At 38.0% G+C, this 72,089-nt stretch overlaps 2 long non-coding RNA genes across 2 annotated transcripts in view; both read left to right on the forward strand.

The window, feature by feature from the left end:
* Positions 1-5,421: 5,421 nt before the first annotated feature.
* On the forward strand, positions 5,422-41,557 carry LOC117678810 (uncharacterized). Its single transcript, XR_009620399.2, has 3 exons — positions 5,422-5,558; positions 26,201-26,445; positions 41,478-41,557. It is a non-coding gene; the product is annotated as an uncharacterized LOC117678810 (long non-coding RNA).
* Positions 41,558-71,742: 30,185 nt separating this feature from the next.
* LOC117678811 (uncharacterized) overlaps positions 71,743-72,089 on the forward strand; it is a 3,376-nt gene continuing 3,029 nt past the window's right edge. The window contains exon 1 of the long non-coding RNA XR_004595133.2: positions 71,743-71,767. This is a non-coding gene — a long non-coding RNA (uncharacterized LOC117678811). The remainder of the gene's footprint in view (positions 71,768-72,089) is intronic.

A 72,089-nucleotide genomic window follows, 5' to 3' on the forward strand; every position in this document is an offset into this window, starting at 1 on the left:
GTACATGGTTTTTAAAAATTCCCTTCTCACCCTTATGGGTGTTCTGTGTCAATCCTAGGTCCTCTGCCAAACTCCTGGGTGTTTGACACTTTTGTGCAGTATTTTAGCTGTTGCTAGCATTGCACTCTTCTAAACAGAAAGTTTTGCTGTTCCTGGAATCTGTTGGAGCCATTCTCTCATGTTAGGAATCTCAGCCTGAGTGTTCCTATCACCACTAGGACCACTTTGGCCTTGATTTTATTTCTCCTTGTTTCTCCTTCAGGCCTTGCTACTTCTCCAAAATTGAACATATTCTACCCAACTCCTAGCAACTCTGAGCAGCTTACAAATGATTTAAAAGATAAAAGAGACAATAAAACAAATATCACTCACCCTGCATACACATAAAAAAAACAAACCCAAACCATAGTAGAAATGGCAAAATAACAAATGGGGTGGAAACAAAAGAAAAAAAACAAATTACGAGCTAATTACAAGGGTTAAGTAATCCTTACTAAAGGTCTGTGGGTGTGGGTGTGAGAGAGAGAGACAGAGAGACAGAGACAGAGAGAGACACACACACACACACACACAGAGAGAGAGAGAGAGAGAGAGAGACAGAGAGAGAGAGACAGAGACAGAGACAGAGACAGACATACACACACACACACACACACAGACAGACAGAGAGAGAGACAGAGACAGAGAGACAGAGACAGATGGACAGAGAGACAGAGACAGAGATGTATAAACACACATATACAGCTATCCATATTTGCTTGGGTTGGAAAGTCCAACCCTATCAAACATTTCTTTATTCAACCAAGTTCAACATCTTTCAAAACCATGTAAACATTTTTAGGAATATAATACTTTTTTACATGATAGGATCAAAGGTAAGCATCCAATTATTAATTCTTGAAAAAATATTAGAAGTTTCGATTAAATTACCTCTTTGAATTTTTTTTGGAAGTGTACACAAATCTTTGTTAAGAAAAACCTAAGTCTAAAAAATAAGTTTCTCAAATGCTAGGAGCAAGGTATTAATTAAGGTATTTTTAATTTGCAATTTGAATATCCTCTTGCTAAAGATAGGCCCTACCAAGCTCAATCCAACTTACTTTTTAGTAGGCCTATTTGGTTAATATTCAGGCTCAAATGCTCTTGCTGTGTGTTTTATTTTTACTAACCCAAGTTCCAAAAGCATTTACTTTTTATGTTTCTACTTTTATTTTAATCCATAGGGGATTTCTCAAGAACAGTAATATAATAAAGGCCTAAACTTTTATAAAAGTTCCCTCCCCATTTAAACGTCTTAAAGAAGCTTTTTAAAATGTAGTTTGGAGAATAAGACTGATTATTATGTTTTTTTCTCTACTTGCCCTGTCATCTTTAAAGTAGTTTCATAGAATCAAGCAAATCCAAAAGGCTTAAAAGCAAAACTGAAGCAAAAGTACACAAATGCCAATCTAAATGTATTGTGCTGCTTGTCAATTTCATAATAAATGTCATTCGGGGCTCAAGAAGATCAATACCTGTCAACTTAGATTTGTAGGCAGAATGAATAACTGGGTTGGCTGAAAAGAGCAACCTACAGAAACTTGATTCCTACAGAATCACATGGGTTGATTCAGATATGCCATTTCTTCCTCACAATCTATTGAAGCCAGATCTATTTAAAGTTGAGCTAAGGTAGTCTGACAGAAAAAGTTTTGGAACAAAATTTCATATATAACAATTCTTTACACATGAAAATAAAATGTTCCCTCAGCTATTTTATGGAGTATCTCTTTAGCAATTTGCCTCAACCTTGTGCCTTCTATAAGACCTGGGTCCACAATTTCCCAAGTTCCTAATCTGCATGGCCATGCAGTATCTGAAAATTGTGAATGGCCATATCTAAAATACCATATCTGTTGGAATCCAGGTTGAAGACGATTGCTCAATGAGTGGGTCTCTAAATTATACCATATTGTGAAGGGAGAAATGGATAAGGCTTGTCTAAAACATTCTAATGGCGAAGTTCTCACAAATTGAAATTAACCTAGCATATCCCTCACACCTACCCTTATGTAGATAATCCATAGTTCAGTATGTCATTCAAACCAGTTGTGGGTTTCAAATTTTTTTTACTACCGGTTCTGTGGGTGTGGCTTGGTGGGCATGGCATGGCTTGATGGGCATGGCTTGGTGGGCGTGGCAGGGGAAGGATACTGTAAAATCTCCATTCCCACCCCACTCTATGGGAAGGTACTGCAAAATCTCCATTCCCTCCCCAATCCAGGGGAAAGTTACTGCAACATGTACATCTCCACCCCAGGCCATCCCAACGATGCCCTTGAAGTGATGTCCTGGTGCCTGGAGGCCGGGTGGATCTGGATGGGGAATAACAGGCTTCGACTCAACCCTTCCAAGACCGAGTGGCTGTGGCTTCCGGCGTCCCGATATAGCCAGCTGGTGCCAACGCTGGCTATTGGGGGCGAATCATTGGCCCCCAAGGGCTCGCAACTTGGGCGTCCTCCTGGATACACGGCTATCTTTGGAAGAGCATATGACGGCCGTGGCCAGGGGGGCTTTTCATCAGGTCTGCCTGATTCACCAGTTGCGGCCCTTTCTGGATCGGGACTCCTTACACACAGTCACTCAGGCGCTCGTCATTTCCCGCCTGGACTACTGCAACATTCTCTACATGGGGCTCCCCTTGAGGAGCACCTGGAGGCTCCAACTGGTGCAGAATGCGACCACGTGGGAGATTATGGGAGCAAGAGGGTGCTCCCATGTGATGCCTCTCCTGCGCGAGCTGCATTGGCTTCCAGTTGTCTTCCGGGTGCGCTTCAAGGTGTTGGTCACCATCTTTAAAGTGCTCCATGGCATCAGACCTGGGTATTTGCGAGACTGTCTTCTGCCGCCGATAGCCTCCCACCGACCAGTACGCTCCCACAGAAAGGGACTCCTCAGGGTGTCGTCAGCCAGGCAATGTTGGCAGGGTTTTAATTGGATTGTTTTAAATTGTGGGCCAAAGCTGTATAATTCTTTTAATTGATTTTAAATTTTGTATTGGTATGTTTTTTATCCTTGGCTGTGCACCGCCCTGAGTCCAATAGGAGAAGGGCGGTATATAAATTGAATAAATAAATAAATAATAAAAAAAAATCCCCATTTCCTCCCGATCAGCTAGGACTTGGGAGGCAGAGAATAGATGGGGGCAGGGCCAGTCAGAATTTTTACTACTGGTTCTCCGAACTACTCAAAATTTCCGCTATCGGTTCTCCAGAACTGGTCAGAACCTGCTGAAACCCACATCTGATTCAAGCCCATGAATTAAATCAATTAAGTAACCATGGATGAGCATGTTCTATTAACAGACAATGTGTTTGAAACAGAAATAATATTCAAGCTAGTTTTCATGAAAATCAACCCATTATGTTGGATAAGTGTTAATCAAAAAAAAAAATGGGTAGGCATTTCAGGCATTCAACATTTTCTATAATAAGTGGCAGCTTTTAACAATTTTGGCTGATCCCCAAAGAGTAAGAAGAATCAGATTTGGTTGACATCTGGATGTGAGAGAAATCAGGAAATGTCATGGCTGTGAATTAGACTAGGCAATCAAAAAATTAAACTTCTTCCTTATTTTGGGGTGGGGGAGGGTGTGCCTTCAAGCCAGTGTTGACTCCTGGCCACTGCCTGGACAAGTCCCTTTAGTTTTCTTGGCAAGGTTTTGGATGTAATTTGTCATTGCTTTGTTCCAAGAGTGAGAGAAAGTGATGGGCCCAAGGTCACCTTGCTAGTTTTGTGCATGGACCATTTCTGGCAAGATTTCAGAAGTGCTTTACTATTGGCTTCTTCCTAGGGTTGTGGGTGAACGAGTGGCCCAAGATCACTCAGTTGCTTTGTGTTCAAGGTAGGACTAGAAATCACGGTCCCCCAATTTCTAGTTTGGCACCTTAACCACTAAAGCAAACTGGCTTTCTTCCTTATTATTAAGAAAACTATATGATTGTTTTCATGCAGTCACTAAGAATTATCTTAAAATAGGAGTCTTTAGTTTTTTTAAAAATTCTGCTGCTTGATCTTTCAGAGGCTTTCAATCAGATTACTGCTCTACAATATTTATGAGAAATAATATAAGATGAAGATTGGAGGCTTTGGAGGTGCACTAAGCATCTTCTATAGTATAATTTCATGAACTACTGATTGCTGAGCTCTTTTGTTATTCCTTTCATATTTGGTCTTGATTCCAAGCTTCACTGTATTTTACCATTCTATTTTTTTAAATGTATTTCATACTGTTAAAGAAATGTTGTAAAGCACTTGTGATTAATAACTGGAAAACAACATAGAAATTAATAACAGTGGCAATAATATTTAAAATAGTTTAGTTGAAAGTTTCTAATCCAATAAACAACATGTGAAGAAAATAAGGAAAGGAAAAATAAAGTTTTAAAACAGTTTGAAAAGAGACCAATTGTACTATGTATAATATTCTGGGGGAAAAATCAAGAGCCAGGACTATAAGTCACCGAGGCTGAAATGTATATCAGTAGAATGTCAAGAGAAAATGACTGAAAACATATCAGAGCCAGGAGATATTTCTAGGCACAACACGAATTTCTCTATGCTCCTTCCAGTTAGTGGGTATAGTAGAGAAAAAAATCTAGTGGGAAATTTACATAAGAACTCAGTCCCAGGTCAAAGTACTTCTGGACCTATTATCACATATTGTTATCTATGTTTGAGAACAAATAGATTTATGTCTAATCCAGCTGCCAACTATTTGGAAAAAAAAAAAATTTTTTCTATGAAAAACCATAAAGCTTGTTGGTTATCCAATTCCCCATTTCTTGGCTTCCACCATTTTAGGAAATATTTCAAGAAGAAAATAGTTTTGACAATTTTGTGCCTCTCTTTCACCTCCCTGCTTCTGTACTCCTCTTTCTGTCCCTTCCATCAGACATGTGTGTATCGCATGAAATAAGGGTGTGGATGGAACTCCCAAGTGATTTATTTTATACTCCCCTTTTGTGTGGAATAGGTGGAGGAAATTCAGCAACTTTGAATAAGACAATGATTGAATATTATTCTTTCCTCTTGCTCAGTGCTTAGAGGTCAATAGAATACCATTGTCTTCAACTCGTTTCTGAGGAATTTAGGAATAAAACAAAAGTGGTATGCAAGACAGTTACAATATGAAGGATTTTTTTTTTTTTGGTGTGTGTGTATTGTGAAGCTGTCTCTTGCAATTCAGTAGTTCACCAAATGATGTAACAGTATGTAGTCCTGAGATACGTACGATGAAAGACTATTCAGTTGTGACTGAAAACTTATTTGTAGTTAGAATCCTCAGCAATAGTCTCCTGGATTGACTCTTATTCAGTTGTGGGTTGCTACTGGTTCACACTGGATTGGGCACACTGGTAGTGGCAGCGGCAGGAGGCTCCACCCACCTGCCCGGAAGCTTCTTCACATATGCAGAAATGCTGTGCACGCACGAGCGCGCATGCACGAGTGAACCGGTAGCGACGGGATTTGGAACCTGCCCCTTCTCTTATTGCAAGCAAAATGCACACAGAATGCAGGTTAGCTGCTTAATTTTTTCTTAATTTTGTTAAGAGGAATTAAAAAGAAATTAAGAGGAAAAATGAAGCCAATTACTGTTTGTTGGTGTAACAATACAGACTATGACAAGACTTCTGTGTCTTCCATAAGTAGAATGCCAAAACAATCTCATCTTCCTACCTTATTTTTATTCACTGTCCCTTCATTCCATCCAATTTCTCCAGACCTAACCATATAGCTGTCAGATTTAAACAAATAACCAAACACTATTCCCCACAGTTGGGCTAGTAGTAGGATTTCATGTCATCTTAAGAGGAATGCATTTATTATTGCAAGTGGACTTTAATCCATGAATGCTTATGTAATAAATGTATTAGCTTTTATGATTCCATAAAACTAATCATTCTATTTTCTTTAAAAGGCTAACATGACTCTTTGGAAAGTGTTAGTCATGTCATTAAAGAAACAAACATTTTGATGGATAGCTAGCAAATATCTGTTCTGATTAAACTTTTTCATGGCTTATGTGGTAACATGAGATTGGCACAGTATTTAAACATGATTGCTCTTGTCTTATATTTGCTTGTCTGGACTGGCATGTTTTAAATGCTGTTGTCTTACATTTAATATAGAGAGGTGCTTCTGAGTTTTCAATATTTCTGCATAACTGTGCCTTAAAGCACAATCACTTTTCTAAGTTCTAAAACTAGACAAAGAGAAGCCAATTAAATAAGTGAGTCAAAAACACATTTCTTCATTGATTTATTGAGGAAATGATCCAATGCTATATATTTTGTGTGGAAAAGTAGGTGAGCCTTTCCTTTCAGTAACTGGTTGGGCAGCAATAACCGCAACTAAACATTTTCAATAACTGTTGATCAGTCCTGCGCATCAGCCTGGAGGAATTTTATCTCATTCCTCCTTACAGAACAGCTTCTACTCAGGGATGTTGGTGGGCTTTCTCATATGTACTGCTCACTTCATGTCCTCCCACAATATTTCTAAAGGACTTGGCCATTCTAAACTTTCTTCTGCTTTAATCATTCTTTGGTTTTACAACTTGTGGGTTCTTGTCTTGTTGTGTGATCCACTTTTGCTTGGCCTTCAGTTCATGGACAGATACCTTGACATTTTCCTATAGAATTTCCTATTACAATTCAGAATTCATAGTTCCTTCAAGGATAGCAGACCACCTATGTCCAGAGGTCCAGATCAGAATATCACCACCACTGTGTTTCACAGATGAGATAGGGTTCTTATGCTGAAAGCAATCTTTGCCTTTTGCCAAGAATATCCCTTTTCACAGAAGCCAAAAAGTTAGTTGACCATTTGTGAGTAGGGTAATGTTGGTACTGAATGGCATCAATTTGTACACAATCTGTCTAACATCTGGAGCCTAAATAATTTGAAATAGTTTTGTAACCTTGTCCAGCATGGTGAGCATCAGAAACTGTTTTTGGGAGATCCTCAGAAATCTCCCTTGTTCAAACCATAACACAATTCCACAACACTTGTAGAACAGACTTTGATAGCAGATAGCCAGAATTCTTATTTCTTTAGATAAATCAGGACCTCCCAGACTCTCACCTGAGTGCCATCCCATTGATAGAAATGCCTGACTCTAATTTCCTTTCAAATAAAGTGATAAAGGTTCACATACATTTGCCACACACAAATATGTAGCTTTGTATCATTTCCTTCAATAAATCAATGAGTAATTATAATATTTTTGGCTGATTTATTTAGCCAAGTTCTCTTTATCTAGTTTTAGGGCTTGTATGGAGAACAGATCATGTTTTATGACATATTTATGCAGAAATATTGTAAATTTAAAACAATTACATCACTAAAAGAAAAGTCATGTTTTCCCCCAACTCTTTTCAGGCTTGTGAGTTTAAAAAATGTTCCAGAATCTCTGTTTAGAAGGAAAAGTGATAGACAACTTGAAATGATGATCAGAAGCAAAGTGTTTATTATAAGCAAAAGTGCAAAATTAATATTTGCAGCATGGGTTTTGCAAACATTGGACAGGTTAATGTGACTGAATAATATTTATAAAAATGATGAATAAATAAACCAATAATGAAATGTATCACAAAACAAAAATTTCTTAATACTGCATAAGTAACCAGTCTTAGCCTTATTTAATATCTAGGTAGGTTTGTATATATCAAAATGCAGCAATTGTGTTTTTACCTTCAAGTAAGGCACGGTGGCAAAAATGCATTCCATGGGACAAAGTACAGTCTGTATTCCATCTAATTTATTTTAAGCAAACTCTGAACTCAGTTTCATTTAGCAGTATAGAATCCATTTTGTAATGATAATTCAGTGCAGAATTCACCTGTCCTTCAAATTCTGGTTAAATTGTCTCACAGGATTCTTTCTATGGTAAGCATCAGAAAAAGTTTCCATTACAATTTGAACATTAATCATAATAGCACTATTGGGAATGAAAATTAAAGGAAAAATTCTGGGTAAATCACAATATTGCTTTCCAGATAGTCTGTACAAGAGTTGTCTAAGTTTATAAATGACAAGCATTTTATGGAAGATTTAAGTTTCTTTGCGAAGAAGCTAGAGAGTGATTCTTATTTAAACAAGAATCCTTAGGATTGTGAGTATAGGATGTCTGACTTGGGAGTCCTTTTGTTTTGAAATAATGAAAATTACTTCTTAAAATTCTCTTCCTTTCATGCCCCCCATTTGCCTATTGCCTAAGAATAATATAAACAAAAATATGTCCTTTTTACTAAAAAAGCTTTTCGTCAAATAAATGGAAAACCAAGAAGGTTGCATTATTCTACAAGAAAGCACACAACCTTTAAATCAGAGGTCTAGTTGTAACTTGTGTTTGGTAATTTATTTTTATGCAAACTATCCTATTAGTATAATTCCTGGCTCAAATTAATGGGAATTTTCAAGATGGGAGGTTAATGTTTTATCCAACAAGTACATTCTTTGGGTCTTTTTTTGCTACACAAAAATGTATAAAATATCATTTTCTTCACATGGAGTTTTTTCTTTTGAAATAATCTGGACTTCTTTGTTTCAGGTCGGCATGTTTTTAGATATCTTTTTAATTTTATGGATATAGGTCTCTGTTACCCAATCTTGCTCACATTCAACACACTGTGCATTATTTCATCTTTTTCTGCCAATCCATGTAAAATAAAAATTGATAAAGCTCTGATCATATTTCCATATTTTACTTGTACTTGAGTTTAGTGATTCAAAGCTTATTCCATAAGCCCCAGCAATGGAATTTCTTCCACTTTTTGTGCTTTCATTTTATTTGGTACTGTTTTCATTCATACCAGAGACTCTAGAAAGAGTACAGAGAAGAACAACAAAGATGATTAGGGACTGGAGGCTAAAACATGAGGAATGATGGAAGGGACTGAGCATGTCTAGTCTAACAAAGAGAAGGACTGGGGTGACATTAGAGCAGTGTTCCAATATCTGAGGAGCTGTCACAGAGAAGAGGGGTCAACCCATTATCCAAAGAACATGAGGGGAAAACAAGAAGTAATGGATGGAAGCTTATCAAGGAGAGAACTAACCTAGAACGAAGGGAAATTTCCTATCAGTGAGAACAATTAATCAGTGGATCAGTGCCTCCAGAAGATGTGGATGCTCCATCACTGGACGTTTTTAAGAAGAGCCTGGATAGTCATTTGTCCTGAATGATATAGTGTTCCTGCTTGAGCAGGGGGTTGGACTAGAAGACCTTCAAGGTCCCTTCCAACTCTGATATTCTGAACTGATTTTGTAGCCAATGATCCATTTCTGGGGGGGGGGGAACACATTACACAAGCAACAGATGTGTTGACTTGATTGACACGATATTCTTGTATCTTCACAAAATGCGGGTTTTTGGACTTTCTTGGGAAGACAAGGTCATTTATAATGCAGACTAAAGTTTAATAACTTTGCATCTGAAACTATGGAGGGGGACAGCTTGTTATTGATGGGAAGTTCACCCTCATCTTACCTTTCACTTCCTTTTCCTGGAATTCCACCTTTGAAGGACAAGGCTGTGTTGATAAGATTTTGCTTGAATCACAGTCCCTAAAAAAAACACACTTCTACCTAACCTAATTTTCTACCTGCATTTGGAACCTTTCCATAACCAGCCTGGAATTCTTCATCTGCCCTTCCACCTTTCATAGTTATTTTGCTGGCATTTATTTCACTGAAAATGTCTCTGCTAAAACAAAACAAAATACAGAAGGGAATTTAAACCTGGAGGAGTAATCTCATCTCAATCTACCCCAAATAACATTCCTTAAAGTTAAAGAATGTGCACTGAATTTTTAGTATAATCAGGAGCCCGAAAGAGTGGGAATTACATGTTTTGAACTTTAGAATTTAAGCCTATTTATGCATTATCTCTCACTTGCTATTTTTTAAAAAATAAAAAACTACAACAACTACAACGTTTAATCCTGCCAATTTACCTCTAATTTTGGAACTAGATTAGAAAACAGTCATGAGAAAAGGAGAAAATAAAGAGCCTTAGACCAAGTAAGATTCATTATTTTTCCTTATGCCTTTTAAAAAAGATAAAACCACTTTGATCCCCATTCTGTACCTACAAAATAAATCCCAAGACATTAATCTTTTGCCAGATTTATTGTTAATGACATTTGCCATTAATTTTATTTATTTAGTAGGTGTTATTCTATTTTTTAATGGGTGTTAGCTGATTTAAGATGTATTTCATTGGCTATAAATATGAAATATGCATCCCAAAAATAAATCACAAATTAAAAAAGAAAACCAGAATGCAGCTTATCTGAACTGGCACTAGTTTGGTTTTGGATTTTTTTTAAAAAAAAAATCCACTCTGGGGCCTGGATGACATCCAAAGGCAAGAAATGGGTTGTTCAAATAAATAAATTGAACACAGAAACTCTGTGTGATACATCAGATTAAAAAATACACATTTAAAGGTACTCTTTGTATTGTAGGGTAAATCCCCATGGTGTGCGAAGAAGAAATTTTTTGGGACTATAACATTTTGATAAAGCAATAGTATTTGTAAAGGAAGTTTTAATTGTAATAGTAAAAGGTATAATGCTCTATCTAAATAGACAGCTAATGGATAAATATCACATATTCTCCAGGAAGGACTGACTCTCAGAGGATTTTTGCTGGCAAGAAATGAGGCCTCCAAGATGAAAGATGGGAGACTGGAAGTGGGTCTACAGTTTGATGAAAAAATATTTCTCCATTCCTCTGATGTTTTAAAGGCCCTTCTTTAATCAGAATAGAGCTGGAAGGGACTTTGGAGTTCTTCTAGTCCAACCTGCTGGTCAAGCAGAAGACCCTATACCCGTGATGGTGAACCTATGGCACATGTGCCACAGGTGGCACACATAGCCATATCAGTGGGCACACCAGTTCAGCTCTGGCACGCATGTGTGTGCTGACCACCTGATTTTTGGGCCTTCTGGACCCACCAGAAGTAGGGAAACAGGCTATTTCTTGCCTCCAGAGGGCCTGGGAGGGTGGGGGTGGGGAAGGCCTATTTTTCTTTCTCACCTGGCTCCAGATCCTCTCTATGCATCTGGGAAGGGCGAAAACAGCCTTCTCCATCCCTTCGGAGGCCCTATGGAGGCCTGAAACGGCCCATTTCCCAACTCCTGGTTGGACAGGAAGTGACTTTTTTGCTGTCCCCAGCCTCCAGAGACTCCTAGAGAGACCATCATGTGCCAGGAGCGGGGGGGGAGGAGGGAGATTGCGTGTGCATGAGCAGGGCAGGGCACATAGAATTATGGGTGTGGGCACGCGTGCACGTGACCCCCCCCATCCCCTCTCCTGGCACGTGATGGCAAAAGGTTAGCCATCACTGCCCTATACCATTTCAGATGGGGGGATGTTCAGACTTTTCTTAAAAACCTCCAATGATGAAGCATCTACAACTTTTGAAGGCAAGCTGTTCCACTGGTTAATTGTCCTCATTGTTAGGAGGTTCCTCCTTAATCCCAGGTGCTTCTCTCCTTGATTAGTTTCCATACATTGTTTCTTATCTTGCCTTATGGTTGTTTGGAAAATAAGTTGACCCCCTCCTCTTTGTGGCAGCCCCTCAAATACTGTTATCATTTCACTCCTAGACTTCTTTTTTCTAGACTTTTTTTTTTTAAAAAATTTGATTTATATGCCGCCCTTCTCCGGAGACTCAGGGCGGCTTACAATGTGCTCAGCAATAGCCTTCATCCTTTTGTATATTTATACAAAGTCAGCTTATTGCCCCCACAACTGGGTCCTCACTTGCCACACACTATTCCTGTTCTTTATATGTTTTAATTTCCAGGCCTTTAATCATGTTAGTTGCTCTTCTTTGCACTTTTTTTCCAAAGTCTCAACATTTTTTGGTAATGTGGTGACCAAAACTGGATGCAATATTCCAGGTGTGGTCTTACTAAGGCTTTATAAAGCGGTACTAATATTTTGTGTGATTTTGATTCTATGCCTCTATACAGATTCTATACAACCAAGGATTGGCTACTGCCACACAATGCTGGCTCATATTTAAGTGATCGTCAACTAGGACTCCAAGGTCCCTCTCACAATTACTGTTTTTGAGCCAGGTTTCACCCAATCTGTACTTATACCCTTGGTATTTTCTGCCTAGGTGTAAAACCTTGCTTTTATCCACATTCAATTTCATGTTGTTGGATAGAGCCCATTGTTCAAGTCTGTCAAGATCTTTTTGGACCCTGACTGTGTCCTGTTTTGTTCTGCTGTGGCACACAATCTCTGGTGGTGAGGCAGAGAGAGATTCAGCTGAAGTTGACAATCCTAGGAAGGAAGGCTGAGCATGACAGACTTTTGCCTGTATTTATAATTTATTCTTCCTTTTGAAGTGGAAAGAGCCACCTTCCTTTCAGATAAATGATTAAATTGGATTAATCTCTATTGCTTTTAAAGAGTCATTTCTTCTTTCTTAAAAAACTAAATTTCTATGTGATTTCAAACTCTCATCTTCGGTGAGTTACTCCAGATTTCCATGTACTTAAGGGATTTTGAAATTTTTATTATATTGCAGACTTAGCTAATCCTAGGAAGCTTCCTTTGTCTGAGACTTTTTTCATTGTCCTCGTAGCCAAAATAGAAAGTAACATATGACCTATATTATCTTTTTAACAGTGATAGCAGGTAATGACATCTCACTGAGAAGCCCCCTATGAAGTTTCCAACTATGCATCGGAAGAGTTGATGTATTCTGTTTGAAAATCAAATATGCACATTCCCTTCCTACACTGGATTGACTTTTCAAAGGCCAAAGGCTGCTGATTACTGGGGGTGGGGGGTTGGGGGGTGGGAAATAACAAGTCTTAAAGAATCCACAACAGGTGGCATTACCAACTGTGCAAATTTAACTCCTGGTCAAAATAATCTGATAGCCTACTGTGAAGAATGTAAGAATTTTTGAAAAGTATGCAAGGAGGAAGTGAATAGAGAATGCCTAGTTTTTTGAAAGCATCGTAATTTCATGTTTTGCCTTTTGGAAAATCAATGTAGCATGCCATCCCACTCTTATTTCAACTCTGTGAAAAGATTACAAAGAGTTCAAAGTTAGTCTGGAAGATGTTCTTATGCAAACTAGATTTGATGTAATAAAAAAAACCCAACCAGCTATGTCATTAGACGAGTTGAACATCATATATCTACTTCTGTATAGGAAGGAATGTTTGCTAGTGAAATAAGTGAGTGTTGCTGAATTTCCTATAATTTACAGCAAACTCCAGCCAGCAACACCTCCTTAACTCAGTAGCCAATATACCTTTTATCTTACTATTTCTGCCAAATTAGGACGGCAAATCTGATGACACAGTTGGAATATATACTATGAATCTCCACATATTTTGTTTCAGTTGATGACACTAACTTTTAATATTGTGTGTGAGGGAGCAACTATTCTTATTTTCTATACCAATAATTGATTATATACATATCTATGTCTTCTTTCTTATTGCTTATCTTCAATACAAGCAAAAACCCCACAAACACATTGCAATTTCTTTCTGTAGGAAAAATTTAATTTTACCCCAGTCTGTTGAGTTTGCATTTTTGTGCGTTTTTTTTTTCAAATTCTGCAATATTGATTGGCTGTGTGATGATCATGGCAACTCAGGAGGTTAAGGGAAAGGGGGGTCCACAATGGCTCAAGAGTTTGTGGTTTTCATGACAACCATGACTTTGTCTCAGTTACATCTAGTCCAATATAGAAGGTAGATACACATTTAATCTATTTTTTTTTTCATCTTAGAACAGCAGACAACAACAGGTACAAAAGTATGAAAGAACATTATTGTTAACCATCTTTTCTGATTGTCAGACCTCTTTCTGCCCAGTTCATTGACATCTGCACTGAAGAACTAATCTCAGTCACCACTATAGATGTCTAATGAATATACTACTTTGGGTACTGGTAGGGGTACAAAAGGATTTTTTCCAGAAATGTGTTGGAGAATTCTACCATATTTTATATAAGCAACCAGAATGTGTGGAATCAATTGTGCAACCAAAAATAATATTTTTGCTGGTTAGCAACACTATAAATAATACAAGATTAAGGGCTGGAATCTATCTCTTAATTTCCCACACACTTTATTTCCTTAAAAAGGTCTCATTTGCAAGGAACTTTAAAATGTTTTGGATTTTAAGGTGTTGTTTGTAAACTAGTTTTACCATAATGAAGAAGCCAGAAATGCTATTTTCCCCCCTGTTAAATATCTCTCGTTATTCAACCTCAACCGCTCGCATTTTTGGAACTGAAAAAGCCTCTTTGAAGAGTTTTCTCATTAAACTGTTTTCAAGAATTTGTGTATAAGGTGCAAAACCAGAAAAGTTAAGGATAAAAGGAATGCCAGGCACTCAAATAAGGTACTAGAAGTAAGGTTTTATTTTAAAAAATGTTTTGCTTTTCCATATGAAAAATAAATAAAGAATAGAAACAGGTTTAAAAAAACCAGAAGACCCCTGATAAAACAAAAACAAATTCTATTACATACAATTCAGCCTCATTTTCAAATAAAACATTAACTTGACTACATGAAGTGCTGTTAATTAGTCTTTCCAATCTGTTCTTAAAGAAACAGCTCATAAAGAGAAAATAAAAACCGTATTTATAAACTAAGGTTAGTGGGTTTCAGGAGAAGAATTTTGAAACTTCTCCCTTTTAAATTTATAGGTTCAGTTCTACCTAGCATTGTTAACAGTTTGTTCTCAATTTCAGTCCCTATTTAAACTAAAATATTATCTTTTATTCTAATAAGGCAAGCCAGTAATTTCAGATTAAAAATAAGGAATATCCTTGATGAGTCCTTAACAGTAAGCTAGAAAATAGCTAGAAAAACCCCAATCTTTAGCTAGCTGAAGCTGTAGTTGACCCAGTCAATTCTTGATTTCTTCAGAAAAAGAGATTGTACAAGAACAAAAAGGATATTTTTCCATTTGACATAAATTTACATTACACAGATACAACAACTCATGACTTTCCATTACTTCTTTCAACCCGTTTCTTGATTCCTTTCTAGTGTGCTACTCTTGAAGATGAAATATTTCAGCCTCCCTGTCCTGAAGGGACATTAGTTTTGCACTACTGAATGCTTGAATGCTGAAAACACAACTTGCAAAGATCTGAAGATATTCTCCCTTGGCATATAATCTTTCATTTCTGCCCTTATTCCTTGTCACGTGACCTTATTTTTATTCATCGTAAGCATTGATGCCCCACCTTCAAAACAATTATTACAATAACAAAGAACAACTTTGCTCAGATTAAATACAAACCTCATACAAACACAACCAGAATAAAACAACAATCTGAAAACTTGTCATAGCTAAAACATTTTAGAAGTTTTGGGAAATAAAAATAACTCTGAGTTCCAAGGTTATAAAACTGGGTGTCAAACAAGGAATTAGTAGTGTTTATGTGAGTCTCCACAACCAAAAAGGCCTATTTATCAATTATCATACAGTAAGCCAACATCGAATAGTTGGGGGTTCTTCAGCAAGCAGTAAATAAAAACAAAACCTAGAATCAGTGACAACCAAAAATAATATATAATCTCATGCTATACTGGATTGAAAAAGGCAGATAAAATTGTTTTCAGTCATTGCCTAAAGACTGAACGAGAAACACAATGACGGTATTAAATCTCTTGAGAAAGAAAGTTCCCAGCCTGAAAACCATACTGTCCTTAACTACTGTTAGTTTCTGGATAAACTAACTTGTACTAGCAGTTTTTTAAATGTGGAAGACAGTCTAGTAATTATACAGATATCAAACCATTTAGGGTTTTAATGAACAATCATATTGTAGTAAAAACAAGTCACCTCCAGCAGGGGAATCTACCAAACCCACCCTTAAAACCTTTTAAAAAGCTGAAATTTCACCCCATTCCTTCCATGTTCATGTTACCAGAGGGTCTCCTATGCCTCTCCAGAAGTATGGGAAGCAGTGTTTGGAGGCCACTTCCTAAAATGTGGCCCACCTTAGTTTCAATGGACATACATACATATGTACATACATACATACATACATACATACATACATACATACTGTGTGTGTGTGTGTGTGTGTGTATGTGTTTTTCTTCTAGCCAGGTTTTCCCTACGTAGCCAAGGTTCTTTTGTAGCTCCAGCTCAGTAGAATCACATCTACTCGGTTCTGGGCTTTTTTCCTTTCTAACACCTAGCAAGCTCTAACTGCTAGGTGGGAGACCTAAATAGATCCATTTCTAGCTCGTTAGCTGTCATCAGTAGGCCACACCCATATCCTCCCTGTAAAGGCACAGTATCAATTTTCTTACTTCTTCGTAGGGTTTATGTGTGTTTTTCTTCTAGCCGAAGAAAAACACACATAAACCCTACGAAGAAGTAAGAAAATTGATACTGTGCCTTTACAGGGAGGATATGGGTGTGGCCTACTGATGACAGATAACGAGCTAGAAATGGATCTATTTAGGTCTCCCACCTAGCAGTTAGAGCTTGCTAGGTGTTAGAAAGGAAAAAAGCCCAGAACCGAGTAGATGTGATTCTACTGAGCTGGAGCTACAAAAAAACCTTGGCTACGTAGGGAAAACCTGGCTAGAAGAAAAACACACATAAACCCTACGAAGAAGTAAGAAAATTGATACACACACACACACACACACACACACACACACACACACACACACACAAAGTTTGCCTGCTTTATTCAAAAACTTGCAAAATGAAAACAGTATTTTTCATTGTGCTCTGTCCATCAGATCCTCCCCAGAGAATCAGAGATTCTACTAAATAATAAAGGATAGGCTTGAGGGATCCAGGAAAGAAAGGACGGCAGGGGAAAGGATCATTCTCATTAGATTTAGAGTAGGTAGTTTATTGTAATGGAGCTAATCTACAACTGTAATCTATCTATACCTTTATAAATACTGGGAATTGTAGTCTGAAGATCTCAGGGGTTCCAGGTCAAGGGAAGCTGGGTGAAAGGTTAATATAAATCCGTAAGATTACATTTAGCTTCTATGAGCCACGGTGGCACAGTGGTTAGAGTGCAGTACTACAGGCTACTTCTGCTGATCACCGACTGCCAGCAGTTTGGCAGATTGAATCTCACCAGGCTCAAGGTTGACTCAGCCTTCCATCCTTCCAAGGTGAGTAAAATGAGGACCCAGATTGTTGGGGACAATATGTTGACTCTGTAAACTGCTTGGAGAGGGCTGTAAAGCACTATGAAGCAGTATATAAGTCTAAGTGCTATTGTTATTTAGAGTAGGGTGGGCACATTTCAGGAGGTAGATTCCATAACTCTGTTTCCCATACTTTTGGAGAAATATAGAAGACCCTCTGGTAACATGATAATGGGTGAAATTTCTAGTCTTTTTTAGGGTTTTAAGTGTGGATGTGGTGGAATCGCAAGCTAGATTGGAGGGAGGTATTAAGAGAGGGCTTGCTGAAGTTAGAGTCTTCATACTGCAGAAAGCAGCACAGACCTGACCTCAATCATATTTGAGCTTCCAAGGTTGCTCGCAGACACTTTATTTCATATTTGCCAGGTATCCTGAAAAAAATATCCAAAACATATTATAAAATAACTAGAAAACTGACATGTTGCGAAGCAGATTGCTAACCTGAAGCAGATTGCTAACCTATAGTCACACTTTAGTTCTTAACCTCTAGGCCTCAAATGGATCCCCAAAGTCTGACTGATGTCTGTTGTGCTTTTGCCTTCTGCACTTCTGCTTAGGAAAAGAACCAAGTTAATCAGGGATGGTAATAGGGAACGTTCTGGAAATGGGATTACATGCAGGTAACATTGTGGCAAATTGTGCTTTTTAATTTTATGTCCCTTGTGGCAACCATTTTGTGGATGGACAAGGTCGCTCTCAACGAACATTTTACAAAGAAGACCACAACATAATTTGTTGATTATCATATTTAATTTTTCCTCTCTGCTCTTATTCTATTGTGAATATATTTGCTAGTCCATCGTTCTTTAGAGTCTTAATTGGTGTTGCCACAGGAGAAACATGAATGGTATAAAGTACAATGTATATTAAGGATCAGCAAAGTATAACCTGAAAATTCCAGATCTGAGAACAAATGATTTATGTTTCTTCTCTGTTAGTATTCTTTCTGAGGCCCATTTAACTCCTTTCTTCACTCATCAGTGGAAATCAGGATGTTCATGTGATTACTTTTACATAAACGAGTATCTTATTTGAAGGCTGTCAACATTTGAAAGGTTTGTAGTCCCTATTCAGTTGACAGATAATGAAAATATATGAAGGGAAAACAAAAGCTTTGAAGTTTGCCTATCAACAGTGGGCAGACCTTGGGCTGAGTCCAATAATTCCTTCCACCAATGAACAGTAGATCATAAAACAAATAGTGACTGTCAGAAAGGGAATGTAGTCATGGAACTTTTTTTTTTTTTTACATTCTCACAACAGCTGCATAAGGAAGTAAATGGAAAGACATCACTGGTTAATAAAATTTGCTCTCCCAATAAAGCTACTTTGTGTCCTTAAGTCAACTCTAGAAAATTGGGAAAGCCTTCAATGAAATGAAGCTGCAGGCAGAAGATGGAGAAGGAAAACAACTATTGTGTGAAGCAAAATCCAGAAAGCAAGTTAATTGTTTTTTTTCCATTATGGCAGGACATATTTGTTTCAACTGAATTACATTTAATATACTTTGGAGACATTGTGATATATTCATAGTTTGCGTACAGTTCAGTACAGAAACTATTTGCTGAGGGACAAGGTCTGCAGTCTACCATGTTCTATATTTGTCCAGAGGCAGGATTCCTGCAGTGGTAACCTTGATTTTGGAGTCCCAAAGGTGTTTTTTTCCCTTGAAAACAGTTCACTTCTCATCCAAGAACTGAAGTTTCTTCAGTTCTTCCTAACTATATGTTCGTAATTATAAGCTTTTTGGATAAGGAGTGAAACATTTTCAAGGAACAAATCGAGAAAGTCCAGTTGCCTTTTGAAAAGTATCTTTGGGACAACCATGATCTGGATGATTGAGAATCTCCATAGACCAGTAATGGGTTCCACTTACCTTCGCTACCGGTTTGGAATTGTGAGCGCGCACGCAGAGCTTCTGCACATATGCAGAGCGTCCGTGATGACGTCCGGGCGGGTGGGCAGAGCCTCCCGCCATCGCCACTACCGGTTTTCCCGAACCAGGGCGAACCGGTAGAAGAACCTGATAGTTCTGTTACAATATAGAATAAAATATCAGTGCTAGTAAATATCTTTTTTTTTAAATTGAAAATTAATCATGCACACCATAAACCCAAAATATCAAGCCCAACAACACCGCTCTAATGTAACTTTTGGCTACATGTGGTCTGAATGAATCATTTCTTGTTCTTCCTCAAAGCCTTAGTTTATGGCAGTAAAAGATCATTGTTTTTCCCCATACTCCTTCCCCAAATTTAACATATGTATCAGCCAAGCTAAACAAGTGATTAACTTAAAAGGCATTGGCTGATTCCTCAACTATTATCACTTGTATTCAGCCTCCCCCAAAGCCTATCATTAGGGTTTAGAAAGAGATGATTAAGGGCTATGAGAGGCACAGCTCAGGTTTCATGGAGACTATGGAATTTTAGGAGATATGGCCAGGCAAGTATTGTTGATGAGATCTGTATGTTTTCCTGCCTTTCTTTTCATTCACTCTGCTGAATTATATTTTAAATCAGGGTTCATGGAAGATAATATCACTCTGCAGATAGTGATATTACTGTAAAAAAGAATAACCCAGCAAATAAGTCTTGGCTTTCCTTCTCTGACTGTTCAATCAACACTACCAGACTTGGTTATCTATCCATAGAACAAATACACAAATAGCAAATGTTTACTCCTTGTTAAATACTTCATTGACTGAAATGAGTGCATCCAGCTGTTTTATGACTAAAATTCCAAAGCAGAACATTGCCCAAATGTTATCCATTTTTCTTCTTCTTCTGAGTCTGGGAAGTACAATTTTCAGAATGTGTAATAGATATCCTTGAAAGTCTTCTATTTCATTGGCTTATCAGCTTTGTAATTTCATAGAATGAATTGGTGTAGCTGCAACTTAGTAGGGAGAAATGTCATTATGTTTTTTATTTTGAAAAACCAAAAGTTCCTTGGGAAAACAAGACAAAGATGACACTCCTCATTCCAGCTGATGTGCAATTATATAATCCTCTTTAATCCTCTTTAGACATTCTATACACTGGATTAATGTATAGGATGGCAACCCACCTATCCCTTTGCCATGCCCTTCAAATATGTGTGCCAATCCTTCCTGCCCTCATTCTGGACTTTGCATCATAAGAAGAGGTCTGAAAAGACTTTCCATTTGTGACTAATTCAAAGGTCCTTAATGCTCTCTGAGCTTGGTTGTTTTCTTGAAGACATTTCATTAACCAAACTACAGTAGTCAGGAGTGGAATTTGCTCTCAGTTTATATTTTAATGGCTTGCTCTGTCAGTGTTGGTGGGGATAATCTTAGAGTTTCTTTGTTGGGCTGTTTACTGTTGGATTGTTTGGCAGTTATGTGATTGGAATAACAGAATAACAGAATTGAGAAGGACCTTGGAGGTCTCTAGTCCATCCCCCTGTTCAGGCAGGAAACCCTGTCCTATACCATTTCAGACAAATATTGTTTACTTGATGGTTGGTCTGAAGTTAATCTTGTAATTAATCTGTGCTCATTTGGATACAGATGGCTGGTAGGGAGGTGTTTGGGGTTTTTTGTTCCCTTTTTAGATTGTCTCTTTTGCACAATACATCGATATTTTTTATATCTATGTGTCTATTGATGGCTAATTTGTCATAGTGCCTCCTTTATTGGATGTTCAATTCAGTTGAGTACAATTGTCTTTATAATCAGGAACTCTAGGTCAGGGGTGGGCAACTGTGGCCTTTTTACAACCTGTGGACTTCAACTCCCAGAATTCCTGAGCCAGCTTGACTGTCTCAGGAATTCTGGGAGTTGAAGTCCACAGGTTGTAAAAGGGCCACAGTTGCTCACCCCTGCTCTAGGTCAATAGTTGCTAGGAAGTCCAGTGTGATTGTGGCATATATGCCATATGTTTTGATTTGTGTTTACTCTTACTGTTGCAGTTAGGCACAGTGAGATGCTATTCTACCTGTAAGGTAAAAGTAGATTCTGTAGTTAATCAACTTCTGCATATTGAGCTGTGTGTGAGAGGAACATCAAGCTATTTCAGCCAAATGTATTTAAGTAGCTGCCCTTGTTTGTGCTTGTATACAAATGTTAATCCCTTTGAAATATGAAGATGAAAAAGACTGCAATAAAGTATCTTTCTGAAAATCAAACTCAGAATCAAAATGGATAAATGCCTCAAATGCAGTGGTGAAATCCAAATTTTTTTACTACCGGTTCTGTGGGCGTGGCTTGGTGGGCGTGGCTTGGTGGGCATGGCAGGGGAAGGAAACTACAAAATCTGCATTCCCACCCCACTCCAGGAGAAGGATATTGCAAAATCTCCATTCTGGGGCCAGCCAGAGGTGGTATTTGCCAGTTCTCCGAACTACTCAAAATTTCTGCTACCGGTTCTCCAGAACCTGTCAGAACCTGCTGGATTTCATCCTGGCTCAAATGTCCTATTTTCTGTATAGTAGTATTCTAGCTGAAGATACCATTTATTTCAGGGTGCTTAAGCTAAAAATGTGGCACCTCGTTTTTCTATATTTCTTAGCCCTGATGACACATTGGAATCATGAATTTAGAATTATAACACAATTCTCCATTTCTAGTGCAGTCATTAGCTATATTCCCAGAGTTTCCCCTGAAGCAGGCCATAGTAAGTTATCTTCTGGTAACAATAAGATATCACACTAAAACTTGGGTGGTAAAATTTGTAACCACCTGCTCAAGTTTTACATACATTTTTTATGCAGCAATTTATCACAAAGTGCAGCTCTTTAACATGGTGTTTTACAAACTTAGAGAAATATGGCCTGTACCTGTCAGGTTTGCTTTTTTAATTTTTTTCCCCTATCTCAGTTTGTAATTTTGTCTTGTCCCAATTTAGAAAATGAACCAAACAAAATACTTACCACACAATTGGATTGGCTAAATTGAGCAGCCACAGCTATTCCCAAAATATCTGCCTGACATACAATAATAAAAATCTACAGGCTCAGAACAATAGCCGCCCTGAGTCTCCGGAGAAAGGCGGCATATAAATTGAACTAATAAATAAATAAGATGACTATCTAGTATTTTAATCTCACGGCGGCCAAACAGATGCCAACGGAGAATCCAGAAGCAGGGCTTGAGTTCATAAACAGCTTCTGCTTTGTGCTTTCCAGCATTGAGCTTCTGTTTATTGGAAGTAATGTCTTGCTTTCATGTTCTACACCTGCCCACCAGTGGTGGGTTTCAAAAATTTTTACTACCGGTTCTGTGGGTGTGGCTTGGTGGCCGTGGCATGGCTTGGTGGGCGTGGCTTGGTGGGTGTGGCAGGGGAAGGTTACTACAAAATCCCCATTTCCTCCCAATCAGCTGGGACTTGGGAGGCAGAGAATAGATGGGGGCGGGGCCAGTCAGAATTTTTACTACCGGTTCTCCGAACTACTCAAAATTTCCACTACTGGTTCTCCAGAACTAGTCAGAACCTGCTGAAACCCACCTCTGCTGCCCACCCAGCAGTTCAAAAGCATGCAATATTGAGAGCAGATAGATGGATACAGGGCCGGATTTAGATGAAAAGAGGCCCTAGGCTATTTCACTTATGAGGCCCTTTCACCTATAGTGAAAGTGTAATTTTAATTTTGCTAACAATTTGAATGTAGGCCCCTCTTGATCTTGAGGCCCTAGGCTGAAGCCTAGTTAGCCTATAGGAAAATCCGGCCCTGGATGGATACCACTTTGGTGGGAAAAACCTAGCTGTGTTTGTGTGTGCAGAGAGCAGAAGGCGGCACTGGACCTGACTGATGTGAGGCAATGCAACAGGAGGCGAGGTGAGACTCACGGAGGAATCCAGAAGGACCAGCAACCCAAGTACCACTAGTCAGCTGGTGTAAGCTAGTTTGCCCCCTATGGTGTACCAAGGATAGGCACACAAGTGCTGAACAGAATGAACTAGCTACTTAGGCTGTCAGGACTGCATTGTATCTAGCATTTGTAAATTTCCCTGATATTGTATGCCATACGCGGAATAAACACATTCATGTTCTACAAATAGCATTATTATCCATGAAATAACATTATTATCCAATTAGATGAGTGGTCATTAAATGCATCCCATGTTATTCTTTCCACAGTTTATGTATAACACGAAGATGTGCTTTAAAAATTACATTGTCACCAAATAAACTGATGAACAATTCAAGATTATATTATTATGGAAGAAGAGGGGGAAAAAAACCTTCCAATCCTAAACTCTTTCTGCTTAGACTAACTCATAGCCAGTTCCATGGACTTTGATCATATCATTTTTAAGTTGTCTTTTTTTCTACAGAGAAACCTCTTACATTCTGAATATATTGTGTAAAAATTATGTGTCAAACTTACTGTTGGATTTTTCATTCTCTCTTCTTCAGCCTTACCAGGTTGACCAAACAGGAAACACAACCAGATAAAGTAATTTTACTTTGTTAGAAAGCTACGTTGACAGAATCTTGCAAGTCTGACAGTAAAATTCTCCCATAATCTCCAATACAGTCCGAGAGAAACTAGGAAGGGTCCCTTGGGAGTCTTCAGCCCTGCCCACTGTCCTTCTGACTATTGTTTGATCATTCCCTTGGCAGCATCTCTTTGTCCTGTCTTCCATGGTTTTCCCACGTTCCATTATAATCTTACGCTGTCTTTTTTCCATCTTCGTGTATGAATGGCTCTTTCAGTAGGAAAACATAATGCAGAAGAATTCTCTCTAAAGTATTTGGTGTTCTTCTCATACTGTTTCATTGTGCTTTCAAGTTTCTGTTGTGGCTCCTGTACTGCTTAAGCATAGATGCTTGAAAGCTGGCACAGAAATACAATAAAACCTCTTTCTTGCTTTTCTTCTTCTTTTTCGCAAGACATCAGATGTAAGTCAAATTTATGAAAAATTAAATATGGGATGTATTCTGAATTTAGAGACAGTATCTAGGTTTCTAATACTGCTCTTTTATACATACAGAAGGTTTAGAACAGATCAAAATCAGATTTTTTTTTTCATTTTCAAGTCAAAATGGTAGTGCTACCTAATGATGTCAAGAAATTCTTTAGTTTGATAAAGAAATAGACCGTTGTTTAAAGTTAGCCTATTGGAAGCAAGAATTATGTAATTCGTTGTCACTAGCAATGTCATCTTTTCACTGTGACTCAAATGATAATGGTTTTGGAAGAGATGTGATTTGGAAGAGAAACCCACGTTTCTCTTTACTTAGTTGACTGCTAATTGTAGAAAGAAGGAAAATGCAATGAGACATCTTACATTTTTCAGCCTCACTTGCATTTATTTAAAATATTTTTTAATCAGGCTCTTTCACATTAGCTAACATAATATAATACATTGCAGATAAAAAAATTCATAAAGTTACAGTGGCAATTAAAGAATAAAATTGCAGGATTTGAACCAATGTATTTCCATTGTAATTCACTTCACACACTGTCTTCAACTATAATCAGTTAGAGAGTTGCAGAAAGGCCTGTTCCTTAATTTCTATCCTTATCTTAATGAACTAGCAGAAAAATAAATATCCCTTCCCTAAAAACACATGTAGATTTGCTTGTAGGGAGGAGACTCTGGATTTAATAAATTGCTTTTGTAGGCCAAAAACAAAAACAAAACAAAACCCCATTGGAGTTACACAGCTCTGTTTTGAATCAGTTGCAGCTTAGTAAATCAATGAGTCTCTCGTCTCCAAGTAATGTGTGGTTTGAGTAGACTATTAAAACTGCATATGGCAGAGAAAGTACTTGGCTATTATGTGGGCTTTTTCACTGACTAAAGCTTACATTGACTTATAAGGTAACCAAACTTTTCCTAGCAGGCCAAGCTGACTTCTCTCTTTATCTATCAACATAAAAAAATAACATGATCCTGACAAGAATGGGTGATAAATGCTTGGCTGGCAGTTTTAGCATTTGGAGAAAAGGCTCATTACACTGCTCTTTGATAGTTTTACAGCTGTTGCTGGTCTTAATACTTTCCTAAAAAGAAGCTGTATATATCTCAAGTGAATTCCTTGGCAGATTAAAGAACACCGAAAAGAAAGAAAGAAAGGAAAGAAAAGAAAGAAAGAAAGAAATCAGAAGGACAACACACAGTCCAAAATCTTGATTTGTAGGTTCACTCCATTTAATTACTTGTTTTTGGAAACAAATATTCATTCCAAGAAAGTTTGCTACTGCTTTTCTATAACAAATATTCAGAATAATTTGATAGATTGCTGGCTTCTTGGAAGGTTGTATTTATTTCTCTAGAATGTACGAGGTAGCAAGCAATGAAGGTGAGGGTTCCTCCATATTTCTTTTAATATATATTTCAAATAATTTAAAAAACTTTTAACTTTGACAAGCAGGAATTTCTTCCATGGTGCTTGTGAATTAGTTATGTAACATTCAGGAAAGCTCTGGCGAAAGAAAAACTCTGTTTTTCCAAGAGAAAAGAGACACTATTTCTCATACATTTCAAATGTGTATGAAGACAGGGGTGGGGTCTTTATGGTCTTTTAATACAAGTATAGCTACCTTGGGGTCTACTGGCATGGGGCACCAGCCTCCCCTTTGCATTGACTCCTTGTTCTGGGTCTGTTCTGGCTTCACCAAATCACGAAACAGACTCCTTGTCCCGAAAAAACTTTATTTGGCTAATGTGAATTCCTAGCATTTACATCCAGCAATGTCCCGGCAAACAGTCTTTCAAGGGTGAATTTCAACTACAAACCTTATCAGTCCTTGGATATTTGCCAGGTTGATAGCTTCCAGGCACGATGCTGTACAATGAGATACTTGGCAAGGAGTCGCTGTGAGACATAAACTCAGATAAGCAAATCTTCATACTAATAAACTAATAATTGTCTCTTGCAAACACCACTCCCCTTTTGCTCCTATTTATTCCCTATGGGAGGGGCCATTCAGTGTCCCCTTGTGCCTTTACTCCCAAGTCGACCCCTGTTCCTTAATTGTTCCCTTCTCCTGACAGCTCTGAGCACGCGCACATTGGGAACAGGCTCCAGATGTTCTTCTGCCCCACTTATCTCTAACTCCGAAGGCAGCTGATAACTGTTGGATGGCCCTGGCCCCATCTCTGCCTACGACACAGAGAACTCATCAGAGCCTTCCCCAGACTCCAGGACTGGCCCATGTTCCTCCCCAACCTCTTCACTGTCTGAGTCTGCCGCCAGCTCCACTGGCCACTGGTGGGCCACAACAGGGTCTTCAACAAATGTAAGTGGTAGAACTACCATAATCTGGATTGTAGTGGATTAATAGCACAGCAGGAAGGATAGAACAAGCTGCTATTACTGCAGAGATAAGGAATATGATCTTGACAGAGATATGTCAAGATAGGCAAAAAGGACTGAAGCATTTTTCTAAAGTCCAGAACAAGATCGTATGGAAGTGGCTCAAGCAGCTTTACTGAACTATAAGAAGAAGGATGGGGTACAGCATAATCAGATATGCAACATTCTGTTATTATAGCCACTCTCAATAAAAGTATTTTTAGCCTTCTTGTGTAGTTGACTTTGTGGTCTGGTCTACCTAGTTGGGTTGAACTTCCCACACAGTTGTCTGCTGTTGCAGTTAAGTAAGGTGTCATCTCAACAGCAGCAGTATGCACTAGAAATGAAATTCTCAGGGGACCTTGTGGCTTCCCCAGATAATTGCAGCTGGCTATTTTCTTCTTTTTTCTTCCTTTTTCTTCCTTTTTACTTAGGATAGAATGAGGGAAGAGAGAGGGAAGAGAGTTATCTGGGCAGCAAAAATCTAAAAAGAAAACCTATTACAGGTAGTCCTCAAATTTACGACCAAAATAGAGTCCAAAATTTACATTGTTCAGTGAGACATTTGTTAAGTGAGTTTTGCCCCATTTTAGGTCCTTTCTTGCCACAGTTGTTAATGAATCATTGCAGTTGATAAGTTAGTAACCCAGTTTTTAAGTGAATCTGGCTTCTCCATTGTTTTTCCTTGTCAAAAGGTTGCAAAAGGGGATCATATAACCTTGGGACACAGCAACAGTCATAAGTATGAAACAGTTGCCAAGCATCTGAATTTTGATCACATGATTATGGGACTGCTATAAAGGTTGTAAGTGTGAAAAATGGTCATAAGTCATTTTTTTCTGTGCTGTTGTAACTAGATTTTAGTAACATAATGCAAACATTTCTAATTTGGTGGTCATATACATTTTTTTCAGGAATACTAAATTTAAGACATACTATGAGCTCCCGTTACTTGTCCCAGCTTCTGCCAACGTAGCAGTTCAAAAGCACATAAAAAATGCAAGTAAAAAAATAGGGACCACCTTTGGTGGGAAGGTAACAGCTTTCCATGTGCCTTTGGCTTTTAGTCATGCCAGCCACATGACCACGGAGAAATCTTCGGACAGCGCTGGCTCTTCGGCTTTGAAACAGAGATGAGCACCGCCCCCTAGAGTCGGGATGACTAGCACATGTGCGAGGGGAAACTTTACCTTTTATTTAGAGGGGATTGATTGGTTGATTGATTGATTGACTCAATTACTGAGCTACCTCCACCTACCATTTTACTTTCTAAGAATATTTGAAACTGATTCTTTACCTTGTAGCATGCTAGCTTCCCAAATGTTTTTATTTTTATTTATTTTTTTGAAAAAGATGTATTGGACTAAGATCAGGTGGAACAGAAAGCCTGCTAGACAGTGTTCTGTGGAATATTCTATATGTAGATACCCTGAATACGATGCACAGTCCTGTAACTTAGCTGTACTGTGGGTTGACATTTGCATTTCATTATCTGCCCCTTTCAACAGTGATTCCAAAGTCAACTATTCACTAATTTTGTTGTTCTCTTCTGAGCTGATGGTTTTCCAGTTTCAGGGTTCCCAGTCTATATTTTATTTGGACTTAGATTAAATCAAACATGAAAAATTCTAACTGCCTGTGGTTTGAGAAGGGAACCAATATATTTTATGCTTTTTTATTTATTTTGCATTGTATTATGACATGCAATCCTGTTTCTTGGCTTGGATTTAATGATCAACAACATAAAACTCTCTTCTAAAATATATTATTACCTGATGAAATAAAGAGAATCATACACCATAATGTCTTATTATGGGGCTGATTTTATTGGTTGTTGTGAGTTGCTTATGATCAGTGTGAATGATAGGAGACCGACAATGTAAGTTATTTCAATAAACATGTTCATTTGTAGATGTCTTTTTTTCATGAAATATAACATTTTTAATGTAAGCAAAATAAGATTTGACCTAAGAAGTGAATGAATTGCGCATTCCACATTGTCTATTTTTTTCCTTATTTTATTTTTCCCCCCTCTTATTTTGAAGCCCTTCTGCATATCCTGACACACAGGGTGGATCTCAGATTCTAATCAAACATGATATGCAAATACATGCAATCAAGTTATAACTACACTTAAAAGCACATCTTAGGTCAGATGGAAACCAGAGTTGCAAGACAGCTTAAACTTTCTTCATTGGTTGGTTCTTTTCTCCAGATTACTAAATGCCTATGTGGGATTGAAGCAGGGGTGAAATCTAGCAGGTTCTGACAGGTTCTGGAGAACCAGTAGCGGAAATTTTGAGTAATTCGGAGAACTGGCAAATACCACCTCTGGCTAGCCCCAGAATGGGGTGGGAATGGAGATTTTGCAATCTCTTCCCCCAGGAGTGGGGAGGGAATGGGGATTTTGCAGTATCCTTTCCCTGCCACACCCACCAAGCCACGCCCACCAAGTCACGCCCACAGAACCAGTAGTAAAAAAAAGTTGAATTTCACCACTGGATTGAAGCAAAAAAAAAATTGATCAGTGTTTTTTTTTAAATTTGTTGATGGAATCCAATTTCCCAGAACAAAATAGGGCTCTTTCCTATGCATTAAGTTCTCTTTTCTATACTGTCAGCCCTTGAATTAGTGTTTTTAATTTTTCAATTTAATTTAATTTAATTTTTAATTTTCCAAAAATCACAATCACAGCTTTTTATCAGGATCCCATCTGGGTCTGTCACTGGGACCAGAGGTTTAGTCTTCCAGGCTTTTGGACTCATGCTGGAGACCTATCTCAGATAACTTCTCTACCAAAATGTGTCATTCTAGTAGAAAGAGGTTCCCTGAGGAAGGGCTCCAGCACAAGTCCAAAAGCTCAGAAGACTAAACCTCTGGTCCCTGTGACAGACCCAGATGGAATCCTGCAACATTATCTTGGGGCACATATATTTGTGTTTATTCATGGTAGCTTCTTTGTTTATGCTGACATCATGATTATTTTGAAATTCTGAAGCAGAATATTTCTTGCAAAGCTGGGAGGTGCCCATTCAGTACCAGAAACAGGAGTTCAATAATAGGATCGCACTGGAGGATAGATGGAGTTGGGGGAGTCAATCCAATCCAAAGTACTCTGCATATACTGTAATGCATTTATGAGCCCAAACATATGAGTTAGGTTTGAACGGTTCATGCAAAACTTTCTGTGATAAAGACTATCCTTCCCTTTGAGTGATATGCCTGGGGTTATTCTGCAAAAAACAGTAGATGGGATCAGGACTAAAACTAAATTTGATTTAATTGACATTTAATGAAAATTATACTAAATTATTTTTCCTGTCAGTTAAAAAAAAATATTAAGTTAGTAAATACGTTTTGAAATCTTCAGGGGCCATATGCAGGGACCAGGGATTATTTATATCCAAATGGACGTATTAATCTAAAGCAGATGTTGTCAAACTCTAATACCAGGACATCATAACATGATATATGACTTTTCTCAATATGTTATGGATGGTAAAAAAAAATATGTCATTTTCTAAAAGATAAGTAATTTTCATCAACCTTTTTTTTTAAAGTTACTTTTATTAGTAGCAGAAGTCTAAAAATTTTCAGTAAGAGAGTCACTTTTCAGGGTAAGATGAGTGATATATAAATTTAATAAATAGACTTTCCAAAAGCTATAAATACATTATATGCTTTGTTAGAAATCATTAGTCAATGGGGAACTGCCAATCATAGCATTCCTGTGATTATTGGATGGTTTTTGAAATGTTTTTTTGGATGTCTCGCTTCCTGGTTAACCAAGTTTCAAAATTCAGATTATATTTTGCTTTCCATTAAGCCTGTTCCAAAACCACTCGTCCCACTGTGACCATACTCAGCAAAGCAGGCACAGACTTTGAATGACTTTCCTCCTACTTTCTCCACACAAATATGCCATGAACCGCAGTTTGAGAACCAATCTCAAATCCATCAGGAAGATTTGCAAGTTGGAAATGTTTATTTTGTATCTGTATTTATTTTGATTAACCATTTAGGAAAATAACCCCTTTTCATTTGTTCAGGTGAATCATGGAGCATTCAGATTGGATAGAAAATGAAACTCCATGCAGCTTATTCATCTCCACATATTCCACCAAAAAGTTTCAGAAGATGAGAGCTTAACTGAGCTTGTCACCCTAGCTAGACTTCTCTGAGAATCTCTGAAGTAGATCTGAATAATACACAGCAGTGGTTCTCAACCTGGGTCTGTGGAACCCTGGGAGCCTGGGATGTGCTCACAGAAGGTCCGTGAAGTCTTGAAAAAATGACTTTGAAATCCTGAAGCAGAATATTTCTTGCAAAGTTGGGAGGTGCCCATTCAGTATCAGAAACAGGAGTTCAATAATAGTATCCCACTGGAGGATAGATAGAATTGGGGGAGTAAGTCCAATCCAAAGTACCCTGCATATACTGTAATGCATTTATGAGTTCAAATATATGAGTTAGGTTTGAATGGTTCATGCAAAACATTCTGTGCTAAAGACTATCCTTCCTTTTGACTGATATGCCTAGGGTTATTCTACAAAAAACAAACAAACAACCACAGTAGATAGAATAAAATAGCAGAGTTGGAAGGGACCTTGGAGGTCTTCTAGTCCAACCCCCTGCTTAGGTAGGAAACTCTACACCACTTCAGACAAATGGTTATCCAATCTCTTCTTAAAAACTTCCAGTGTTGGAGAATTTACAAGATGGGATCAGGACTAAAACTAAATTTGATTTAATTGACATTTAATGAAAATTATGCTAAATTATTTTATGATTTAAATCTTGAGTTAAGTCTTGGGGGTCTGTGGCCATGGTCCATGGCCACAAAAGGTATTCAAAGGGGCTCCATAGCAAAGAAAAGGTTGAGAACTACTGGTATACTATACTTAGGATTGCACTGCACTGTAAGAGCATTTGCTGATGATGTCCATGCTTGACAAGCCTGTTCATCACTTCTGTTACAGAATTGGCAGGATTTGTATAGTTGAAGATACAATTACAAAAGAACAAGACAAAAAAATCCTTCTCCCTGCTTCTGATTTACAGTTATGTTTTGGTCTGTGGGAGAGAAATATGCAAGGCCTTCAGCTGCATTCCTTTCTTGTACGCAAATACAGGCTTTTGGGGAGAAGGAAATATATAAATGGATAAAATAAAATAAAAAACTTTATAGTTTGTCCAGTTTATAGTTTGTCCAGTATTACTTTTTTGATTTGAGTTTGTGAGACTATCGCTAACAGATAGAAGATTGTACAATGGGTTCTATTATTGTCAATTTCTCTTTCACAGTATTTTGAAACAAAAATTATCAATATTTGAAAAGTAATTTCAGCAGAGAAATGCAACGTAGACCTCTGATTTCAGCACAAATCAGTGTATTGTATTTAATGCTGACCATTAAGGCAAATTACAAAGTGGCTGATAGCTTTCCTTTTCCTAATATCCCATTGTCTTTTGTTCTCGTAAGAGAACTAAACTTACAGCTGGCTTTTGAAATTAAACCAAGGGCTGGATGATGATGCTAAAATGCCAGAACTACAAGTTGTCCATTTCTACAACATCAAGATTTGCTTGCGTAAAAAACTACCCAAAATGTATTTATTTCATATACTTTCCTTTTAATTTGACTGGATGAAGAACATTTTTAAAAAATCAGCATGTACATACAGGGTTATGTACCACCCCAAGTTCAGCAACATTCAGGCCATTTCTTATCTATGAAAAACTTAACAAACAAACAAACAAACAAAAAAAAAAAACACCGAACACCAGACATACATTTTGATCCCTGCATGAGGAGGATGGCAATGTGCCATCAAGTTAATGTTGACTCTTAGCAAACACATTTATAGATTTTCTCCATGATGATCTAAATAGGTCATTGGGTCTTCCAGTGGTGCACCAGTTACCACTGTAACTGAAGTAATCTATCTTGTGGTTGGTCATCCTCTTCTTTTCTTTCCTTCCATCTTTCCCATCAATAGAGCCCTTTCCAGAGAGCTGGGTCCTTCGCATAATGCATATGAAGGTTGATATGAGTGTTAACTATATTAGAGCAGTATTTCAAAGTAACATTTCAACAGTACGTTGAAATGCCTATTAGAAAGGTCGGTAACACCAGTGAAGGAATATTTAAAGAACATAGATGATATGGGAATTCTTCATGTGTAACCAAAGCTAGACAACTTGATACAGAGAAGGATCAGTAGCTCCATCTTAAAAATTATAGTGGCTAGTCTCTTTCTGCCACAACTGCCCTCTTGCGCAACTAACAAGCTGCTCTAATTAGAAGTTTTTCACTAGTCTAATTGCAGGAGGGGGCTTTGAACTGAATGACTACATTTCATCTTTTGGAAGAAAACCTGTTCTGTTATCAGCAAGGAAATAAAGTTTTATTTCTGTTTTACACTGGTGATAGAACACAATCTCTGGTGGCTTGAAAATGAGACAAATTTTTGTGCCTTGGTGGTAGAACAAGCTCATAATAACAGTCAGGATGTCCACTCAGCCAATACCAGAGTAAGGGTGAAATTAAACGTTATGAAAAGAACATTTGTGTTTCTGTAATGTCTTTGGCAAATGAAGTGTGGTGGGTGGCAAATAGGGAAAAGGGTTGTTTGGAAATACCACTTTGGTTGTTGCCAAATAAACTCTGTCCAGATATGCTGAACAAATAGTCCATTTCCAGAAAAGTTCTCCACTTTGTTGTCTTTTCTCTTCTTTTGGTTTTTCAAATTCATATTTTTAAAACCTAAAACCTTTTCAGATTGTTTCATATGATGCATTTTAGTTATTATTCTCTGATTTATAAATTTGTTATAGGGATAGTTGTTAGCTATTATTATAATTTTCATTGTATATTTGCTGTTTATGTATCACATTTATATCCCGTCTTATCTCTGGCAGTTCAAAACAACATCAATCAGGGCAGAGGTGGTATTCAGCAGGTTCTGACCAGTTCTGCAGAACCGGTAGCGGAAATTTTGAGTAGATCAGAGAACTGGTAAATACCACTTCTGACTGGCCCTGCCCCCATCTATTCTCTGCCTCCCGAGTCCCAGCTGATCAGGAGGAAATGGGGATTTTGCAGTAACCTTCCCCTGGAGTGGGGAGGGAATGGAGATTTTACAGTATCCTGCCCCTGCCACCCCCACCGAGCCACCCCCACCGAGCCATGCCATGCCATGCCACGCCCACCAAGCCACGCCCACAGAACCAGTAGCAAACAATTTTGAATCCCACCACTGAATCAGGGGTCTTCCTTCACTTAATCTTCCAAATAACAGCATCCAATGAAGTAAATTAAACTGTAACTAATCTCAGATTTTAATGTAATTTAGATCTTCTCAATGCAATCTTATATACATTAATTCTGTAAAGTTATTTTTTTATCATTATTGTTAATCTCCAAGATAACATTGGTGTTATGTGGTGAATAAATTTGCTGCAATTGAATAAACAAATGAGTAAAAGAAAAGGGGATAATTATAAATAATAAACAAGAAAACATTAATAGGAAATTCCCAGTTCTATTTTTTGCACAAAGTAAAGCATGCATCAAATAAGGGGAAAAAATGGTAAACTGTAATATAAAATTGATCCTGCTGAGACATTTTGGAGAACAGAAAAGAAGGATTAATGGGGAAGCAAGAATGCTGAATACTTCATCAATTTATGCCTTCAAAATATTTTAAGTTATTATATTGATTATAATATTATTTTTTCCTGAGAAAATCAAAACTAGTGCTAAGTGCTTTGCATTATTTATTGCTATGAATTATTTTCTATCAGTTTGGACAGAATTTTATATGACTGAAATTTTTCTGGGTTTGAAAAGTCCTAAAACATCCTGCATGTCTTGATTTATGATATGGACTTGTGCGAATTTGCCATGTTTCATTGTACAAGAGTCTCTTCATTGGTCTACAGCTTCTCTGGTTTTCCAGTTTTCCATTAAATCCCTCAGCAATCGCATGATGTGTCATCTCCAAATAAAATAAATTCCGAACAGTGAAATAAATTTGAAGGAAAGGCTTAATTATACCGAGAATAGTAGAAAAGTATTTTGAAAAGTAGTAGGAAAAGAGAAATTCAATACATCATGCTCCATATAATCACTGCATCCAGAATTACATTCGCCCAAAATAGGAAGCAAGAAAACACTCCATCAAATGCAATGATCATAAAAAAGGTGCTAGAATGTGCAGAAATGGACAAATTAATGATGGAATTAAGGGACAGAGAGGAAACAGTGTATTATGAGACGTGGAACAGGTGGTATAATTGGCTGAAAAAGAAGTCTAAAATCAATGTATAGTGAATGAATAGGAAAGATAATAAAACAAAAAAATATATATTTAGAGTGTAGTAGACATGTATTATATATATTATACAAATAAGTAACTATGAAATAAGAATGTATATGTATAAAACAATAGACCTATGGATAAGTTGAAATTAAGAACAAATTCTGATAACGGAAAGCTGTAATAGTGTAATTGTGATTTTTAAAGTTTAAAAATGTTGAATAATATATATATATATATATTATTTGGTGGCGCAGCAGACTAAAGCACCAGCTATCTGCAATTACTGCAAGTTCAATCTCACAGGCTCAAGGTTGACTCAGCCTTCCATCCTTTCGAGGTAAAATGAGGACCCAGTTTGTGGGGGCAATAAACTGACTTAGAACACTGCTTAGGGGGGCAATAAGCTGAAAAGGAACACTGCTTAGGGGGCCCCCGAAAGCCCTACTAAGCAGGTATATACAAAAGTATGAAGGCTGTTGCTTAACGCGTTGTAAGCCTCCCTGAGTCTCCGAAAAAGGGCGGTATATAAATCGAACCAATAAAACTATATATATATTTCAGATTGTTTCATGTGATGCATTTTAGTTATTATTCCCTGATTTATAAATTTGGTATAGTGATAGTTGTTAGCTATTATTATAATTTTGCATATATATATATATATATATATATATACGCAAGTCTTGGTGTATTCGGGTCTTCTCCCGTGTAAGATTGAGAGCACTTTGGTAATGTTTCAGCAGAATCTCATCTGCCATCATCAGGCTTATGCAAGGGGTCTTCTGCAGCAACTGCCATTACTGCCGTAACTGCAGAACTCCCCTTAAATAAGCCTGATGATGGCAGATGAGATTCTGCCGAAACGTTGCCAAAGTGCTCTCAATCTTACATGGGAGAAGACCCGAATACACCAAGATTTGCATACTTGTACCCGTGAAAATCTACGAAAAGATAGATAGATAGATAGATAGATAGATAGATAGATAGATAGATAGATAGATGACAGATAGATAGAAGAAGAAAAGTCTTTAGGAAAAGAAAATGTTTAATTTCAAACTAGAGTTGCACAGCATTATTTTTTTTTAAGTTTGATTTAAATCCTACTTCCTTACTCAGTCAGTAGGCATTGAAAGCAGTTTGAAAGAAATCTATTTTGCTCTAAGTTTTTAAGAAAAAGTCCAAAATTATGCTAAAGAACCACAGTACAGTATTTTCTTCTTATCTTAGGAAGACACATTTACTGAAACAATATCTTCTAATTATACCCAAAAGCAGATTTTATTTGCATATTTTCATTTTTAAAAATAATAGCAATAAATCCAGACTAAAGATTAATGGATTGGGTAATAGAAAAATAAACCAATCACTATGCTTCTTAATGAAGCATATGCAGATCAGTCTCTATGCTTGATGACAAGGCTACATCTGTTTCAACATAATGTACTTCCAAATTTTGTATACGCGCCTTTCATTAACCTAAGCAAACAGAGTGTAAAAAAGTCAGCACACAATCTTTAAAGCAATTTGAGAAGCTATTGTCATAGAATCATAGGGCTGGAAAGGACCTTGGAGGTCTTCTAGTCTAACCCCCTACCCAAGGCAGGAGGTCTTATTGCATGACTGTCCAATCTTTTCTTGAACATCTTTGTCTTATATCTTATTATTATTCATATTTCTATGCCACCCACTCTCTGAGGACTCTGGGCGGCTTACACCAAAGGCAGTATACTAAATAGCATATTGCCCCCAACAATTTGGGTCCTCATTTTACCCACCTCGGAAGGATGGAAGCTGAGTCAACCTTGAGCCAGTGATATTTGATCCGCTGATCTGCTGAACTAGCAGTCAGCTGAAGTAGCTGCAGTACTGCACCCTAACCACTGCACCACCTCGGCTCTAAATATCTTATAAATAGAATCTTTGATGAAGTGGATTTTCTTTTTTATTACTATATTGAGTAACATAATTTCATTGGAAGACTTCAGAATGAAAATTGAAGCAACTCAGAAACAGATTTGTTTCAGCTCAGTGGTTCCAGTATCTTCTGCCTACCAAAACTACATATGTAGAATAATCATGGATTCCTCTTTCCTAGGCACAAATCCTATGTGCTAGATTCAAAATCTCAGATATTTTCAGAAAGTCTTGTCCAGCACAAAGCAAAAGATTTCCTCTCTATTTACCTATCTACTGAGCCACAGTGGCACAGTGGTTAAAGTGCAGTACTGTAGGCTACTTTTGCTGACTGCTGGCTGCCTGCAGTTTGGCAGTTCAAATCTCACAGCTCAAGGTTGACTCAGTCTTCCATCCTTCCGAGGTGGGTAAAATGAGGACCCAAATTATTGGGGGCAATATGCTGACTCTGTAAACTGTTTAGAGATGGCTGTAAAGCACTGTGAAGTGGTATGTAAGTAAGTGCTATTGCTACTCACAACTTTACCCAAGCTAACTATAGTATATGCTTTGCTTTAAGGACAGTGAAGAGATAGATGATGATGGGAAAAAACCACTTCTGTGAACTTTTTCTTTAGTTGTGATTGATGCAAAGAATGCAATTTTCACCCAAGGACTTATAGGTCTTCTTTAAAATATCAAAAGGTTTTAGGAATGAAATATTAGTGCCAAATATATATCAGACTTATCTTTTGTAACATAATTTTGTGTTAGTTAGTTTCCAAATGACCTTAATTTCTGTCTTTAAAAGAACTCCCTGAATTTTATTAAAAAAAGATACTCAATTTTCTGTGCATAAGAATTTTTTTTGGCATCACAGCTACATTTGTTATTTCCACGATCCACAACTGAACATTATAGAACATAGTTTGACAAATTGTGATATTTATGAGTATGTAATTACTGTATTTTTCGGAGTATAAGATGCACCTTTTTACCCCCCAAAAGAGGGTGAAAATCGTCTTATAGTCCAAATGTAACCCCTCCCAGCCTCTTAAATGGAAGTTTCAGAGACTGAAAAAGCCTCTGAAACCTCAATTTGAGAGTCTGGAAAAAAGCCTCTGAAACCTCTGTTTGAGAGGCTGGAAAAAAAGCCCCAGAAACCTCCATTTGAGAGGCTGAAAAAAAGCCTCTGAAATGGAGGTTTGAGAGGCTGAGAAAAAACCTCAGTTTGAGAGGCTGAGAAAAAAGCTCTGAAATGGAGATCTGAGAGGCTGAAAAAAAAGCAAGGCGCAGAGCTCACAACCAATGAACCTGTTGCTAAAGTTCACCTCTGAGAACAGCTGATTGGGGGATATTCTGGGAGGCCAATACATCTCCAATCAGCTTTTTTCTTATTTTCTTCCACAAAGTTGCATCTTATACTCCGGTGCATCTTATAGTCCAAAAAATATGGTAAATCTTGTCTTTTACCTGTTTCAGAATGGTATATCCACCTGAATCCTGAGGATCACTTATTTCCATCTCTAAATTCAGCTCTCATTCAATTGCTTTTAATTCACTTCATTCAGTTTCATTCAATTTATGGTTGCTTCCAGATAACTGCTATATACTGGCTCAGTTCTATAGATTTATGGAAAGGAAAGATGGGGGCCTTTTACATATTGCACAAATATGCATGACAATCTTTTTTCTGTCTTCTCTCTATGATAGTCTCTTAATTTCACCCCATCTTGTGAGTTATGAGATAACTGTATGTTGTCCTTAGCTGTATTGGTATTAAGTAGTATTTTACCATTATTCTAAGACTTTCTGAAAATAGCTTCAAGATGTTAGGCTCTGTCATCCATCACTTTGCAGCAAAGCTGAGTAACTGATGTGATTTTAAAAAGCTACAAGAGATGGACTAGGAACAGGGAATGGAACCAGCAAATTTTGTGCCAGCGTTGTTCTGCCAATTCAAGGATAGGGAAAGACCTAAATATATGAGTTATAATGATATAATAATGCGAATGTGTACCAAAACTCCAAATCAGCAACTTCACATGAGCACTGAATAGATGGAAAAGAATGGAATTTAGAGGGATCCCACAACAAAGTCAAATAGAAATCTTTACTCTCCTCTTTAGGACTCAGCATTAAATTAGTGATCGCTTGATACTTCAAAATGAAGCTCAGCTACTCAGCTAGACATAGAAGACTTATAGATACAGCCTGGTCACATTAGAATGTTCATTGTTAACCAGAATGAAGCTATTGTTGATTTTACCAACTGCCAGTGGAAAATGTTCTGTACTTGGATGGCACAATAAGAAATCAATAAATGACTTTTATAGCCTTTGGATTTGTTATTTTTTTCAGGATGTAATAATTGACACTGTTCCCACCAATCTTTATCAGGTAGTCCTGCATTATTTGTGTTGCCAAATGATCTATCACATTAAACTTGAGGCTCACAATAAGGAAATAGGTGAAGCATTTAATTCCCCTCATGTCAGTGTTTTATCTTTTAATAATCTAATAGCTAGAACATAGTGCTAGGGAATGGCACAGAAAAAGAAGCTGAAATTCAATTGGCTGAGAAATTACCTCAGCAAACTTATTTTCCTTTCCTAGAAATAGTAGATACATCCCTTTGGAATCCAAGATCTGAAAGTCATGTAGGGAGAATGTAATCAAATAATATGTGATTAATTAAGTGATGAAAGAAAAGGAATGTTGTTCCCAGAACTTAATTAAGCACAGCCCAAACTCATTTGACAGGGCAGTGTTCCAGAAAACAAATTTTAGATAATAAAATCCTCTCTTGGATTTAAATAAAACTTTCTGAAAGGCAGAAATAGCTCATGGGCTATTTGAAGTCTATGATAATAACAATAATAACACAGGTATGCCTGTTGCTATTAAAGTGTGTTCTGATGTTATCAAACTTAAAAAATACATCAATATTTAATCAGTTTAATCAATTAATACACTTACTCTTGACTTAATTAATTTATATATTTTGGTATGGTTACTTTGGATCAAAACCCTATTTCTATGGTTTTGTGGAAATGACACTCAAGGCTAGAGAATCTGCTCAAAAGCTAATTCCAAAGCTGTAACAATTCGTTCATGAGAAAATATGTTGAACATATTTGCATAAAGGGAGAGTTCAGATCAAAGAACTTAATCAGCATTTGTCAAATCCAAAGTGTAGAGTAGGGCTCAGGGTTATGGAATGAGAATATATATGTTATATATATCAGGAAACCATCTATGTTTTGTTTTTTGTTTTTTTTGCAGTTCACTAATGTAGGCATTGCTTTGGACTGTGAAGGACATCACAACATCTTGAATGAGCCCTGCATTCTTCCCTAATAACTTTTAGGGTGACCACAGAATAAACCATTCTAAGATTGTTAATTCTTGGTAGAGGAGAGAATGGGGCAAGCATTGAGCTCAGAAGCTAAACAGATCTGAGTTTCTAATATTTGGGTGCAAGATAAGTGGAGAAACTCTGGGCTCTAGCCTACAGTAGGAAATCAATCAATCAATCAATCAAGATGACAATAATAGTAAACCACTTCCATACTGTTGTAAAGCAAACCCTATGGATGTGTTCATGTTATCATCAGAAGCTGAGTTTCACTCAAAGGCAACTTTATTGTTTTAATGTCTTGCAATGTTCATTTTTACTCTTCAGATCATTTAAATACTGAAAGCTTCATTACATCTGCTTTATCATTTGTTCATCTTGGGCAAATAAAAACAAACATTCATGCTCAGCAGGACAGTTAATGGCATCCAAGAAAGTTCAAATGTTGTCTGAGCTTCAGGGGATCAGATATTATACGACATTTGCATTAAAACTATTTCCTAGTGAGACTTTGGCATAATCCTTTCACTCATGCATTTCCCATTAATACAGCAAGACCCAAAGCAGATTTCTCAATGAGACATGACCATTGGCCTGAAATTTTAGAAGCCAGATGCCCCTCTAGGTTTAATTGCTATTTTTCTATCAACTGATTTTTGTAATTGTATGTATTTTGTAATAGCGAATACATTGTTGGAAAGTCTCATAGACTTTTTATTTTTTTTGCAAAATTCATAAATTTTATATGGAACATTTATGCTCAAAATGAGGTATTGCAATCAAATACAAATAAAATTATAATATAAACATTAAAAAAGGGCAGAAACATGTACAAAAGACAGATAAATAATGAACACAAACAAAAACTAAGTTAGCATACTTATAGCAGCCATAACAAGGGAGTTTATGGACAAAAGCCTAAATGAAAAGAATGTCATTACCAGTTAATCAATGGACATTTCTCAATAAATATTTTCCTATTCAGACACGGTAAAGAACCAACATTAATTGTCTATAATATAACTGTATTATATCCATTTCAATAGTGAAATCAATTTTCACACGTCTGATTTAATTCCAATATTCAGTAATAAGGATAAATAAATGTGTTAATAAGTAGAATTGATAGTATACATTGTAAGTATGCATACATTCTCCTATTTATTTATAAATATATTTATAATAATTACAATATAAATATAAAATATTTATAAATATTCTCCTATTTATGGATAATGAAATGAATGAAAATAAATGAATGAATGAAAATAATGAAAATGAAACTCAGATTTCTGTAAAATTAAAATTATATTCTGTCCTATGCAAAAAGGCCAAAATATTGTTAATACTTTATTTTTCTCAATACTTGTCATAAGTAAGGATTCTGCTTTTTTATGACAGAAAACAAGAACAGAAGTAAGAAAAATGTAATTAAAAATCCATTTTCCATTATACAAACTACAAGTATACAAATCTATAATTAAAAGGTAAGTGCTTCATGTTACACTTTTACTACCAAATTGAAGACAGATTATAAAAGAGAAACTTATCATAAATGTTAAGGAACAATAAATGTCATGAAGTGGCTTTACAATGGCAAACATTAAATTTGTTTGCAGGCTTACCTGTAAATCATAGAAATAGAATCATAGGACTGGAAGAGACCTTGGAAGTCTTCTAGTTCAACCCCCAGCTCAAGTAGAAGATCCCATACCATGCTGGACAAACAGGTGTCCAATCTCTTATCATAGAATATCAGAGTTAGAGAAGACCTTGAAGGTCTTCTAGTCCAATCCCCTGCTCAGGCAGGAAACCTTACATCATTTCAAATAGGGGGCTGTCCAGTATCTTCTTAAAAGCCTCCAGTGAATGAGCACCCACAACTTCTGAAAGTAAGCTGTTCCACTGGTTATTTATTCTCACTGTCAGGAAATTTCTTCTTAGTTCTAGGTTGAATCTCTCTTTGATTAATTTCCATCCATTGTTTCTTGTCTTGCCTTTGGGTGTTGGGAAAATAGGTTGACTCCCTCTTCTTTGTGGCAGCCCTTCAAATATTGAAACACTGCTATCATATCCTTTATAGAAATGTTTGACTGTTGTCGTAATCTGGTGGAAACATCTTCATCTCTCAATATCCTATTTACATTACAGCAATGTGGTGTATTGTGTGTGGGGATGCCATTTAAAAAGATTCAGAGACTGCTATTTGAGAGGCAATCACTTCCCTCCCCTCACCTCCAGAAAACAAGTATAGTTAATAGCATCCAAGGCACTCGAATGTCCATGCTGTTCACAACTTGCGTTCTACTTTCCTTCATCTTGATCACTTGGACAGAACAGTTTTTAAGCTTTTGCTAATTTTCTTTCTTTTCAAAGGAGGAGCAGTTAGTTTAACCATCTGAACTTGTTATTGCAAGTAGCAAATGCTCTGTGGCGCTAGATTTTACTTTCAAACTGCAAATGAAATATTGATTCGGAATGTAGAATGCAACCTACAATGAAATGTGTGGTAGAAAACAGATTTTAGGGGCCACCAAAGTAATGCATTTCTAAAGCATTTTAAAAGATGTGTTTTTTCATATCAGATAAATGTAGCATGTGAAGGAGCTGGCTTCAGGCAGCAATTTTTGCTGCAGCAATGCTTTTACAAGCCACTTAAGTGCTGTTAAGTGTATTTCTAATGCTATGATTCATGTATTGTGATACTTCATGGATGATGAAGGAATAACTTTCAAGTTGTCACTATCATTAATGTAAGAAATGGAATTTCTCAATTATGAGAAATGGAATCTCTTAATTATGACTTGGGAACATACAGTACAACTAATGTGATGTTAGATTAAGTGAAGACACTTCTGCAATAATTTTTGAGGATGAACTAAGTGCTCATTTTTTCCCCAAATAAAATATAGCTCTTTGTTGGTGAAAGAGGAGGAATTAATACTAATGGTTTCAAAAATCAACATTCTGTTTTATTCAGTGAGATACAACTTGTATCTCACTCTTGTTCTCATTGTGGTTTCAGAGGAAAAAAAGTCATCCCATTTTTGTAACTTCTGTATTTGTGGATTCATGAATAACATATTCCAGCGGATGTACTGAGAAGTAGAACCACAGTAATTCTGACATCACAAATGGGATTTGGGTGATAACATCTGACTGTTGTTAAAAATAGACACAGAGTTGGCCAATTCCTTCACACTCTTTCCAACTTAAGAGCAGATCTGGCTAAACATTCAGTTCTGCAGTGAACTGAGCTAAAGGTTTATGGGCTGGAAACAAGATAAGGACAATATCATGGAAACATAGAAAAAAGATGCCAAGACAAATTTGTGCTGTGGTTTGATGCAAGGGAAAAAAAGTCTCTCTCCCTCCTTCCCTCCCCCCTTCCCTCCCTCTCTCGCCCCTTTTCCTTTCCCTGTCCCTCTCCCTGTCCCTGTCCCTCTCCCTCCCAATCTCCCTGCCCCTCTCTGTTTCTCTGTCCTCTGCTTTGCTTCCTCATTTTTTTCTGAATCTTAGAGGGTATTCAGAAGTATGGGCAGAAAAAAATTCTTCAGAAAACTCAAGAATGCATCTTGACAGCATCTGTGTACACATCAGCATTTTCTCTGTATGTATATCACACATAGTGCCACCCTCTTCTGCCACCACCACTTCCCCCACCAGCATACTGAGGAAAGGGAGCTAGCTAGCTAGAGCTGTTGAACTTTGGAAACCCCATTGATATTCAGAAGATGATGGCTTTTAATAGGGCTAGACATTTGGAAGGCAGCAGTTGGCTGTTAGGCAGGTGAGTATTGTAGAGATATTGTTGCTTTATTCCGCACTATTTTGTCTCTTTCCATTCAAACTTGGCATCTCTCACTGACTCGTTCTCAAAACAAGAAAATAATGTCTGCAATTCAACTGAAAATATGTTAAACAGCACCAAAGAGAGATTTTTCCCCTCTTCTTTAAATTGGAATTGAAACTATTTCTTGGAATTGGAATTGGAATGGGAGTTAAATAATAAAAATCAGATAATCCTGGGAAAGGAGAAAATGTAAGAAAGAGACTAAGAATCATTCTGTCTTGATTTTGTTTGATATAAAAGGGGCAGAGAGAAAACTCCAGCAAGCTGCAAATGTTTATGTTATTATACCCAACAACAACAAAGTAAGTTCCAAGAGTTCTTGCAATATCTGTTTCCTGAAGCTAGCCAACCTTGAAAGGCTGACAGAATAAATGATCTGGAAAGTAGTCAGATCCATTGCGAAGAGCTGATTATAATGCCTTGTTTTTTTTCCATTCTATGGATCAGAAAGAGGGGAATTTAGAAAGCAAATGTGCTTCCAGTTTTATCTGACGTCAAAGTGAAAATTCATTCTCAAAAGTCCTCTAAAATCAGAGTGGCTAACCTTGGCAAGTTTAAAAGTTGTGGACTTCCAGAATTCTCTAGCCATCATGGTTGGCTGGGGAATTTTGGCAGTGAAACTCCACAGGTCTTAAAGTTTCCAAGGTTGGACACCTCTTTTCTAGAATATGATATTTTAGCCAAGTAATATATCAAATAATACCATGACATGTGTGGTTTATTACAGAATAATTAAACATTAATTATGTGTGTCTAGTATTTAACAAACTTTTCTTCAGCTATAGTATTGGTTTTGGTAGATGTTTTCATGACCTCTAAAATAGGCACCTTGCTGTGATAAATCTAAGAGCAATTTGTTCTGGACAATTATTTTCAGACGCAAAATACAAGCAAAATTGAAAAGTTTACTTGAGGGCAATTAGAAGTGTTTTTGAAAGTATTTATCCATTACTGCTATTTTTAAAACTATTTATAAACCACTTTGTTAGTTAACCAAGGTTCTCAAAATGGCACACAGCTTGTAAAAAGCAGTATGCTTACATTAGAGTAATAATAAAGTCACAAAATTTCAGCCTGTTTCCATTCTGTCATTGAGAATATGTATCTTTTAAAGGTTGTCATACAAACACAAAATTTTGTCGCTTCTGCAGGTCTAGGTAGTGTCAAACAGGCTGAAAGTATTCACTAAATTTAACTATTTTGATAGTGAATACTGTATGTTGTGTTCTGAATATATAACTCAATACAAAGTAGCTTATGTTCTCTTTTAAGAATTGATATGATAATCTGAGTTTTGATTATTTCGGTCTCCAAAAATGGACTTATGTTAATGGCTAATCTGCCATGCAAAAATTTATTTATTTATTTATTTATTTATTTATTTATTTATTTATTTATTTATTTATTTATTTAATCATATTTATGTGCCGCCCTTCTCCCGTAGGACTCGGGGCGGCTCACAGAATAAAAACAACATAACAATAAAAATGCTAAAACAAGCCAATTTAAAATCCCCAGATAATTAAATTTGCTGAAAAAGCCATGTCTTCAGGTCGGCGTGGAAAGTGCGGAGGTTGGGGGCCGTCCGGAGCCAGGTGGGTAACCCATTCCAGAGGGTCGGTGCAGCCATAGAGAATGCCCTCATCCTGGGGACCACCAGCCAACATTGTCTGGCCGACGGCACCCGGAGGAGGGCAGTCCTATGTGAGTGCAGTGGGCGGTAGAAGCCCAGTAGGAGGTGATTCTGCAAGTACCCCAGGCCCATGCCATGAAGGGCTTTATAGGTGAGTACCAGCACCTTGAAGTGGATCCGAAGGACCACCGGCAGCCAGTGTAGGTCACGCAGGAGAAGTGTTACATGGGAGTAATGGGCAGCTCCCATAACAACCCGCACGGCTGCATTCTGGACCAGCTGGAGCCTACGGATGCACCCCAAGGGCAGCCCCATGTAGAGGGCATTGCAGTAATACAACCAAGAAATAATGAGAGCATGAGTGACTGTACGGAGGGCATCCCTGTCTAGGAAAGGGCGTAACTGGTGCACCAGGCGAACCTGTGCAAAAGCCCCCCTTGTCACGGCTGTCAGATGACCCACCAAGGGCAGCCATGAATCAAGGAAGATGCCAAGATTATGAACCCTTTCAGAGGGAGTAAACAACTCCCTCCCCATCAGAAGTGATGGGGATACTAGATCATGAGATGCCGGTATCCACAGCCACTCAGTCTTGGAGCGGTTGAGTCTGAGCCTATTCCTGCCCATCCAGACCTGTACCACCTCCAGGCACTTAGACATCACGGAAAGGGCATCCCTGGGTTGATCCGGGGTGGAGATGTACAGTTGGGTATTATCAGCATACTGATGATACCTCACCCCGAAATTGCGAATAATCTCACCCAGCGGCTTCATGTAGATGTTAAAGAGCAGGGGGGAGAGAACTGACCCCTGAGGCACCCCACAAGTGAGGGGCCTCGGGGAGGATCTCTGACCCCCGGCCCAAACAAACTGTGTAAGGCTCGAGAGGTAGGAGGAGAACCACTGTAAGACAGTGCCCCCCACACCCAACCCCCGGAGCCGTCACAGTAGGATACCATGGTCAACGATATCGAAAGCTGCTGAGAGGTCAAGTAGCACCAGAATGGAGGAATACCCCCCATCCTGGGCCTGCCAGAGATCATTCACCAGGGCGACCAATGCCGTTTCCGTGCTGTGTCCACACCTAAAACCCGATTGGTACAGGTCTAGATAATCCGTTTCCTCCAGGAATTGTGGAAGTTGGTATGCCACCACAGACTCAACAACTTTCACTATAAAGCGAAGGTTGGAGATGGGACGAAAGTTATTCAGGGAGGCTGGATCCAGAGCAGGCTTCTTGAGAAGGGGACGAACCACTGCCTCCTTAAGTATGGCGGGGAAGACCCCATCCCTCAATGAAGCATTGATAATTGCCTGGATCTAGTCTCCAGTCACCTCTCTGGTTGCTGCAACAAGCCAGGAGGGACATGGGTCCAACAAACATGTGGAGGCCCCCAATCTGCCCACAATCCTGTCCACTTCATCTATGGAAATAGGGTCAAAGTCAACCCAGATTTTATCTTCAAGACTTGCTCCCACCTCCTCGTTGGATCCTGCCCAGTCAGAGTCTAATCCCGTCCGGATCTGAGCGACTTTGTCATGCAGAAATTGTGCAAAGTCCTCAGCACTTCCTTGTAAAGGGTCCTTCCTCACTCCCTGATTGAGAAGAGAGCGGGTCACTTGGAACAAGGCCGCTGGATGATTTTCTGCAGACAATGCAATGAGAGCAGCGAAATAGTCACATTTCGCTGCTTCCATTGCCACAAGATAAGACCTAATACGGGTTCTTAACTGTGTTCGATCAGATTCGGAACAGGAAGATCTCCAACAACCCTCTAGGCATCTCTTCCAACTCTTCATCTCCCGCAGCTCCATGGAAAACCATGGAGCTGCCCGGGATCCCCGTTGGAGGAGAGGCCGCAAAGGGGCGATTCGATCCAGCGCCCTGGTGGCAGCCCGTTCCCAGGCGTCCACCAAGGCCTCTGGTGAATCATGGGATAGATCAGTGGGAAATGTCCCAAGCTCCGTCAGGAACCTGTCAGGATCTATCAGGCGCCTGGGGCGGAACTAACAAATCGTTTCTGCCTCCCAGCAGTGGGGCTTGACAGATGGAAACTCTAGCTTAAGGAAGGACTGGTCGGTCCATGACAGGGGCTGAATAGAAAGTTCACCCCTACCCCAAGCATTTATCCACTGTCCAGAGATAAAAATCAGGTCGAGTGTGTGCCTACCGCTGTGAGTTGGGCCCTGTACAACTTGAGTCAGGTCCGTGGCCATCATGGAGGCCATGAACTCCCGAACCAACTCAGATGTTTCAGTGTGCAAATTCCTTGCACACTGAAAGTTGTAGCACAGGTTTTTTTCATAGAAATATAATCCAGATCTTGTCTGAATAATATAGCAGAAAATGTTTGTATCGGAAAGAAAGTTTTCTTGCTGAAAGAGTAATATTTTTTTTCTCTTGTAAGTGTAATTGGTACTGCAGCAGCAAGGATAATATTGTTTGGGCGTATTAGCAGGCTGTCTGAACCACACAGCCTAGAGCAAACATACATTAACTAGCATTCAGAAACAAATCCAACAGACTTTACAAAATTAAAATCAAGTAAGCAACCCTGGCACTTCAGAAAAACCTGAAAATAAAGAATGAGTTGTGACAATGTGACATGCCAGTTCAGGCCCTAAACCCTGCAAGCCAAAAGAAGTGAAGTGGTTTGAATGGTGGAACAGAAATATCAAAGATCAAATCATTATTCAGTTTGCTGAAATGTTGTACTGAAGTGGGGAGAAAAATCACAAAGTAATAGGTGGCCATTAGCTTAACAAGGAACAAAGAAGGAACACTATTATAACATATATATGTTATAATACTATTATAACATATTAGTCCTATCCAAGCACCAGGTATTCAGACATGGTTAAGCACCATCTCAAACATGTTTCTGAGCCTGCTGATTTGTGGATCAAGATCTGAATTATAGAGAAGTGCTTATATTAAATGTGAACATGTATAGAGATTCCCTTTATGTCCAGGCAAATATTGAAGGAGAGGACTTTCCAATACAGTCATTAAAACAAAGCTATCATAGTCTTGTGACCCACGCAGACAAACTTGAATGTAACATCTGAATAAGGCAATTGTTGAAGGATTTTTTTTGAACAATTTATTAAGCAATAGAAGTTGGTCAGTGTGGGAAGAATACAATGGATTCCATTTATTGTGCAATCATTATATCAAATTTCACTCTACTTTGTATTTATATAATAAAAAAACAATATAAGTTATTTACTTATATGATATCTATTGAGAAGCATTTACATACCCATTATGGTCTGTTTGAATTAAACATTTCAAAATTAGCAAAACCTTTTCTTCATGTATAAATCAAGACCCTAGCCAGTTTTTGAGATCAAGCAAGGTCAACTGGTGTTGCTACTTAGTTGGGTATTTATTTTATAGTATAGTATGGTTTTATTTTCCTAACAATTGCTGGCTTAAGTGCAATCATAATAAAGAATATAACATAATTTTGATATAATCTTTTCCTATAGAAACCTCTCATTTATTTTACTACAGCTCCATCAGAGACAGAGTGCAACACATATTTCAGTTTGATATTGGTTGGATGGACAATTAATTGCTTGGCATAGGGAATGTTACATCTTCAAATGGCAAACATTAGTCTGGAAATATAGATGCAAATGTTTTCAGTCAGGATGTGAGAATTCTGAGAAGAATATGGTCTAAACAGAACCATAGTTCTCACTGATACATATTTCCCACTGCGGGTTTCTTTGTATAGCAGGTCTGAGTACTATATCAAGCACAGACCAACAGTTTGGTCAAGATAATAGCAGGGTAAATGAAAAAATGTACTCTTTGTGAGTTATGATGCCAAAAGTGATTCCATTCTCATGCCAACATCAGCCATCATCATTGGCATCCTTCAGTCTCAAGAGACTATGGTATCGTGCTCTGGAAAGAGGTCCTAAAACAGCATCTAGTGTGACTAAAAAGGCCAATTCGAGAGTGGCAATCCCTTCCACACTGAGGGCAGATACATTTTGTCCCCTGCCCAGCCCAGATTTCGCTGATTTCGGGACTGCCTCTTTGCCTCAGCCTGCCGAACAAGTGTCTCTTCAAATTGGAGAAGGCCATGCTGCATCTTTAGCCTCCAAGCTGAATGATTGGAGGTCAAGGTTTCCCAGTTGTTAATGTCCATTCCCAGGGCCTTTAGGTCCCTCTTGCAGATATCCTTATATCTCAGCTGTGGTCTCCCTCTGAGGCACTTTCCCTGCACTAATTCTCCATACAGGAGATCTTTCGGAATCCGACCATCAGCCATTCTCACAACATGCCCCAGCCAGCATAGACATCACTGTTTCAATAGTGTATACATGCTAGAATTTCCAGCATGTTCCAAGACTGCATTATTTGGAACTTTGTCCTGCCAAGTGATGCCAAGAATTTGTCGGAGAAAGCAATCATCAGCCAGCAATCCAAGAAAAAAAGGGCTGTGAGGAGGAAATCCGTAGTCCTATTCAGCAAATAGGAGGGGGGTCCAAATGCAGCATGAGAGATTTACTCAGTACATTTCAAGAGCATTGTTTCCATAAGAACACAAAGTTTATTTACAATTGTTTAAGTCTAATATGATTCCTTGGAAATTATGCCAATATTGATTTAATGGATTCAGGTCAGAAAGTAAAAACACATGCTTTGCTTGCAGAAGGGCTAAATTCTGCTTATGTAATCTCCAATTTAAAGTACTGCTCTAGCAAAGAAGGCCTTGGAAAATATATTCAGGTGCTATTACATGTCTGTACTTAACAAGAAATAGAACTTGGTCAGACGCTGCTTTTCTTTGTGACTCTCTACTGAGATGAAAATAGGAATTTAAAGACGTAGGATAGGAAGGGCGTTGCTTTGACGTTGGAGAAGACTCCAGAGGATACTTTGGATAGACGGGAAGGCAAATTAATGAATCATAGAACAAATCTATCTGAAATGTTCACTCAAGGCATAACTGACTAGGCTCAAATATATTTTGGACACATGTGAAGATGTAGTTCACATAAGAAGTGTGTAATGCCAGGAAAATCTGAAGGAAAGAGAAGAAGATGACAGCCAGTAAGGCAGATAAATTCAATAAAGCAGTAGTGAATTTGCCACTGAGAGATCTAAAAAGCCACAGTAATCATCCTAGAAGTAATCTGTCTATGTGATTGCTAAGAGATGACACTGACTCCATGAACCTTAATGAATCACTGAAGGCAAACATATATTATATATATTTAAAATATATTATCAACCATTCCAGTGGTGAAATTCAATTTTTTTTTACTACCAGTTCTGTGAGCATGGCTTGGTGGGCATGGCAGGGGAAGGATACTGCAAAATCCCCATTCCCTCCCCACTCCTGAGGAAAGAATATTGCAAAATCTCCATTCCCACCCTACTCTGGGGCCAGCCTGACGTGGTATTTGCCAGTTCTCTGAACTACTCAAAATTTCCAGAACCTGTCAGAACCTGCTGAATTTCACCCCTGAACCATTCCCATTCAACACCTTTCTCAAAAGACAATCCAGATATTTTTGGATGGGTATATGATCTTTACACTGCATAAATATATTTCCAGCAGTATGGAGACTTGCTCATGAAAAAGGCCTTCGGTTTTGTTTGCTTTGAGATTCCAAGTACTCATGCTTTGAAATGATAGCGATGGATCTTTAAAAATAAAATAAGATAAAATTGCATGAAATTCATTTTTTCCAATCCTCCTCATGGTTTTAGCTGTTTTACTCTTTGACACTATGACACACTAATAAGAATGGAATCATGTGCTGCATTATTATCCAGATATATATGTTCAGGGTTAATTTAGTTAATTTAAATCAATTTAAATTGCTAAGCAAGACAGTTATTAAATGAGTTTAGCCCCATTTCATGACCTTACTTGCCACAGTTGTTAAATGAGTCGCTGCAGTGATTAAGTTAGCAACATGGTTGTTAAGCCAATCTGGCTTCCCTGTTGAATTTGCTTGTCAGAAAGCTGCAAAATGTGATCACAGGACCCCAAGACACTGCAGCCATCATACATACATGCCAGTTGCCAAGCGTCTGAATTTTTAATCACATGATCATGGAGATACTGCAAATGGTGGTAAGTGTGAAAAATGGTCATAAATCAGTGCCTTCTTTCAGTGCCATTGTAAATTTGAATGGCCACTAAATGAACTGTTGTAAGTTGAGGACTATCTGTAGTAAAATGCTGTTTTATTTTGCCATCCGATACATCATAATTTCATAATTTTGATGAATAAAACCCACTGTTTTATTAAAACCAGACCTGTCAAGCTACAGAAATAACAGTCACTTTCTTTCCACACCCAATATTTGGCTGAACTGAGTGGACTCTTTGTCAGATTGTGTGTTTTCAAAAATATGTAATATCTCTTTCCAACTATCTAGTAAAGACTTTATAGAGCAATAAATTAAAACTCGATATAGAATGAGGTGACTCATTCTATAGAATGCTCTAGAAGGAATACGAAGCGCCTATTTAATGGGTCACTGAAATGGACTGCTCAAGAATCAAATAGGGGAGATTGTGTTCTCAACTTCCAATCATGTGACATCCTAAAACAGGCAGAGCATACTTTTCTTCCATACCCAATTGAATGTATTCTTTACAATAGTATTTCTCAACCTGCTTGTGGCATAGGTCTTCCGGGTGCGATTCAAGGTGTTAGTTATCACCTTTAAAGCGCTCCATGGCTTAGGACCTGGGTACCTACGAGACCGTCTTTTGCCACCAATAGCCTCCCACCGACCAGTTCGTTCTCACAGGGAGGGACTACTCAGGGTACCGTCAGTCAAATTATGTCGACTGGCGACTCCCAGGGGGAGGGCCTTCTCTGTGGGGGCTCCAACCCTTTGGAATGAACTGCCCCCGGAGATACGGAATATCCCTGATCTCCGTGCTTTCCGCCGTGCCCTCAAGACCCTGATGTTCCAACAGGCAGGGCTAAACATACAAACATGCAAATGATTTTTTAAATGTTATCTAATTCTGGGTTTTATTTAATTGACCAAACTAAGTAACAATTTTAATTAGCAATTTTATGATGTTTGTGTGTCTATATTTTTCTTGACTGTACACCGCCTTGAGTCCTAAGGGAGAAAGGCGGTATAGAAATATAATAAATAAATAAATAAATAGGTAAATTTTTTCTGCATCTCAAAGTAAGGAAGGCAGTGTATATATCTGTATTGCATAACAGACTTACCTATGGTTACTTAATTCTGAATTATCAGTTAATTCCCTGAACCATAAACCAAAAGCATAAGATGAGTTCACAGTAAGCTGAAACAAGGTGGTTAGTTTATAAATTATTCTGTAAGTTTGCAGTGTGTCCTATTTTAATGCAGTATACCAGAATGCTGATGTAAGAAACTTTCCTCAGCTAGCTCCCTAAACCAGATATGTTGGAATAGAAGTTTAATCCTCATTAGTAGCATGTTAGCAGAGGAATTATGGGACTAGTACTCCAGGGGCGAAATGCTACCGGTTTTCGGGGTGAAAGGCTGAACCAGTAGCAATGGTGGCAGCTGGTTCAGAGAATCAGTAGCGATGGCAGCATGAGGCTCCGCCCAACCGCCCAGTCGTCGTTACTTCCTGGTTTTAACCAGGAAGTAACCTGTTTTTTACCCTCTGTGCATGCGCAGAAGGATTTGCGCCAGTGGTGAGTTGCCCCTGGTTCGTACTGGTTCTATAGAACTGGTAGTAAAACTGACGGGAGGCTCTGCCCACTGACTCTGACATCATGAAAATGATTCTGAGATGCGCAGAGGCTTCTCCGCTTACATAGAAGAGCGAGAGAGAGAGAGAGAGAGCACGCGCGAGTGCCCGTGCGGCCTCATTGCAAACTGGTAGTAAAGGTAAGTAGAACCCAGCCCTGGTTTGCGCATGCGTAGAGGGTCCATGTGGTTGCGGCACATGCATTTCCGAACCATTGGGGAAGGTAAGTTGATTTCACCCCTGTAGTACTCTACCATCTTTGCGACATATTAATTGGAAATGCTCATGGACATCATTTTGTCAAGAGTGAATGACAATAACTGCTTCTTGTAAGCTCATGTTTGTTTTATCAGTGTTGGCTTCTAGCCACCTTGTTTTCTGTCACCCTGTTTTCAACTGCCTTCAGTTTTTCCAGGGGTCAAGGTCTTCCTTAACAAGTATTTAAGCTTTTTCTTCATTATAGTATTACTTTTAGTGAGAAGCCTGAATTTATTTCATCTGGCTTTTAATGATTTGTCCTTCTGGCTGAAAGTATTACCAAATATCTTCAGAACCAGACGTCAACCAGACTTCAAAGACATATCTATCACCTCTGTCCCCGTCCCCCGTGCCCGCATCATGGTCCACCTCTCATAGCCATATGTTACGCTTGGAAAATCTATGGTCTTGACAGCATATATATTTGTTTCCATTCAATTCTCTGAATTTCAATATTGGTCAAAGACCTGATACATAGATAGATAGATAGATAGATAGATAGATAGATAGATAGATAGATAGATAGATAATAGAGCTGTAGTCTACACAGTCAAAATCCTTTTTGGATCCCCCATGGTTTTTCCATTATCCATCATATGTTATCTCCTTCTGAATTCAGCTTTTACATCTGTCAGTTCTCATTTCTTAGATTGCTGAAGTCTGAATTGCAAAATTTTGAGTATTATAGTTTTACCATGTGAGATAAGTTCATCTGTTTGGTAGCTTGAGCATTCTTTATCACAGCACTTTTTGGGTATCAGACTATAAATGAATTCAATTCAATTCAATTTTCCAGTATGTTTGGCTCTAAGTTAGTGATCAAACATTCATATTAATTGTTAGATTAGAGAATCTGCCTTTCATATATTCAAGTCATCTCATTTTTATATCTTATTTCTCCAGTAGGCCTTCACCTTTTTTATATTATATATCACACCCAAAATTTTTCCTTGCTTTTGGTCTTCTATTTCCCATTTGACATTTTTGTCTTTGTAATATTCATCCAAATATAATTCCTTGTCTTTTCCCGCCTTTTTCTAAAATTCACTATTGGAGGGTTTTGTTTTGTTTTTTTTGTCTCTGGTTTCTCATTTGTGGCAATATAGTGATACAGTATCCCTGGCATATTGATTGTTTATTTATTTATTTAATTTAATTTAATTTATTTTTATTTTATTTTATTTTTCAGACTTATATGCCGCCCTTTCTCCAAAAGGACTCAGGGCGGCTCACAGCAATAAGCAACAACAAGTCCAAATTAAAATTCAAACAATAAAAGAATCTAAAATTCCCATTAAAACCCCTTCAGTCCAGGCCAGCCTGGCGAAAGAACCATGTTTTAAGGTCACGGCGGAAAGAGCGAAGGTCGGGGGCCACCCGGAGCTCCAAGGGAAGCTGATTCCAGAGGGTAGGTGTGCCTAAATAGAAGGCTCGCTCTCTAGGCGAGACATCAGCCGACATTGCTTGGCCAACAGAACCCCAAGTAGGCCCTCTCTGTGTGAGCATACCGGGTGATGGGGAGCTGTTGCTGACTGCAGGTGATCCACCAGATACCTTGGGCCTAAGCCATGTAGGGCTTTATAGGTAATCACCAACACCTTGAATCTCACCCGGAGGGCAACCGGTAGCCAATGCAGGTCACGCAGGAGGGGTGTGACATGGGAGCGTCGGGACACTCCCATCACTACCCACGTGGCCGCATTCTGCACCAGCTGAAGCCTCCGAGTGGTTTTCAAGGGCAGCTCCACGTAGAGATGATATCCTGCCTTATTATTTTTACAAACAGCTCAAGGCATATATACATATATAATATATATAATACCTTCCTCCTCATATTTTCCCCCACAACAACAACCCTGTGAGGTGAGTTGGGCTAACAGAGAGTGACTGGCCCAAGTTCACCCAACTGGTTTTCATGGCCAAGGCTGGACTTTCTACCCCAATACCTTAACCACTAGACCAGTGATGGCTAACCTTTTCCAGGCCGGTTGCCCCTGTGCATGCGCCTCACTCCTGTGCATGCACGTGCCCGCTGCATGCACCCCCTGCATGCACACTCACCCCCTGGCCCCCATGCATGTGCATGCCCCCAGCTTCCCCCCACGCATGCACACACCACCTCCTCACATGCACAGCAGAGACCTGAAGACCAGCTGGCCAGTGGGAGGTGCGCACACATATGTGGCAGAGCTGAGCTGGGGCAACGGCTTGTGTGCCCACAGAGAGGGCCCTGCGTGCTACCTCTGGCATGGGTGCCATAGGTTCACCATCACAGCACTAGACCAAACTGCGTTTCCAATTTGATGCAGATCAATGCAGGTGCCTTTCTATAAAATATAACAACTCCTGAATAGCAGTCATTTCCCAGATCTTCTTTCTCAATACTTTGCTTGTGAAGTTCTCAGGAAGATCTGGCTAACTATTGCCCCAAAGATAATTCTCTGCCTTCTGTTTCAGACTCATATCCCACTGAACACAGGCTTATAAAATACTGTAGCTATGCTGGTAGCATTTTGTTGAAATGTGGTTAAAGACCGTTTATTATCTATCTCTGCTCTGATTGCTAAATAAATCTGCTCTGATAAAGTTAATAGCACCCTAAGATCTATAAATAGTTTTGCCTTTTCTTCTAATTCTATTGCCACGTCATGAAAATCTTCACCTTCTTGATTTTTGCAAGTCAATCTGCGAATAAAGCCAAAGGGCAGAACCAGTCAAAATAGTTGGCAACCTTACAAGTTCATCAGTATTAAAAGTCTTTTCACACATTCCAGCTGGACAAATCTATCTTAGCTGATCAGCCACTCAGTCATGCTTGAAATGGGATACAGAACTGAAACCAAGTTGCCAAACCATTGCAATTGAGCTGCAAACAGATAATTAAGTAACTTTATCCTGGATTCTTGCACTTGAAAGCTTCCCTGTGGCTTATGTAAGGGAATCAAACAAAGCTTCCCTGTGGCTTAACTAAAGAAATGAACAACTGAGCATTTTCCTATTGATAATTTAGAAACACTATTGAACTGCAATTAGCAAATCAGCAAAGATAAATATAAAGTTAGACCATTAATTGAAGCTTGCATGTTTTAATGAAATCAAAGCAGCTGTTTGTAATAAAAAAAATATCCAGTAGGTACACACAGACATTTGAAAAAGCACTTCAATTTGACAAAGCTTTGACTGAAATATTTCTTTGAAAAAAATACTTCATCAAAACAATACTTCCCTTCAGCACAACCACCTTGCTACACTCTGCATGTTAAAATGGAGTTGGTCTTGTGTTACTCATGAGCAAAGGCCCATCTCTATGAAACAAATAGTTAGTTGAATCAAAGTGGCTTACTTTGATTCCCAAGTTGGAGACAAATCAATTAGAAGAAGAGGAAGAAGAGGAGGAGGAAGAAGAAGAGGAGGAGGAGGAGGAGGGGAGGAAGAGGAGGAGGAGGAGGAGAAGGAGGAGGAGGAAGAAGAAGGAGAAGGAGAAGGAGAAGAAGAAGAAGAAGAAGAAGAAGAAGAAGAAGAAGAAGAAGAAGAAGAGGAGGAAGAGGAAGAGGAGGAAGAGGAAGAGGAAGAAGAAGGATTGCAAAAATGATGTAGAATAGAATAGAATTCTTTATTGGCCAAGTGTGATTGGACACACAAGGAATTTGTCTTTGGTGCATATGCTTTCAATGTACATAAAAAGAAAAGATACATTCGTCAAGAATCATAAGGTACAACACTTAATGATAGTCATAGGGTACAAATAAGCAATCAGGAAATTTGATTAACCAAGTTAATTTGATTAACCAAGTCAAGTTGCTTCTTACAATCCAATCTATGCCGTGGTCTGGATTGAGCATTTCATACTAGACCAAAGAAATCCGACTGTTAAAATAGACCAAGCAACATCTGGCTGACCTTTCTGAGTACTAAAGTTCAGCAGGGTCATTTTTGGTTACCACTTAGATGATAGATCCTCAGGGTAAGCCATGACTGAATATAAAACTAGGTAGTTGAAAAACTTCCCAGAAGAAGGCAATAAAAACCACTTCTGTATTTATGCCAAAAAATTTATACTAGTAATTTGGGTATATGGCAGGATACAAATATAGTACCGTAAATCAAAATAAATATAGTCATTAAAATCTGAAGTCAGCTTGACTTTACAGTACTAGGCTAACCTATATTAAGAACAAACAGTTTACTGTAATGCATTGGGTTAGAAACTGGGAATCAGGGAGTTCTAATCTCACATTAGATATAAAGCCAACTGGTGCTCTTGGGCCAGTCATTTATCCCAGCCCTAGGAAAAAGTCAGTGGCAAATCACTTCTGAGATAAGGCAGTCAGCAGAATTCCATGCTGGCTCAAAGTCTCTCTCCCCCAAAACCCTAGTAGATTTAAATATATCCTTCTTTGACTGAAAAGATTTCTCTTCATTTCTGAAGAATGATAATAAATCAGAAATTTGACATAAGTGATACATGAATTCATTTGAACTAAATCTGATTGCAAACTGTGTTGAAGACTTATTCTGAGCTATTCACTTTTCAGTCCTATTGTTAATCATGGAACAAGGACAATGAAAGCTGATGTTTCCATTTAAGAAATATCGCCAACTCCTTGAGTATTTGACACATGAGTACAACACATTTGTTGGTGAAAATAACAGAACTAGCAGTGATGGCAAAATAACTTGTTTAATTAGAGAAAGATAAACATCTACATTTATCAGTGACAAAAGCCGTGTGTGTGTGTGTGTGTGTGTGTGTGTGTGTGTGTGTGTTTATTTCTTTATCAGTGAAATATAAATTTGGTATAAAAATGGTTTGTCAGTCAGTCACCAAAGTATTAACCACGTCTGACCATGCTTAGCAGTGCAGACCAGGTAGACCAGGTAGAGTTGGTGCTACTGTCTCCTGAGATACAATGAATATAAGTCTATGTATATGAATGAATACACATGCATTGCCATAAAAGAAACACTGGTGGACAAGAAAGTTGTCATCTCCCAGGATGTCTGCAGGGATTGTCATAGCACCAGCTTGATTTTTTTGAGCATATCCTGTGCATGTCCTTCCCTACTCCTATATTAGACTAATCATGCAGGAGTATGAGTTAGCCATTTGTACTTTAGACTTATTTTTAGCCAGTGTGTTCAAAGGTTTTTCTGGACAAGAAACTACTTTAACTCTTTTAGTTTTTACAGATATATATTTCTTTAACCTTCCAGAGTCTACAGACACTACTTTATACTTTTAATGTATAAGACTGCTAATTTCTCCTCAGCTTCCCCTTTAAATCTTACTACTAGTTTTATTGAAACAAGCTTCAAGCAAAGGTAGTAATAAAATATGTGATTTATCAGTGTCTGTGTATTTTGTCACAGTGGACAATTTGGCCCATGCAAATTTATTTATTAATACGTTGATATATCAACGTATTGAATTTAAACCAGAGTTGTTCCTACTGGGTATCCTACCTGAAAAAATTAGCAAGGAAAAAGTTTATCTGATAATACAAGTAATAACAGCTGCAAGGATTGTCTATGCACAAAATTGGAAAGCGGAGAAAATACCTTTGGAAGAAGAAGTAATAAAAGAAATCTTAGATTATGCAGAAATGAATAGATTAACTTTGATGATTAAAGATAGAGAAGACTCAGAATATTTTAAAATATGGAATGATTTTTATTATTGGTTGGAGAAGAGATAAATAAATGATTAACTATATAAGTATGTAAAAATATGTGATGAGTTGGATATTATGTTAGTGATGAATTGATATTGTAGACTGGATAAGGATCAAGATAGAAGTAATGACAACTATACAGAAAAAGAAAGAACTTTGGAAGATAACACCGAGATGTCATAGGGAAGAGAAAACTGATGTATTAAATGTTTGTTTGTCTAAAAAATAAAAAACTTTAAAAAATTATTTATTAAACGTTTATGTCAGGTAACTCTGGGCAACTGAAAAATTATTAGCTTGCAAATTTAACCTGATTACTAGAAAATAACCTACATTTTTGTTTGTTTGGCATTTCAATTTCTTCTTGGCTTTTTTCCTACTAAAAACAAACGGACAAACAAATCGAAAAATAGCCCAATCCTGTTTGTTCGGAGAAATCATAGGATTAAATTTTAATGAATATGTATAAAATACCACTGCCCTTTCTCACATGAAAGATAACACTGTTGTGTATGTCAGAGCTCAGAAATAGGTAACACGATGCACATGGGCTGCAACGTGTCCAGAAACATTTCCTTTGGTATCTGCCAAAATCTCTGGGCCATTTTTTCCCCCTCTAAAAGTCTCCCTTTTAATTAAAAAGTACTTAAGTGACAAGTTGGCATACTGCAAATAAGACACCAATTATAGCAGTGCTATAGCATCCTTGATTTACAAGGATGGCAAGGCAAAAATAAAAAATAGGATTTCTTATCCAGTTTGCTGTCTCCTTTAAAAAATAATAAAAATCTTTTTTAAAAAAAATTTAGAAAATATAATTGATAGCAATTAGTAATAAGCTTCTACGTAAATTATATTTCTAGCCTAAGAAAATCCATTTAATTATTCATCACACTGATATCCTGCTGCAACCAAAAGTCTATGGACATGAAAAGAAAAATGTAAACAAGGCTACGATGTGGTCAAGTAAGTGGTCAGGCCTCTCATCTTTCTACCAAACACAGCGTTCATCAAACAAAATGCACAGAGAACAGTGGCAGCTGTACCGTCCTTCTGTGTCCTGCTACATTTTTTATAAGAATGCAAGAATCTGCCTTATAATTTCTTGTTAAAAAAAAAGAATTCAGGCAGTCCTGACTTACTATGTGTAGAGCTGTTGTCAGAACAGTGTGTATGACTCAGTTTCTCTGAATGTAACCAAATTATGGTACGTGGTTTGTAAAAGTATAATTGCATCAATAATCTTGCTGTAAACCATATTATTTTGTTTTATCTGCCATTAATTTGTTGAATTCTGGCCATAAAGTACTATCAGTCCTATTACTGGTAGAGTCAGCTTCCATTGACTCCCTTCATCCAGGAAATGCCACCTTCAGGGCCTCCTCAGTTGCTTTCCTTTTCTATGGAAAAAAAAAGCACTTCCCTGAATAACCAATTGTGCCTTTCTTCTTGTTTTTTAAGAAAACCACCAAAACATGGTTAATTTAGCAGGCCTCGGGGCTTGAAATGCTATGATGCTGTTGCCCTTGACAATAGAATGTTTTTTGGGACAGCAATGGCTGTCCTGTTATTGTTATGGTTGATGCAATATGTTTTGATATTTATTTTGTGCTTTAACTCAATTTCTGTTATGCTGGGATGTACACAGATCAGAATTGTTTGTCATTGAAGTTGTTTATAAGCTCAGTAAGATTTTTTTTAAAGGAGACAGCCTAGTGGGTGGAAAAAGCAGGGGGGAGAGAAAATTGTGAAAAAATGTTTAAAATAGGAGATACTTAGAAGAAAACTTTAATAATTAAAATATAAAATAGTCAAAATTCAAATTTTTACAATTTTCCCACCACTTTGACTTTTATCTGTATACCGATTTTTTTTAAAAAAAAAAACTGAATCTAAAACATATCTAGATCGTATTGCAAAACTAAATTTAGACCATATGGTATCATAGTGGTAGACCACTTTGCTGCTTCCCCATCTCCCATCATTTTAGTGCCGTTGCTAAATGCAGACTTCGAGCCAAATTTTGCAGGCTTGTTTTGTTTAACAATTGTTTAACATTCCACCTGACAAAGAGTTCTTTAAAACTTGCAAACTTGCTCATTACTTTGTTGATATTCTGACTGGTTCCAAAAATGTCATTGCCTAACTGGATTTTGTAAAGTATCTGAATTTCCTCGAGATTAATTCAGGATGCTGGATCATTTCTCAAGAATACGCATCACAGTTTCAAGTGAATGTATGTGAGAACATTGCCTCCAGCAGTTGCTGAGATATCCAGTTAATATTTCTGCTCTGGTGATTAAAATCACAGAGAGGAGATAACTTCGCAGGGAAGAGAGTGGGTACATTAGCTGCTTTATTTGTTTCATTGTGTACAGGTCAGAGGAGCAGGTCTGAAAGATGAGAAGGGAGTTATTCAATCAACAATTCTTCTCAATTTCTTCTGCGAAGCTCAGCTGGTTTAACTGAGAGAAGCTGACCTTTTCTATTTACATTCCATGGATAGTTATAACCCTTGCTAACATCTCTTCTCTAAAGTAGTGGTTGAACAAAGTATTCTGTTACAATCCATTATTGTGAGTACAATCAAGCTGCAAAAGTAGAGGTTTAGCAGACAGCTCTCCCCATTCCCCTCATAAAAATTGTGAGTGTGTCTGTGGTATTACCACATACAGTCTTTGAATTAATTCAGTAGTTATAGGATTCTCCCCAAATAAATGACCATGCAATTCACAAGAATCCTTCATAGAGAGGTGGCCATGTTCAGTACAATAAGTTTCATATAGCAAAAACAAAAAGGCTAGCCTGTTTTGGAGGGGAAATGAAGATCATGGTGACTGATTTGAATGACATTGAAAGGAGGTTGATCAAAATACTATAGTATGATACAGTACAACCAACTGGTAATCCTTCCTTCCTTCCTTCTTTCAATAAAAGATTGGACTGCCATTTGTCAGAAATGGTGTAGAGTCTCCTGCTTGAGTGGGGGGTTGGACTAGATGACCTATAAAGTCCCTTTCAACTCTGTTAATCTGAAACTTTCCTTCCTTCCTTCCTTCCTTCCTTCCTTCCTCCCCCCTTCCCCCCCTCCTTCTCTTTCTTCATTCTCGAAATATGTCCCTTCAGTTAGGGGTTTGTTTTTTCATTTTACATGGATCTCCTATTTTAAACAAATCTTATTTGAGTAGGGCATTTAACCAAATTCAACTTCAGGATGCTGCTGCTGCTGCCACCGATAGATTCTGCTCAAAATATCTGCATCCTGAAAAGAAAATAAATCAAGTATTATTATTTTTTATAATTAGCCTTTAATTACTACAATTCAAAGATAAACTCTGTTTGGTAGCTCTCAAACAGAGTTTGAAAGAAGTGATAGTAAGAAACAAGAATCCAGCAAGGTAGACTTTTTTTTATTATATTCCAGTATTTGAGAGGCTGCCACAAAGAAGAGGTGGGTCAACTTATTTTCCAAAACAGCAGAGGGCAGGACAAGAAACAATGGATGGAAACTAATAAGGGAGAGAAGCAACCTGGAATTAAGGAGAAACTTCCTAACTGTGAGGACAATTAACCAGTGGAACAGCTTGCCTTCAGAGGTTGTGGGTGCTTCATCACTAGAGGTTTTAAGAAGAGACTGGACAGCCACTTGTCTCAAATTGTATAAGGACTCCTGCTTGACCAGGGTGTTGGACTAGAAGACTCCAAGATGCCTTCCAGCTGGATTCTGATTGATTGATTGATTGATTGAACTTACCTTCATTTAATGCTTTCCAGAGCTTTCAAGTTAGGAGAGAATTTCCTCCTAACAACATCCTCCAACAAAATTGTGCGTGTGTTTTGTTTTAGGATGACATAGGGTAAAACTAAATCTAATGTATTGTCTTCATTCCATAATTTGGGCACAGGATGAAATAATGCTAATATAAACTCATAAAAACTAGGAAGAATGGAACACCCTGATAAGACATTAAAACTGTGGAAAGGAGATAAATGAAGTCAGGATGTTGTTAAAGAATCAAATTTCACAACTTGAACGGTGTGAAATGCCATTCTAAATATGCTATTCAGCATACTAAAACTCACATAAAGCACATCATTAAATATTTTCCACTTCTGTAGAATATTCTACTACCCCTCAGTATTAGCTATAAATATAGTCCAGTAGCAATACGTAAGACACACTGAAAAAGTAAACCTATTGCCTATTACATTGATACTTTTCTGCGGTAACTTCCGTAGCTCCGTTATTACAGAGATAAGATTTCTTTTAGTGGATCCTTAAGAATCTTGACCCAAGCTGCGATGATAGATAGACTGAGAAACTTCAGAATCCAAAAGGGCAAAATGGAGGGGTTTTTTCCCATCTCCCTCCCTCCCTTGTTCCATAATTGTGTGCTTAAAATTGTATTGTCTGCTATAGTTCTACAAGCCTCAAGCAGCAACAATGACATCTTTAATAAAACACTAGCCTACAGATTTGCCAAGCTCAGGTTTTATTATTGTCTTTATTGAATTTGAGCTTTAGTAATATCAAATACTGAATCTCAATTTTGAACTTAAAAAGAATACTCCTGCATTATAATCTTGAAAAAAAAAAGTGTGTGTAATGAAACAGGGAAAATGTCAAATACGTTGAAAGAAATAATTTAGACAGATCAAAGAAAGGATTAAAATGGAACGAAGTAGAGATATGTAGTTCCATGCTATTTTTTTAAAAAAAATCTTGAGAAACTGAAATCAACAACACTGCATCTTTTACTGATGGGCAATGGGAAGGTTTGGATTACCCCAACTCTACCCATTAAATGATCATTGAAATCTTGACTTTCTGCCCAAGATGTAGGATAGACTGGTATTGTGTCATTTAGAGTTTGCCTAGATTATAGTATATTATTCCCCTTGTCATGTTCAGTTCTATGCCATTATATTTCTGTTCCTGTTTTCAAGGTATTTTACTGGCTTTAATTATATGCGACCCGAAGTCCCTAAAATAAATAAATAGAAGTAAACTTATACATGCGGTACTTAATGAACTTTAATTCTATACAATAAACTTTTGGTAGAGATAAAAGAGTGCTTATATCATCAATTTTTAAAATGATTCTTTGAGATAGTCACTGACTGATTGATTTTTATGGTTGATTAAAGATACGAACATGACTTACTTAAAGCCACCTTGATCCATCTGGTTACATAAATTGTGTTTTAATTGCATTAAGATGTTGTGTTAGCCTTTCTCCAATTAAAAGAAAGTCACTGCAATAGAATTTTTTAAAAGTTACTTTTGTCCTTTCATTAACATTGGGTAAATATCATCATGTTTCATATTGTTGGAGATAAATTTTTAATGCATTCCAGGTCTGTTAAGGAGCCAACTGAACATAGTGCAGATTATCAGCCTCTGGATATTTGTAAAGTGCTACATTAGGAAAAGTCACTCTAATAAAAGGATATGATTTTAGAGACCAGAGACTGCACTTATTTGTTTATTTTTTTTAGTGTGATGAAAATCATTACCTACATTAGAAGGAAACATTATTAATTGCACCAAATTAGCAACTCAAGTGTTAATGTAAATTAAATTTAAGATACCAAAAGTACTTTATTGCTAGTCAGGATTGCCATACCCAAATAACCAAGGGAGGTTTTTTTTTTTTTTAAATCAGTTTTTTAAAAACACGATCAGTCAATCAGTTGCAACTTGGATGAACCTTGCAATTACCATTACTGATTTGATACGTTTTTCTCATGTTGGCAAAATCACTAAAGGCTAAAGAGAATTCAGAGTTAGATGAGTAACTTGCATAGGATGAATGCCAATTCAAAAAGAATCCTTTTGTCTGTTTTAAATAATAACTTGAAACGTATTTCAATACTCATGTATTGCGCAATTCATTTGGGAGTTATGAAGTTTGCTGTTGAAAGTGGGATGTTACCACATTGCCGCTCTGTTTAATGTAAAGCTCAAAACAGAAAAGTTTCATTCAGTGAAGAGCAGACATTTGAGTTTTATACAGCCAAATTTTAGATTTGTTTTTTAACTTCTTTCTTGATCTGACATAGAATTAACTGTCACCTTAGCTTTCCATCAGGGATATTTCTGTAGTGAGGTGAAAAGCTTGAAAATGTTTATGTTGGTTAATTAAAAAAATAAAAATAAAGTCTTTTCCTCCATCTCGGATTATCTTAATTTTTCTTTTATTCATTTCATTTTTTCATCTCAGTTCCTGGCCTACTTAGTTGGCACCACCTAGCCGGCCTTGGTTGATCCTGAAAGTTAAACAGCACTGACCCTGCATTGTATTTGGGTAAGGGACTATCTGGGTATGCAGTGGGGTTGTCTGGACGGGAGGGGGGGGTGGAGACAAGAAAGGAAGTGGCAAATCACTTCATTAATGTGGCCAAGAAAATTGCAGGGGCAGAAGGAATCAAACTTAACTTGACTGGCTGTTACTCTTGACTTCATGGATGTTATAATGTGCAAATAGCTCCCTCTGGTGGCACGTACAAGAAAATATCTAATAAAGAGAACTAAAACATTTTTTTTTTCCTTGAGAAAGATTGTATTACAGAAAATAAACCCAACAACAAAATGGAAACACTCTTTCCCTCCATGCCCTTTAAATGTGACCAGGGTCAAACTAGATAAATCTGTTTACCTACAGTAATCCTGCCATACCCAAGTTGGTCCTCCCTGCCTTCAGGTAAGAGGTAAAGGTAAAGGTTTCCTGTCGAGTTGAGTTCGATTCTGCAGGGTGGGAGGTTGCTCATCTCCTTTCTTAGTCAAAGTAGCCAGTATTGTCCAAAGACATCTCTGTGACCAGTATGACTATATGCCAAGGCACACAGAATGCTGTTACCTTCCCACCAAAGTGGTACCTACTAGCTTTTGCGTGCTTTCTAACTGCTAGGTGGGAAGGAGCTGGGGCAAGTGACAGGAGCTCATTCCATTGTTCAGTGCTCAGGTCTTGAACCCAGGCTGTCGGCTTTGCAGCCAACAATCTAAGCATCTTTAAACACTGAGACATTTTGCCCCCAGGTAAAGCTCCCTGAAATCCCATCTGAAGCAAAGATTAGACATTTCCTTGCCAGCTCACAGCACAGCCCAAAGGCAGCCCTTACAAGGGAATTGCACATAAAGAAATGTCAGCTTTCCATCCTCTTCTATCTGAAGACCTCAACATTCCACCTCTCTCATCAAAGGTGTTTCCCAGCTCTGCTGCCCACCTGAAAGGCTCATTTTGCCTAAAAATCAAACTCACCCCAGGTATAGTGTCTGAGTTCCCCAAACCGGCCAGAAAATAGATCCCTAAGATTTACCAACACTCAACCTCTATAAAAATCCAGCAAACTCTGTCATTAAACAAAGCAGTCACTAAGTGGGATATCACATGATTGTGACGGTACTTTCTTTTTTGCCACTTCTTTTGGAATACCTTTTGGAATTAGAAAGAAGGAAATTAATATTTATTGAAGAGAAAGAGATTGCAAGAGAGTAAGTAAGTACACAATGGGGAAAACATATTGAAAGGAATGTACTGGTATATTGTGTGCCTCTCCAATCTCTCTGCTTTATGAGGGGGTAGGAAAGAAACCAAAAGGACCAGACACAGGAAAGATTATCTACAGAGTTCAGCTGGCTTCTTTTGTTTGTTTGTTCCCTCTCCTCAGAAGGTGAAAGAAGAAAAAAGAAAATAAAAATCAAGCGAACTCTGTAGTCAGGCTGTCCTGTACCTGACTTTCACAAAAACAAATAATGTCCAGTTTCCTTTGGAAAAGCACTTTGGTGTCTCATTTGATAGTCAAAGATAAGGCATGATGGTAAGTATAGGAAGAAAAAAAAATACAAATGTGAGACATCAAAGTAAAAGAGCAAGAGGTGGGCCATTTTAAACAATCCAAAATGTCCTTCTAACCAGTTATATTAAATCCAAGGGTGAAGATGAGGGGGATTAGAGTTCATCTATGGAGCTTGCTCTGAGGAGGAATTTGATTGATCACAGAAGAATTTACCCTCTCAAACTTGCAACCACGGTGTAAGTCTCTGGGAAATTTGTAAATTGTAAATTTGCAATGTATCAGAGTTTTGTAACCAGTCTGAACTTTGAAAGGACATTTTGACCTTCCACAAAATTGCACCACAGTTGGAAAGCTTTCTTCATTAAGAAATTTCTTTCTTTCTTCGTTAAAAATTCAATGTTGTAAAAAAATCATATTTATGTTCAGCTTGCACAAATTGGCTGGGAGAAAAAAAAGTAAGTAAGGGAGCAAGCTGTTTCCAAACCCTGATACATATTGTATAAGCCCTGCACCAAGGCAAAATGAAAATTATCAGTCTGAATAACAAGGAGAAAACAGAAAGTGGATGGTGCAAGTTGGCTGTGAAGAGAAAGCCTCTTTCAATAAAAGAAAAGTTTATTGGACATCAGAACCTCACCTTAAAAGAATGCATACCAGTAGATGCACTGTTTAGTGTTACAAACTGCATGTTGCCTGATTTTAATTCCAACCTGTTTAGGCTACCAGACCTGTAGATACAACAGCCTTATGTAATTCCAGGTTCCTTGTTTCCTACCTTTGCACTGACAGTTCTCCCATACAGAATACAGAACAACAGAGTTGGAGGTCTTCTAGTACAACCTCCTGCTCAAACAGGAAGCCTTATACCATTTCAGACAAATGGTTGTTCAATCTCTTCTTGAAAACTTCTAGGGTTGGAGCATTCACAACTTCTGGAGGCAAGTTGTTCCACTGATTAATTGTTCTGTCAGGAAATTGCTCCTTAGTTTTAGATTGCTTTTCTCCTTGATTCGTTTCCACCCATTGCTTCTTGCCCTGCCTTTAGATGCTTTGGAGAATAGGTTGACTTCCTCTTCTATGTGGCAGCCCCTTAGATATTGGAACACTGCTATCATGTCACCCCTAGTCCTTCTTTTCATTAAACTAGACATGCCCAATTCCTGCAACTGTTCTTCATATGTTTCAACCTCCAGTCCTTTAATCATCTTTGTTGCTCTTCTCTGCACTCTTTCTAGAGTCTTCACATCTTTTTTACATTGTGGTGACCTAAATTGGATGCTGTATTCTAAGTGTGGCCTTACCAAGGCATTATAAAGTGGTATTAATACTTCATGTGATCTTGATTCTATCCCTCTCTTTATGCAGTCCAGAACTCTGTTGGCTTTTTTGGCAGCTGCTGTACACTGCTGACTCATATTTAAATGGTTGTCCACTAGGACTCCAAGATCCCTCCCACAATTACAACTATTGAGCAAGGTACCACATATACTGCATTTGGCTTTTATTACCTAAATGTAGAACCTTACTTTTTTCACCATTGAATTTCTTTTTCTTAGATAGGGCCCAATGTTCAAGTCTGTCAAGATCCTTCTATATTTTAAGCTTATCTTCTGCAGTTTTGGCTATTCCTGCCAGCTTGGTATTGTCTACAAATTTGGTGAGTTCCCATCTATCCTGTCATCTAAATGTCAAAGTGTAGTGTAGAATACAGGTAGTCCTTAGCTCAAGACCACAATTTACATTGTGGTTGTTAAGTGAGTTTCACCAAATTTTATTACCTTTTTTGCTAGGGTGGTTAAGTGAATCATACAGTATTTAACTGAACGCAGTTTCTCCCATAGACTTTACTTGTCAGAAGCTGGCTAGCAAGCTCTCAAATTATGGTCACGTAACCTTGGGATGCTGCAGCTGTTGTAAATACAAGCCAGTTACCAGATGCCCAAATTTTGATCATGTGACTATGGGAATACTGCAATTGTCATAAAGTATGAAGATCTGCATTTTTTTTCAATGCAGCTGTAACTTTGAATGATCACTAAATGAATGTGTCATGCTCCCATCGGAGTCTGAATCTGAGACAGAAGATGAACAGCTGAGAGAGAGCAAGGGAGTGGCTCCATTGGCTGTGGAGGAAACTGGGGAAGAGCAAAGTCAGGCTGGGCAGAGCAGGGGAGAGATTGAACAAGGGAGAGAGGGTTAGATGAAGACCAAGGCCCACCCCCTCCTCATCCTAGGGCACGCAGGGAAGAACACAGACGAGAGTAATGTGGGTTGCGTGGCTTATGAGGAAGGAGAGGGCCCCAATTCCCTTCACAAGGCACACCTGGGGATGGAGTTTAAAGGAAAAGCAGTTGGGAGGGGCGTTTGTCAGGAACAAATGCTGAATTAATCTAGTGTTGAGAGTTGTGGCCTGCATTCCTGGCATTCCTCCTGACTGTTTGAATTAGTGCCGTGCTTCTGTGTGCTTATCTTGTCTTGCTGGAATTATTGCCATTATTCTTTGCTTCTGGGACTCATTATCTTGCCCTGCTGAAGTGATTGATTGCAGTCATTCTGCAATCAGACTGGATAGTAGTATCTGGACTGGAGTATCTGCAGCCAGAAGCTGCTGCAGGTTTGTGGAAGAGCTGTCAGGGTTCCAAGGAACACCCCCAACAAACTGACAAGAATTTTTCTCCAGGCCGGAGAGTAAACGGGACATTGGGGGCAAAGTTCGTGCCAATAAAGGGATTCCTACCAGTTCTCTGGTTGTGTTTATTATTTATTTATTTATTAGTTCAATTTATATGCCGCCCTCCTCCAAATACTCAGGGCGGCTTACAATGCACTTATAGCAATAGCCTTCATTCTTTTGTATATACCTGCTTATTAGGGCTTTTGGCCCCCCATAAGCGGTGTTTCTACAAAGTCAACTTATTGCCCCCACAATCCGGGTCCTCAATTTACCTACCTCGGAAGGATGGAAGGCTGAGTCAACCTTGAGCCTGGTGAGATTTGAACTCGCACTAATTGCAGGCAGCTGGCAGCTAAGTGCTCTATAACATACATAATCACCATCACAGCTGATACCAGTCAGAGCATTGAACAACTCAAAGAAGTAGTGTAAGATCAGAAGATGTGGAGAGAGTTGTCCCATAGAATCACCAAGAATGGGACACGACTGAATGGATAATACCATCATCCACACACAACAATATTCATGAAAGGAGGGGAAAATTTTCTGTAAAATAAAGTTTGCAGAGAGAGAACATTTGCACAGGTTGAGTTTGTTAGTATTGTTTTGATATCTGAAGAGGGCAGTTACAGAATCCCCTGCAATCATCAAAAAGTCATTTGGTCGGATGTCTTCCTTCCCTATATGGTCGGATATCTTCCTTTCCTTTCTATTCCGTCTTTATTTTAGTTGTACAGTTGTATAATGCTCTTCTATTGGAAAATCTGAAAATACTTTTAGGGCATTTGAAGGGTACTGTGCAAATTCTTCTTTTTCTTTAAGCTGGCAAAGGACAACATGAGGGGAAAAATGGATTAGCTGCAGGTGTATTTAGACTGATAGTCTTTACACCCTCAGAAAAGCAATTCTCTAAGGATTCCGATCTCTGCCTGGACATACTGCCACTTGCTGGCTTTTCCAGCAAATGCCAGACTGTTGATTATCTTCATCGGTCCTAGGAGAAATAAATGTTAACTTCTCAAAGGAAGTGTGAGAATAAAAAGTATGAGAAAAAAGACACTGCCTTTTCTTGTATTAAAAAAATGATGTGATTTAGAGTGCCAAGCCCTGCAGACACTTTCTTTGGCAACCCTATGCTCTCTGTGGAATTAATTTTATTTAAACTTTTTATAATAATGATTAAATAGGAAGTTGGTATGCAATAAAATTAAAACCAGCTTTTGGCATCATCCTATTTACAAGGATATCCCTGGGCCCTTTATGAAATATACATTTTTTTAGAAAATGAAAATGATGTATGGCTGTTTCTTAAGAAAAGAACAAATGTAAACAGGGACAGAGAAAGAAAGAAAAAAAGAAAAACACATCCTGGCAAAAAAAAAATGTCTTCTAGAAAATAGATGCTTTGGGACTAGCCCTGTTTAGCTTGGCAGCCATTTTGTAAATGGGGAAGTCCTTTAGGAAAGGCCAGGAGCAGTTAAAAGATGTTCCCACAAGTCTCATGTGGCCATCAAGTCTTCAAAGACCTTTGCTCAGTCTAAGTGCAGAACTTTAACACAAAATTTGTGCCTGCTAAATGTTATGTGGCATTTTAATTTCTTCCGAGCTACTAAACAATCCAGTAGACAGTGTGTCTGTCAGTCTTCTGAGAAATAAAATTGCCTGCTTTGTCACAGATGTTTGTTGTACTTGAGTAACAAGTAGTTCTTCTTTTGGGAACCATCGTCCTTTTTCACTCCATTATTATTTTAAGCAACATGATAAAGAAAAAGAAATCCATCATATTTATTAATCTCAGGACCCAGGAGGAAAAGAACACCATCAAACACCTCCGGCAGGAATTATCTTTGACATTCCTGAGTCTGAAAATAAAATCAATAAGAAAAAAAGATGGAAAAAGACAAAAGAAAATAAAGTATTATTACTATTACTACTTCATAGCATTGCAATCACACTCCAGGAAGGAATAGAACTGTGTCTTCTGCTTCTAAGGTTGCCAGGTCATCCTGTTCCTGGAGTAAACTGATGTGATGGTGACAAACAACTTCAACCCCCAACTGTACTGCAGATATTACATTTTGCTTTTATACTGAAACAAAGGTGTGAGGAAAGAGTCAGGGAAGACAGCATGTGGCATTGCAGAAGATGGGCTTAAGGCATAGCTAGGCAATCTAAGACTTTTGGCTTAATTTTCAAGGCCCAGGCTGGGCTGTTATTCCTGATAATAACTGCCATGCAAGAGTGATTAATCTTTTCCTTGGAAAGAGGCAGGGGTGAAATCCAGCAGGTTCTGAAAGGTTCTGGAAAACCGGTAGTGGAAATTTTGAGCAGTTCAGAGAACCGGTAGCGGAAATTTTGAATAGTTCAAAGAACCAGCAAAT

The sequence above is a fragment of the Pantherophis guttatus genome, chromosome 6, assembly GCF_059756535.1.
Source record: "Pantherophis guttatus breed Tessera chromosome 6, ASM5975653v1, whole genome shotgun sequence".
Lineage (NCBI taxonomy): Eukaryota > Metazoa > Chordata > Lepidosauria > Squamata > Colubridae > Pantherophis > Pantherophis guttatus.